Genomic DNA, 70778 nt, shown 5'->3' on the forward strand with positions numbered 1-70778 from the left:
TCTGGAGAGTGATTTGGAACTAGGCTCAAAAAGTTATCAAACTGTGCATACATACCCTTTGATCCAGCAGTGTTACTACTGATTTTAAAGAAGGGAAAGGGACCTGTATGTGCACGAATGTTTGTGGCAGTCCTGTTTGTAGTGGCCAGAAAATGAAAACTGAGAGGATGCCCATCCATTGGAGAATGGCTGAATAAATTGTGGTATATGAATGTTATGGAATATTATTGTTCTGTAAGAAATGACCAACAGGATGATTTCAGAAAGGCCTGGAGAGACTTACATGAACTGATGCTGAGTGAAATGAGCAGGACCAGGAGATCATTCTATACTTCAACAACAATACTAGATGATGACCAGTTCTGATGGACCTGGCCATCCTCAGCAACGAGATCAACCAAATCATTTCCAATGGAGCAAGAATGAACTGAATCAGCTACGCCCAGAGAAAGAACTCTGGAAGATGACAAAACCATTACATTGAATTTCCAGTCCCTATATTTATGCCCACCTGCATTTTGGATTTCCTTCACAAGCTAATTGTACAATATTTCAGAGTCTGATTCTTTTTGTACAGCAGAATAACGGTTTGGTCATGTAGACTTATTGTGTATCTAATTTATATTTTAATGTATTTAACATCTACTGGTCATCCTGCCATCTGGGGGAGGGGGTGGGGAGTAAGAGGTGAAAAATTGGAACAAGAGGTTTGGCCATTGTTAACGCTGTAAAGTTACCCATGCATATAACCTGTAAATAAAAGGCTATTAAATAAATAAAAAAAAAGATCATTATATATTTACAAAAATACTATATGAGGATCAATTCTGGTGGACCTGGCTCTCTTCAGCAAATAGATGAACCAAATCAGTTTTAATGGAGCAGTGATGAACTGAACCAGCTACACCCAGCGAAAGAACTCTGGGAGATGACTATGAACATTGAATTACATTGAATTCCCAATCCCTCTATTTTTGCCTGCCTGCATTTTTGATTTCCTTCACAAACTAATAGTACAATATTTCAGAGTCCGACTCTTTTTGTACAGCAAAATAACAGTTTGGACATGTCTACTTATGTTGTATTTAATTTGTACTTTAATATATTTAACATGTATTGATCATCCTGCCATCTAGGGGAGGGGGTGGGGGGAAGGAGAGGAAAAATTGGAACAAAAGGTTTGGCAATTGTCAATGCTGTAAAATTATCCATGCATATAACTTGTAAATTAAAAAGGTATTAAGATAAAAAAAATAAAGAAGGGAAAGGGACCTGTATGTGCACGAATGTTTGTGGCAGCCCTCTTTGTAGTGGCCAGAAAATGGAAACTGAGGAGACGCCCATCAATTGGAGAACGGCTGAATAAGTTGTGGTATATGAATGTTATGGGATATTATTGTTCGGTAAGATATGACCAGCAGGATGAATACAGAGAGGCCTGGAGAGACTGACAGGAACTGATGCTGAGGGAAGTGAGCAGGACCAGGAGATCATTGTACATGGCAACAACAAGATTAAAGAAGATCAATTTTGATGGACGTGGCTCTCTTCAACAATGAGAGGATCCAAATCAGTTCCAATTGATCAGTGATGAACAGAACCAGCTACATCCAGCAAAAGAACACTGGGAAATGAGTGTGATCTGCTAGCATTTTTGTTTTCCTTCCCAGGTTATTTTTACCTTCTTTCTTTTTTAAAAATAAGTTTTTATTGACAGAATAATGGGTAATTTTTTTACAACATTATCCCTTGCACTCACTTCTGTTCCAACTTTTCCCCTGGCTCCCTCCACCCCCTCCCCTAGATGGCAAGCAGTCCTATACGTGTTGAATATGTCACAGTATATCCTAGATACAATATGTGTGTGCAGGACCGAACAGTTCTCTTGTTGCACAGAAAGAATTGGATTCAGAAGGTAGAAATAACCTGAGAAGAAAACCCAAAATACAGTTTACATTCATTTCCCAGTGTTCCTTCTTTGGGTATAGCTGCTTCTGTCCATCTTTGATCAATTGAAACTGAGTTAGGTCTCTTTGTCGAAGAAATCCACTGATCGGAAGCATTTTTAACAAACCTTAAAGCGCCACATAAATGTGGGCCATTATCTGACTACTTGGATTGTTCTATCAGTCAATTTATTAGAAAGCATTTATTAAGTACCTACTGGATGCCAGACTCTGGGGATAAGAAAGACAAAAAGAAACCTGCGGCTGCCCTCCGAGAGCTGACGTCTTCTAGGGGAAGATGACCTGCACAAAGAAGCACTCACAAACGATTTAAAAAATAAATACAGACTTGTATGAGAGAGAGAACCTGGTAGCTGGAGGAGGGTGGGGATAGGGTCAAGAAAGGCCATGTGGAGGACATGGCTTTGAAGGAAACGGGATCCTGAAAGATAAAGGTGAGGCGGGAGCCGAGCCAGGTAACAGAGAGCCGGAAAAACCTGCACTGGGTTGATATTTGACGGCAGAGGTGATAGGGAGGCATCGCAGTTTATTGAGCAGGGGGAGTGATGAGGGTGGAAGATCCACCACTGTGGGAGCTGGAGTTGGAGGCCAGATTAGAGCCAGAGACTCGAGTGTCTGTGAAACCAAACCTTTTTCACGCTCCCCCGATGCTAAGCATCATGGGCTTTTCAGTAAGTTGCCTCAGTCGACCGATCTGTTTGCAGACGCCCTTGTTCTCCAGGACGCCCTTGATGATTCTCCTCTTAGATTGCGCTGGTCGGGAATAGAACGGGATAAATCAGAGCAGACAAGGAAGTCGGTTTGACCTCGGTGGGTGGGGAGCACCCTTGGGCTTACTGAAAAGGAATGGATCTATGGTCCCTTCCCAGCCCAACATCCTGAGGTCCACGATCACTTCCCGCTCCCGTTTTCTGCCTTCCTTGCTCTGGGGTCCCTTCTAGCTCCAACAGAGCGTGTTTGGAGAGCTTTCCCTGCTGGGACATCAAGTTCTAGGACATTCTACGTTTCCCGCGATGAGATTCCATCTGACTCCCATGTTCTATGTGACGTTCTACGGCCTTTCCAGCTCTGCCATCCCCCGTTCTCCGGCCCGTCAGAGCGGTCCCTGTTCCAAGCTCACCAAGGGCAGGCCCTAGCTCATCTTCCTTGGGCCCTGTGGCCCCTCCTCCCCGCTGTGGGTAAGGGCTTGCTTGGGCTCTTGGAGCTCGCCCCTTTGTGGCCGGCCTTTCCTCCCGACTCCGTCTGTTTTCTATCCCGAGCTCTCTCCCCCCTGCCCCCCCCCCCCAGCCACAGCCGACATCAGTTTTAGGTTACTTCTGGCCGGGCCGGTCCACGCTCTGTTTTCTTGAGGGCCCTTCTCCCTCTTCTCTAGAAGCCGTTCGGGCTCCGCCTTCTCTGTTCCGGTCACTAAAAGGCCGCGAGGTCCCAAGCACGGGTCCAGAGGCCCTTCCCAGGCCCACCTCCGAGCCCCTCTGCTTGTTGATGCTCCAGGCTCTGGGATGAATGGGAGGTTCCCCGTTCTAAGGCTCCTCCTGGCTCCGACGTCCCGTGCCCCCCCCCCCCGCCCCGTACCGGGTATGACATTCGAAAGTGCGCTCGTGAGAACGACGTCTGCCCAGAACCAGGGCCCAAGGCCGTGCCCTCAAAGGCCAGGCGTGGCACGGGGGCCTCGGCCGGGAGCCTTCTGCCCGCTGGGCCGCCTCCCTCCCCCTCCCCCCTGCCCCCCTCGCTGCAGCCGGGAGCTTCCCCTCTTTTCCAGAACCCGGGGTTTGGGAGTTGAAAGGGGAAATAAGGGGGGCGAGGGAAGGGCAGCCGGCAAGAAGGGGCCCGTCCGGGCCTGGCAGCTGAGGCGCCGCCTCCGGGCCTTGTAAATCACCAAAGGAACTCAAAGCACTTCAAAGGCCTGAGCTCACCCGCCCCCGCCCTTCTGGGAGACAGAGGGGGGTGAGGGGGGACGAGGAGGCTTCATCCCCCCCACACCGGAGACACCCAGGCCCTGATAAGGGTGGGAGCTCGGCCCACGCTGCCTTGCCACGTGACTTTGGCCGTTCCCAGGCCCGGCCTGGGGGCCCCTCTTTCTGTCCTGCTGTTTGAGGCCCGGGCCCAAGGCCCTTTCCGGCTCTCGGGGCCTATTTGCTTCACCAGCTCTACTGAGGCGGCTGCTCTAGGCCGGCTCCGTGCCGGGGGGCTTGGGCTGCGCCGGAACGGGAAAGGTCCCACTCTCTGGACACTCCCGTGCGGGGAGAGCGAGACGGGCCGGGAGAGGCCCTCCCAGTGGGGGAGAAAGCCGGGTGAGGGGCAGGGCCGGATGCCTGTGACCGGGGTGGGGGGGTGGGGGAGGGGGGCAGCAGCTTCGCCCCGGCTACACCCTGGAGCCCCCGCCAGGGCCACCTGCCTCTGCTGCTCCTGGGGCCCACCTGGGCCCCCGCTGCCCTGCCTGAGACAAAGACAAGGTCACTATGCACAGCGCCCACCCCCCACCCCCCGCCGGCTGCTCCAGACAAGTCCCTCAGCGTGCCCGCTCCCGCCTGCCACCCCCACCACCGCCCCCAGCCCTAAACATAGGATGTCTCTGTCCCTGCTTCTGGCTCTGGCTCTGGCTCTCTGTTGTCTCTCTATCTCTGACACGGAGTGAGAGGCAGTGTCCTCTGTCCCCACTGAGGGCGGCACCAAGATGAAGGGCCATGATTGGCCCAAAGGCCTCCCCCCCTTCCCCCCCATGACTGGCTGGCAGTGAGCTCCTGGAGGGGACAGGGGGGACACAGGTTTGAGCTCTAGGGGTTCTCAGAGGCCCCTGTCAGCCGAATCACCTTATTTTCCTGAGAAAGAGGCCCGGGCGGCCCAACATCAGAAAGGAGCAGGGGGAGGGGCCCGGCTCCGGCAGGAGACCTCTGCCGCCCGGCACGTCCGCCTCCTCCTCTCCTACTTTGGTAGCCTCGCCTCCCTTTGAGCTCCCTCCAAGCCCAGGGATGCCGGTCAACTGGCCCGGTCTTGACGAGCCTGCCCATGCTCGGGGGACAGAGAGGCCGCGGTGGAGCTCAGAGGTCTCAGAGCAGGGCTCCAGGCCCAGCCTCCAGCTTGGCCGTCCCAAACGGGTCCCCGCCCTCCACAAGCCCGGCGCCTGGCTCCTCGCCTGCCAGGCTCAGCCTTTGGCCTGCCCTCCTTTCTCTCTTGCCCACAGCCTGGAACGTGAGTCAGAGGTCGGGCAGGACCACACAGCAAAGAACCCCTGGGGTGTCTCCTCCGGTGAGGATGGGCAGGGGAGCACAGGATCCCCCAAAGGGAGAAGCCAGAGTCAATTAGCTTATTCTGCTGCTCGCTAGCTGTGTGACCTGGGCCAAGTCCCTTTCCCAATCAACCTCATTGTCTTTCTGTAGAGAATTAGGAGATTGGAGTCACTGATCTCAAGGCTCTCTTTGTATTCCATTCTCTGATCTGTGGGGAAGGGATGAAGGGAAGTAGGAAGGAAGAAGAGAGGAAGAGAGGAGGGAAGGGAAGAAAAGAGGAGGAAAGAAGGAAGAGAGGAGGGAAGAAGGAAGAGAAGAGGGAAGGGAAGAAAAGAGGAGGGAAGAAGGAAGAGAGGAAGGAAGGGAAGAAAAGAGGAGGGAAGGAGGAAGAGAGGAGGGAAGAAAGAAGAGAGGAGGGAAGAAAGAAGAGAGGAGGGAAGGAAGAAAAGAGGAGGGAAGAAGGAAGAGAGGAGGGAAGGGAAGAAAAAAGGACTGGGAGAGAGAGGGATGTCCCATAAACCTTGAGAAAATAGTCTATAAAGGGAGGAGAGAGTGATCCACGGGGTCAGAGGCCACAGGGAGGTCAAGGAGAATGAGGCCGCAGAAGTCACAGGATGGGGAGATTCAGAGAGGACCGGTCACTCTGGAGGGAGTAGTTTGGGTGGGATATGAGCTCAGAGGCTGGATGTACAGGATGAAGAAGAGACTGTAAGGAGAGGAAGTGGGGCGGCCGTGGCCGAGGCCCTTCCGGGGAGCTCGATGAGATCCAGAAGACGGGAGCGGCGGAGCGGGTGGGGGGACCGGCGAGGGCCTTTTCAGGATGGGCCGACACGGCCCCTCTGTGGGCAGGAGGGAAGGGGCCCGCAGACAGGGAGGGGCTGAAAATGAGTGAGCGTGGGGATGGCAGAGGGGCGATGGACACTAATTGCCCGACGGGGCCCCTGTGGCCGCCCGTGGGAGCCGTGGCAGAATGTCTCTGACCTCCAGAGCCCGCTGCCCCCCGAGGGGCCCTGCCTCCAAAGCCAGTCCTTCCTTCCCATCCTCCTGCTCCATGGGCCCTTCCACCCTGCGCCTGGTCCCCCGGTGGCCACAAGAGGAGCATCACCGAGTCTGGGGTCGGAGGCACTTTTCCCTGGCTCCGGAGCCAGAGGATTTGGTTCCAGTCTGGCCTCTGCTATTCATGACCAGGGTGTATCTGGGCCCTTCCTCTCCCAGTCCCTCAGGCGATTTCCCCAGTGCAAAAACATGGCGGCCAGGGACCTCGGGCAAGTGCAAAAACATGGCCGGGTGACCTCAGGCCACTTCTCCCTTAAGTTCCATTTCCTCCTCTGTTAACTGAGGGAGATGGGCCTTGATGACCCTCAAGGGTCCTTCCATTGTGAGATAGCTGGATCCCATAGGTCCTCTGCCCCCCAGGCCATTGGGCCCCACCCAGGCCATTGCCACCCCCCCACTCCCCACCCCTGTCCCCCCAGCCATTGCCCCCCCTCCCCCCGCAGGGCCTAGCTGATCACTTTTCTGGCCTGCAGGGATCAGACAGAACTGAGCTCCTGAGCTAAACACAATCTCCTGTTTCTCCCCGGACTTTCCTGGGGGGGGGGGGGAGGCGCAGATGGTGGGGGGGGGGGAAGAGGAGAAATAGGAACCATGTGTCTGGCACGTTCCAGTGGTGGCCGCCCCACCCCCAGCTCTGCCATAGCTACATGCCCACGGAGCCGGAGCCGGGCACGATGGGGTGGGGGGGGGCATCGGCCGCCGGGTCCCGTTCTTGGCCTGCTGGGAACGGGGAGCGCCGCTTGGCCCTGGCAGCTTCAGGCAGGGAGGGGCCCCCAGCCGACCTCTGGCAGGAGCTCTGGGGGGGGAGACGGGGAGGGCCCGGGGCTCTTACCTCAGCAGCCCAGAGGGCCAGAGGGGGCCTGACCTCGGCCCCCCCAGGAAGAGCAGGGCAGGTGACTGAGGAGTCGGCCTTGGCCCGGCCCCGCCATCAGCTGGCCGTCTGATTCTGGGGCAGTCTCCCCTCCGGCCCCGTTGGGAAGAGACCGTGGGGAGCAGCTCAGGCAGAGGAGCCGAGTTTGGATCCCCCGGGCCCGGCTGGGCCGGTTGAGGGAGCACTGATTAAAGCCTCACCACAGCTGGGCTCTGGGCTGAGCACGGGGATCCGGTTGGGCCGCGGGAGTTTCCACTGTGGCGGGGAAGGGAAAAGGGGAAGGGAAAGGGGGAAGGGCTCCCGGCACAGGGCGACAAGGGGCCGTGGGGAGCGGTGCCCGACGTGGGTGGAAGAGCGATGGCGGCCGGCCTGAACCCCTTCCTCCAAACGGAGCTTCCCATGGAGGCAGGGGCTGGGGGAGGGGAATCCTCTGGGCCCAGGAGGCTCCTGGGACATGTAGAGTCAGGGGAGGGGTCTATGGGGGAATGGGCAGCACCCCCAATTCCAGTCCTTCCAAAACACCCGGAAATACTATGTTCTGCCTAGTTCTCCCCACCCCACCCACACCCAGGGCAGCTCTGGCCACCTACCCCTTCTCCCCGGCCACTGACTACCCCACTTGCCCGCCACGATGCCCCCAGAGGCAGCGCAGGAAGCCTCCTTGAGTGAACCCAGCTGGTGCCTGGGGGTGGACGGAGGCCCGAGGGAGGCCAGGGGCAGATGGAGTGCTACCTGATCCACAGAAGGGGTCCCAACTGTAATGGGACTCCCTGGGAGCTCCAAGGGAGGCAGTGGGTGAGCAGTGCAGAAAGAAGAGGACTCAGTTTACTCAGGAACTCCCTGTGACCTTAAGGCAGCTCCTTCCCTTTTCTGATCCCCTGCCTTCTCTTCTGACAAAAAAGAGGCAGAGACAGAGACAGAGAAAGAGAAACAGAGAGACAGAAAGAGAGAGACAGAGAGAGAGAGAGAGACAGAGAGAGAGAGAGAGAGACAGAGAGACAGAGAGACAGAGAGAGAGAGAAACACAGAGACAGAGACAGAGACAGTGAAAGAAAAATGGAGAGAGGGAGACAGAGACAGAAGAGAGACAGATACAGAGAGACAGAGAGAGACAGAGAGAGAGACAGAAGAGAGACATAAAGAGGGGCCTCTTTTTTGTTTATTGAGAGAGGCAGAAGGAGGAGAGAGGGAAGGAAGCCAGAGCCAGAGGATGGATGTGGGCACACATATAGACGTGCATATGGATGTATAGTATTTATTAACCATGTATTATGTGCTGGGAATACAGCTGGGGAAACTGAGGCTCGGGAGGGAAGGTGGCTCTCATGGAGGATCAAGGACTAAGAAGCATCAGGGGCCTGGCTTCACCACATGGCCTTCCCTAAGTGCAGGCACACACTTGCACATGCTCACGGCGCGACGGACATGGCACGTAACCCAATGGCTATTGGACTCATTCATCATGGCTTGTGTCCCATCCAGGGGACGCCCATGGAGCCCTGCCAGGGCCCCCGGGAAGGGCCTGCCTACCTGGGCTCAGTTGACTGGGCGCCCCAGGGAGTTAGAGCAGGCTCTAGGAGGGGAGGGGCTCAGGGACCCCCCTGCAAGACAGAATTTGGAGAGGGCACCCGGCACCCATTGGCACCCCAAACCACAGTCCCGTTTGTCCCGTCCCAGTTAAAGGCCTCTGTCTGCTGCCTCTGTGCTAACCAGAGCCCACATCCCGCGTAGTCAGGGCAGCGTCTTGTCCCCAGGAGCCCCGTGCGGGGTTCAGACACGAGGCCGCCTTCTCCCAGCTGCCTGGGGGAAGGGAAGACAGGGGGTGGGGGGGCCGGGCACCCGAGCCGTGCGGCCGAGCAAGGGCCTGGCCGGGGGACATGGGGGGAGCCGGGCTCCCTGACTTGGAAATGATTGGTCCTGACAAGCTCCCCGCAGGAACAAAGCCATGAGAAATGGACCTCATCCCCAGCCATCAGATCAGATTGTTGAATCCCAGGGGGATGCTCACACGGGCTATGACCTAGTTAGGGCCTTAAAGGGGCGGCCACGGCAGGCTCAGAAGGCCAGGGGACCGCAGGGACGAGTGGGGAGGGAAGGCAGGACTCCCGCCTTCTCCTTCCCACACTGTGCCCACCCTCTCCCGGCACACAGGAGCCGCTTCCAGGGCCGGCTTCCACACGGGGAGGGCTCGCCCGCCTGGGGGTCTGGGCAAAGCCCGGGAGGAGACAGGGCAGACTCAGGATTCTCGCACAGGGCCGAGAAGGGGGAGCCCCTGGAGAGGCGGATGCCCACGGCACGGGGTTGGTGGGGCGGACACGGCAAAGGGCAGAGCAGATGCCGGAGTCTGACTTGAAAATTGCAGGGTGGGAAGGAGTCTCACTAGCACGGTTGCCCGTTGAGTCCTGGTGGGGGAGTGTCCTATGCCCAGTCTGCTCTTGCTGGAGGAGCCAAGTCCCATTGGGAGCGGCCCCTTCGGGGGTCTGGGGTCCAACTCCCTCCACGTGCCCCGCGTCCAGCTTTGGGTCTGTCGGCCTCCCCTGGCTGGGCCTCCGAACTCCTCAGGCTTCCTGAGCTGTGGGAAGATCACTGAATTTAGCCAGAGGAGGGTGGGTTCTGGTGCCCGTCTGGTACTTCCTGAGTGAGCTCAGTGCCCTGGCCCTCGGTTTCCACTCCTGGACCGTGGGGGACAGCCCTTTGACTCCAGGGCAATGAGCAGGAGAGCGGCGTATGACCTCAGTAGGACTGGCTGGGGGATGCCCTGGCAGGCACAGGACCCGCGGGAAGCCGGAGCCGAGAGCCAAGCAGCGTGGGAGCCGGGAGCCAGAAGTCCAGAGCCAAAGCAGACGGGCCACTTTTCCAGACCGGCCAAGCGTGCCCAGGGGGCAGGGCAGGCACATCCTCTGGCCAGCGACCCCTCGAATTTGGAACCGGAAGGGACTCTGGCACTCGGGCGGGCCACGGCACTTCACCGAAGGGGACCCGCAGCCGAGAGAGGGAACTGCTTGCCTCTGGCTCGTGAAGGAGCAGAGCCCAGCAAACCCCAGAAAGCAGCCGGCTCCAGCGGGAGCTCTGGGCCAGGTTACTCGGTCCTCCCCCTCTGAGAATGCCCAAGCGGCATTGGGATTGGGATTGGCCAATCAAGGGACCAGCTCCTCCCCGACCCCTCATCTGGGACACAGCCTCCAACAGGGGAGGGGGGATGTGTTGAGAACATGAATCATCGGGAAAAGCGGGTGGACACCTGCAAGGGAACAGGCGAGAGGACCGTCCCCGCACATGGAAACGGCCCCCTGTGTCCCTGGGCGGGGGGCGACAGAGAGCCAGAACCGGCGCTCGGGGCCACAGAACCACCCAGCTGTGGGCCCAGATACTTGAGCGACAGCTCAAGTCCCACTAGGTCCTGCCTGGTGAGAAGGACCAGGCCCTGGCCACGTGTCCTTCCTCCACCTGCAACGGCACTTGGAAGCTCGTTCTGGGAGGGGGCCGAGGGGGCCGGGGATCCTTTCAAGTGGGCTCGAAGCAGCCTCTGACTGGATCTCTTCAAATGTCCTCACAGGATGCTTGTTGCTCCTACCCCTGCCTAGGACCAGACCCGCTGGGCTTCGCGGTGTCCAAGGTATGCGCTCTCCCGTATTATTGCAGCAGGACTTTGTGGGGACTTAAGGGCCCCATCAATCACCGCATTGTGAGGCTCGGGTGGTTAGGTCTGCAACTCCCATCCGGCTCCCATAAGCCTCCAGGGCCCCGGAGGTGAGAAGCCTTGGAACAGAATCTCTGTGAGGGGCTTTTCATGACGGGGAGAGGCTGCTGGCGTGGAAGCCGAGGCTGCCGAGGACCCCTCAGTGGGGCTGCCAGCGGAGAACGGGGGAGGGGCGTGAGAGCTACCTCTGGAATGCTCCCAGGAGGCCCTCGAGCTCCCACTGGGCTCTGGAAGTGAGCGGGAGTGGCAGGAGGCCATCCCGGCATTCCGGGAGAGAGGAGAGGTGAGGAAAGGACCTGGAAACTGTCCCTCCCCAGGAGTTCTACTTCTCTGTGGGGGGCAGGGCCACTTTATCTGCCTGGGGCCGGGGCGGGGGGGGGGGGTTGGGCTACCACCAATCAGATCAATGACGCCCGTCCTGCTAGTGGCTCCCTCCTTCCCCTTGATGCTCTTTTCTTTGAGGTCCATTTCAAAGAACAGCAAGAAGCAGTCAGAGCAGGCTGATAACAAGACTCCCAGCAAGAACAGTCCAGGTCTCGCTGGCATCGAAGCTTCATCATACCCCAGCCATGAGGGAAAAGGCCAGAGACAGAGGTGAAGGTTCCCCCCCTCCCCCACAGCAGATTCTCTGTGGAAAGGGCCAGGGGACAGGGAAGGGGGTTCCCCACCAGGCACAGAAACAAACATTGCCAGCACTCCCTCCCTCACAACCTTCCTTCCCTTCTTTCCTTCCTTCCTTTCTTCCTTCCCTCCTTCCTTCTCTCCTTACTTCCTCCATCCTTCCCTTTCTCCCTTCCTTTCTTCCCTCCTTCCTTCCTTCCTTCCTTCCTTCCTTCCTTCCTTCCTTCCTTCCTTCCTTCCTTCCTTCCTTCCTTCCTTCCTTCCTTCCTTCCTTCCTTCCTTCCCTCCCTTCCCTCCCTCCCTTCCTTCCTTCTATTTGAAGAGCGAGATGACTAGTGCCTATCCCCTCTTTTGGCTTTCAGGGGAGCTTCTGGGGGGAAATAGGACTATCCAATTCTAGGTCACTCTTCCCAGAGCTGGTCTCTTCCCTCTCTTAGACCCAGGTGCCATCTTGCAATTGCGCTTTCCTAGTCTCCAGAAATGCCTGGACTTCTAACAAAAGAGAGAACTGGTACATCTCCTCAGTCCCACTTCCTTGTTGCCACTGGCCGATGGCCTGACCGTGGATTTCTATGAGTTGTGTATGCATGGATGGATGGGTGGGCTGAGTGGATTTTGAGCCGTGACACGGTGATCATGTGTAAAAACTGGCTGTGGTGAAAAGAGCTATCATAAACTCCAAGTTCTAAAAGCAAAAGCAAAAGAAATTGCTTTACATGTAACTGAGCAAAATAAAAATATTACATATTTTTTTAAAAGCTAGCATAGTGCCATGCTCTATTTTGACTAGACTGGTAAAAAAGACTCCCATGATGCTATGCTCCATTTCCTTTTTAAAAAAGGTAAACAAACATGCTACTCCACTATTGGCATTAGCATTTGACCATTCTGGGACTGAATTTCCATGTGTATAGAGTCGAGGTGTTGGATCAGTTGATCTGACAGGTCCCTTGACCTGTCCTAAATCCGATTTTCTAAGGTCTTGGGTCTGAATTTCTCTTCCTCCTCCCTTTTTTAGAAACCCAAGCCCAGTCCATTTCCTCTTGAGAAGGCTGTTTTTTTGAACTTGGTCAAGCTGAGCCTTGTTGGGGAGAGAAGTGGTGAAAAAAGGGAAGACCATTAATCAGTTAACGTTTGGTCAAGTGGTTCATCAACAAGCATTTGGTAAGCATCTATTAGGTGCCAGGCCCGATGCTGGGACCTGGGGGTACATAAGCACCTACTATGTGTCAGGCCCTGCAGTAGGTGTGGGGGTACATAAGCACCTACTATGTGCTGGCCCTGCACTAGCCATTGGGGTACATCATCACCTACTACTACCATTGGGGTACATAAATACCTACTATGTGCCAGGCCCCGTGCTAGGCACACAGAATGGAGCGACCGGATCAGTTTCCTGTTTAAACAATTTCCCCAGAAATCCCCCTCCATTCCTTCCCCCACCCACCCCTTTCCCCATGGGGCACTGAAAAAGTTCACCTTGCCAAGGTGAAGGTTGGATGAGCCAGAGAAGTGGCTGAGAAGGGAGGGGCGGGCAAACATGGAGCCCTTTGTGATCGGTGCCTTGTCGTGGGGAGGGCGGATTCAGGGCCTCTGCTCCAGGATACAACCGGGCCTGGTGCTCCCAGGGCAAATCGTCTAGCAGGGGCCTCCCCGGCCTTTCTGCAGGCTGGTGACGTCCACGTGGCTGGGATGGCGGGCCCCACACTGTGAACTCGGCCTCCCGGGACCAAGTCCTGGGTTACTTCCCACCAACCCTACCCTGATGGAAGGAAATCAGGACTTCAAGTGGGACCGTGTTTGGGCGTCCACTTTCTTTCCTTGCCAGGGGCAGTGGGTGGCAGCTTCTAGAAACCCAGACCCGGAATCCCCAGCTGGAGCCTGCTGCCTGTGCCAGCTCCCCTGGACGCTGAGATGTAATCGTGGGCAGCCCCGTCTTCTCTCTTATGGTCACCAGCCTTTTGGCTTCCAAGATGGCAGGATGACAGCAGTACTTTTGGCCTGCCCAAAAGCTCCTGGGTGATGTCATCTGGGCCCGGGGTATACAGATGGGCATAGGCTGCACTGGGTCCGGCCCAGGCATCGTCTTCTTGTCAGAGTCATTGTCGATGGGGAAGATGCCTCGGGCTGGAAGATCATTGCCCATCGTGAGTCTGGCAGCTCTGGCCAACAACCCAGAGCCTTTCTAGAGCCCGCCCCGGCCCCCTCCGGTCTGCCGGCTCCCCCGCCGGCGTGTCCAATCAGCTTCCAAAAACCCAGCTCCATTTCCCCAACAGGTAAACGATCAACCATCTGTGCTTTGATTCAGTCCCACTGATTTGCAGAGCGCACCTACTAAGTGCCAGGCCCCGCACTGGCCCCTGGGGAGTCCGTGACCAAAAAGAGCCACTGCCCACAAGCAGTTTCCCATCAGCCAAGACAACGGTCTGGACGCTTCGCAGTTGGCCTCCTTTGGGGCCTTTCCCGAACGCCTCATTCTGGTGGGGGGAGCACCCCAAGCTCCGGAGAGCAGGGCTGGGCCCGGCCCTACAGGGCTGCCTATATGCCTCAAGAGGCTTGGTGGAAAACTTCAAAGCAGGATCCCAACCCATGTTTGCAATAAGGAAACTGAGGCCCAGAAATGAATTTGTTCACACAGTAAGAAGCAGAATTGAGATTCAAGGCCAGATATTGATTCGGACTCCTCCTTTAGCCCTAAAGCTGGGTGGGGGGAGTTAAGGGGGGCCGTCATCTCACGGATTCTTCCCGGTCAGGCGGTCCTGGCAAAGCAGGAAGTCTGTTTTTGTCCTCCCCGTAAATTGATTCCCTCCCCACTCCTGTGGCCGAACCTTTGACATGAAGTGCTCCGAGGAGAAAGCAGGCCCAGAGCAGCCCCTTCTGGGGAGGATAGGAGGGGGGCCGCTCCACGGCAACTCCCTCCGCCCCCCTTCTTTCCTCCTTTCTTGCCTCCTTCGCTCCCTCCCCCTCCCCTGGAACCTGTGTGTGGATTCTCTCCTTTCCCCGGGCCTCGACTCTTTACCCTGCAGGCGCCAACTGCAGGCCTGCTGGACGGGCCATCTGGTGGAAAAATTTGAAGACCCCCTCAGGGATGGGGTGGGGAGGAGGGGTGACCCCAGGGTGTCTGGGAAGCAACAAACCTGGGTCAGTTTGGCTCTGCTGCCTGGGCTCGCCTCCAAGGAAGGAGGGAAAGCAAGCCAGGCCTGGCCTCTCTCCACCAGGAGGTGGGAACAGATGAGTGTTTCTGGCTGGGCCCCACTCTCTCGGCTAGGAGCCAAAAGTCAGGACCCAGGCGGGCGACCACCCCCAAAATGCGGCCAACCTGCACCTACGGTGTTCCCACCTCCTCTTGGGCCACTTCCACCGGCCCGGCCCAGGGCCTGAAGCAAGACCGAGATTTCCCAAAAGACTCTTGCTCCAAAAACGGTGGGCCCCCGTCCTAGGCCTGCAGCTTCAGAGAACGACAGAGCCAAAAGGAGACTCGGGACCATAGGAGTGCTTGAACGCAGTTCCCTTTTAGAGATGAGGCCGTGGAGGGCCAGCGAAACGCCTATGGCAGCGGCGGACATGGGCCGAGGGGCCGGGTCGGCCACCTCGCGATCCAGCCTGACCTCACCTCGTTGCCCTTCCTGTCAGTGCACAGAATCCTGGGAGCGACCGGTAGCCATCCCAGGCCTTGTCAAAACAGGGGTGGTCGCTTCTGGACCATCTGCCCTCCAGTCACTTATCCGGGAGAAAAAGTGGCTCCAGAAAAATGACTTAAAGCTTCCAGGCCTCCAGAGACTTTGTGGGACCACACGGGCCAAGGGCTTCATTGGACACGAGAGGAAAGAGTATTTGAAGCCTAGTCCTCCGATTCCAAATCAATCGCTCTTTCCACTAGACCAGTTTTCCAGTTTGGAGACAAAGGCCGGCGGCTCCCTTCCAAAAGTACGCAACGAGAAGAAACGTGTTCAAGTCACGAGGTTGGGCCGAAGGACGAAGCTCCACATGTCTAGGAAGAAGATAACAGAAGAAGGCAACCCAGGGTGGGCCATTCTCCTGCCTGGAGTCCTGAGAGCGAGCCCAGAGTGAGTGGGGGTGGGATGGGGACGGGCCCCGGCGGCAGGGATCCTTAGCTGGTTTGACAGGCTCTCTGTAGCCCCAAGATCCCGGGTCTCATCCCTCTATCCTCTTCTGGACCACAGAAAGATGGAAGAAGGACAGCGAGAGCTTCCCAGTCTTGCCTCCCCCACCTGCTGCAGCTTCTGGCCATCCCTCTTTGTCCTTTATTTGAAGGCTGCCCATGTAATCCCTCCTTCCTTCCCCACCCCCAAGGCTCTCTCTTCTCCATCCGTCAGCCCGGGAAGGCTCCCTGGGGGAGGGGGGGGACGCTAAGGTCCAAAATGACTGCTCCAGGAGCCTGGCACCTAACCTGACTCTCCCCTCTCCCCTCCCTCGGGTCTATGTCACTGTTGGTCCTTGTGGCAACTTGACGTGCTAAACTTGCTGTCAGCGAAGAGAGATGTGGGTGGGATGGCACGCAACCCTCCAGGGGAACGTGTTCCCTTTGTTTTCCACAGGCTAAAAGCAGAGCCAGGTGCTGTCTCAATGTTTCCAGCAGCTGCCACCACCCATGGGCACACCTGGCAAAAGGACACCGTTGGATGCAACACCTGCCAAGACCCCTCCCTACAAGCCACCCTTCTGCGGCAGAAGGGCTAGAAGGCAGAAGGTATCATTAACCCACCGCCACGTTCCTGGCTCCTGATCCTCGTCCTCCCAGCTGCCTGGGCTGCTGGCCCCTCTAAAACCCAGCTAGATTGGCTTTTTTTCCCTGAGGCATTTGGGGTTAAGTGATTTGCCCAGGGTCCCACAGCTAGAAATGTTACGTGTCTGAGGCCAGATTTGAACTCAAGTCCCCCTGACTTTGGAGCTGGTGCTCTACCCACTGCTGCCCTAGTTGCCCTGGTTTTTTTTTTAAATTAATAAATCTGTCTTCTATCTTTTGTTTTTCCATCAACCACATGCTCAATAAGTCTTTAATCCTACTTTGTGCTCCACACTCATAGTCTCTCTTCCCTCTATCCCCAATCTCTGAAGAGAAACTGGAAGGGGGAACTTTCTCCTGGCTCTTCCTCAGGGTCAAACTTGGTCATGACTATTTCACCCTGACCATCTGTTCTGTGGCGCTTGCTCTTCCCGTTGACATCGTCAAGGTCACCAGCGCTGCCGTTTTCCCATTTCTGCTGACTTAATTTTGTCATCGAAACTTTTGCTGATGTCTTGGTTCCCATCACATCCGTCATTCCTTACCACACGGTAACCGGACATTCCGTTCCGTACCACAACTCATTTCACCATCCCTTAATTCGGATCGGCTTCATCAGGCATCTCTCGCACCAAAGTTTTATTTTGTTTGCACCTTCTTTGGGCTTCTGGGTGACCCAGACTACAGAAACAGAAGAAATTGCTTTATCTTTTATGCAGAATCTCTATTTTTGAGAGGCTTGGGAGGTCCCAGGGGTGGGAGGACAAGTCTACTCCACATCTTGGTGCTCACATCTAGTCTGTTTTGATCATATATCTCTTGGGGGTTTCTGGGATATGAAATGTCAATCTAAGCCTAACTTCTGTGACTATTTCCTTTTCTCCAGTATTCAGTCTCCGGGTTTTATGCTAAGTAATTTATGCTTAAGGGGCTACTGAACATTGAGCCATTTAGCTCCGTTATTTCTGATTTTGTTAGACTATTTTGTTTGATCGAGCTACTTTTCTGTTTTGTAACCAGTACCGACTCGTTGTGACTGCTGCTTTCCTAATATACAGTGTGGGGTCTAGAAATGCTACTTTCCCTTCATCTTTATTTTTCTCATCATTTCTCCCGATAGTCTAAAATTGTAATCTATTCAAATGAATTCTTATTTTGTCTAGATCTGAAAAGTATCTTCTTGATAGTTTTACGGGTAGAGTGCCAAATCTGGAAGTTGATTTTAGTAGCACTGTCACTTTCATTAGAATGGCCCCGCCCAGCCACTCAACGTCCCACCGATTATTTGGGATTTTTAAAAATTTCTTTTGCGATCGTCAGGGATCTATGTAGTGACTGGGTACCTTTTGAGAGGTCGACTCACAGACGTTTTATGACCTTTGAAATGATTTTGACTGAGACTTCCCTTTCCAGTGTTTTCCTCCCTCTGGGTCTCCTTGATCCCCTTGCATTCACTTTCAGATTTTCAAAGTCCTTTCCCGACCACGACCCTATGGAGCAGTAGCTCAATGATGCTCGACTCCATTTCACAGATCCAGGTTCCCACTTGCAGAGAAGTCCAACAACTTGCCCGTGCTCCCTCGACTGGTGGGTGTCAGAGCCCCTTCCAACCTCCCTTCATTGTTACCCTTAATTACTCCTGAGATGTAGGGTCATCTAGGTAAAGTCTTAGGCCGTGGGTGTTACCAGGGCAGTGGGTTTAGACCCACGGAAGTCCTAAATTCCAATCTAACCTGATACATTGCTTAGCTGGCAACTGTGGACAAGTCACTTCTGTTTGCCTCAATTTCCTCAACCATAAAATGGGGAGTCTAATAGTACCTTCCTTCCAGGGTTATTGTGAGGATCAGCCGAGATCATATTTGTAAAGCCTTTCCTACCGTGTCTGGAACGTAGTAGGTGATAAGCAACTGCTTGTTCCTGTCCCTTGGCTTAGAACTCTGGGAGCTGTCCCAAACCTAAGAGAGAAGCCCAGAGGCCAGTCCTGGCAGTCCTTGGCCACTTTCCACAATGGGGAAATCAGGGGTGACTACTGAGCTTGAGCATTAGGGAGCCTCACTTCCCTCTGATGTATGCTCATGTGGAAAAGGGGCTATTCTAAGCATTAAATTATAACTGATTTGCCGAAGAAAAGGATAAATAAAAATCTACTTAACTTGATTAGCAGCAGGAGCCAGAGCTTCATCCTTTCTATCTTTGGGGTTTTATGAAAAGTGAGAGTAATTTGTGCTAATTAAGCCTCTCCCAGGCAAATGGAGAAGAATGAAGGAAACTGGGACTTCTCTCTGCAGCTCAACTCCCAGGGACTTCTAGTCTCAAACTTTCTATCTGATTGGGGATAGGCCATTTGCCCTGTCTAGAATTTGGCTTCCTCTTCTCTAAAGCCAAGATATTCAACTAGAAAGCCTCCAAATCAGGGTTCTTCACCTTTTGGGAAGTCTGCTGAAGAAGCATAAAATAAAACTGAGCATATTAGCTTGAAGTGCCTACTATGTACCAGGAATTGGAGCTACACAAAAAGATGAAAGATGCTCCTTGTGCTCAAGGAAACTGAGGAAGATATGCATCGGAATTAGCAAGATATTTTAAAATAAAAACTAAATTTCTGTTCTCACTTAAATCGATTCCCGAGTCTCCTGCTGGGATATGGAGGCCCCAAGTTAAGACTCCTTGCTCTAGAGTCTCTCTCAGCTTTGGGATTCCATCTGCCATATCTGACATTTCAGAGTCTGTATTCCAAGAAAGATCCAGTAGGAGGGCTTGGTGTGAATGGTAAGCACATCGCAGGAAGAAAGGGACCACTCGAATGGTTACAATCTGCCTTGAACTGACTCAGAGTATCGATTCAGAGAAGAGCCTCTGGAAAACAAAACCCTGGGTGGACTGTGGGAACTCTCATTTCTCCGGATCATAGCTCCCTCCCTCCCCTACCCCACTGAAATGGAACTCAAAGACTTTTGGAAGTAATCCGTAAAAAGCAGCCAAAAGCTCCCCTTACAAGCAGTCAGGCTCACAAGACCTCAAAACAGAAAACAGTTGCGTTTGAAAAAGACCGGCCTGCAGCCTTACAAAGAACCAAGAGTCCCTTCCTCTGGTGGACCATCCTCCTCCCGGGAGCCCGGACAGTTATAGTACTACTATAGATGCCGCCTCAACTAGAGGGAAGGCTTGGGGCTGTTCCTCTAGGTCAGTGTAAGAGGGCTTTGCTGCTCTTTGCTACCAGCTCTTTTCTGCCGGAGGTCTCATTCTGCTGCTCCCATCGTCTCACTTGAACTCCTCGGGTCCACCGTGTCGTTCCCCAATCTTTTGATCATTTGAACCTCTGCCGACACCATGGGACTGTTTCTTTAATTTCCTTCTCCTCCTCCCATTTTACATCTGGGGCCCACTGGGACCCCATTTTTCATATATAGCATCTCCTCAAATGCCTTCTTTGTCCTTTTGCTTATCTTCAGAATGTAATTCTCCCCACCACCACTACAACTTTAAAAAAAAAAAAAAAGCAACCCAACCCATCAGCAAAGAGGCGAAAGGCAAGGGCAGCTATCGGACCAGATCTGTGTGGCCCTTTGCATCATTGTAATAGTCATCGATCCTGTGCATACCTTCCCCACAGCTGGAGCTTTGGATTTCCCAGCCTCCTTTTTCCTAGTCTAGCTCACAGCCTCATGGGGTCACTGGGTCAGATTTGGATAGCATAAGGATGTCCTGACCTAGAAACGCCCTGATGATGGCAAAGGAGCAAGAAACAACCAAGAGGCTTAGAAAAGGAAACGTTTAGTCCCGATGAGCCAAGGCAGAGACAAGAAGCTGTGACAACAGAGATGGGGACGGTGACAGCGACACATGGAACAACAGATAAATGGATGGTGAGATGGGACAGTGAGGAAGAGAGAATGAGCGAGACAGAAACATAATGGGCCTCAGGGGTGTTCACAGAATCAGTGGGTGGCTGGGGGCCCGTGTGTGTGTGTGTGTGTGTTGTTGGGGAGGGGGCTCATATAGCCTGGCTCCTGGAGCCAGCAAGTCAGGAAGAGTGTGGTAAGTGGATGCGCCCACCCAGGACTCACAGCCATGGAGGGGATTGGACGGGAAGAATCCCTCTTGTGACTCGGTTGCTCTCTTCCTCAGGCTTCCTGGCTACTAATGAGTCATGGGTGTGGTGATACTGCTTTATAGGCTAGAGGTGAGTGCTCTCCATATCCTTCTCCCATCTCCTCTTGGAGCCACGAGAGCAGGGCCCAGAAGGAATCAGGCTTAAAGGAAGTTAGGATAAGGCCTAAAAAGGGACAAAAGCTTGAACCCTAAGCAAATCACTGCTCTTGGGGCCTCGGGTTTTTCCCCTAGGCAAATGAGAAAGTTGAACTAGATGACCTCCCAGATGACCTCCTAGCTTCAGGATCCCAGCTATGCAATTGAAGGCGTTGGACTAGGTGTATGTACGGAGAACTGAATTGCATTACACACAGAGAGCCAGAAGGTTCTGTCCATCCCATGGAGCCCAACACTTTCTTTTTCTAGAAGAAGAAACTGAGACCTAGAGTGGAAAAATGGCCTTCTGCCTTGGGGTCTCCTACTGGGTCCAGAGGAGTTGTATCCAAGAGTTGGAGGAGTCAAATTAATGAAGTAAATAGGATCAGGGAGTGATTTGCATCTCATTTGCATAAGACAATCTATTCTCAGGTAATTTTCAAGTGAAAATGTTATCATTACTCCCTCGAGGGTCATTTTCATGGCTTTTCTTTTCTTTGTTCTCCCAGAATTCCTTCTTTCTCTCCTCCCTTTCTCCTCCTCCCCAACCTCTACTGTTTCACAAGAAGCGGGAAGGAAGATGAAGTCCCCACCGCTTTTGAGACCACATTCAGTGGAAGGCTAGCACTCAGGTGTCTCCAATGGGCAGGTCTCTCTCGGGTCCCAGTTTTCCTTTTGGAGAATTTCCATAGCACCCCAGTCCCCTTCTGAGTCAGCTGGCCCCCGGTTGCTGCTATCCGGGCTCCCTCCTGTGCTCTATCCCAGGGGAGCCCCCTGCTCATTTCAGCATTGCTGAGCTTGACTGGATGTTCATAGCTCCAGGGATTCCTCCTGATGGGTACATAATTGCCTCTCTTAATTGCAATTGGGTTGTCAGCTTTTTCTCTTCGGGAATCTTGGGGGTCTCCGAGCCCAGAGATGGAGAAGGACCAAATCAGTGCTGGCACCTCTTCTGCCTTGCCCTCTCAGCGAATTGGAGCCTGGGGACAGCTCGAGCTGCCTCTCAAACAGCAGGTCCTCTCTTCCCTTAAGTAAAGTTCTCTTTTGAGCTTGATTTTATATATCTCCTATGTATATGTATATCATCCAATGTATCCCTCCTTTTTGCTCTTCTCAAAGAGTCACCCTTTACAACAAAGAGGGGAAAAATCCCAGTCCAGCAAACCAATCAGAATATGGAAAAAGGTCGATAGTGTTTCCCACCTATAGTCCCCCCTAACTCTACAAAGAAGTGGGGGACGTCCCTTCTGTGAGTTCTTCTTCGGGGACAAGCTTGGTCAACATTTCCCAGCATTCGGTTTCAATTGTCTCATAGTGGTCATTCTTGACATCGTACCGATATTGTTTCCATCGTCTCTTTGGCTCTGCTTCCTTCCCTCTGCTTCAGTTCACATCAGTCTCTCCCCGCTTCTCTGTATTCATCCTATACATCATTTCTTATGACACAGTGAAATTACATTACCTTCACAGACCACGATTCATTTGGCCATTTCCCAATACGCAGGTATCGACTTTGTTCCTAGTTCTTGCTACCCCCAAAGTGCTGCTGTTATTCCTTGGGATGTGAGGGATCCTTTTTTTTTTTTTTGGCATTGAGCCTCTTGACGTGTGGGCCTGGAAGTGCCGTTGCTGGGCTGAATGATGTAGACATTGGAGTTGCTTTTTTTTTTTTTTCACATAAATTCAAACTGCAGCAGATCTTTATTAAAGATGGTGGAAATGGAGCCACTAAATGGTGCAGTGCATAGAACACCAGCCCTGAAGTCAGGAGGACCTGAGTTCAAATCTGGCCTCACACACTTAACACGTCCTGGCTGTGTGACTCTGGGCAAGTCACTTAACCCCAATTGTCTCAGGGGGAAAAAAAGATGGTAGAAAGGACACTGATCCACAGAAAATCAAGTATCAGAACAGAGACCCTGGACCATTCAGAGACTCGGTGTTTTAAAAAGACCAAGCCTGACATTTTGTATTCTATTGTAAAAACCAAATCTTGGGAGAAGCCCAAGACCTTAGGGTAGTACTATTCAACAGTGCATTGGTCACTGTTTAATGAGCGGCTCTCTAAAATGAAAAATACATAGATACCTGACATCATGATCCTTTCCCCCATCACTTTCTTAAGTCTAGACAATCAGCAAAACAAATCAAGTCCCTATTTGTACCATTTGCTGATGATTTCTGAGATGCATCTCACGGTGAAAATTTAACAACCAGTTCTTTCCATCAGGTGGGACTCAAAATGGTGGAAGTTACCTCCCTAGTAAGCTCACTTCTTTTCTGAGGGGAGTCCAAATCATGGGATAATACTCTGAGTCAAGGGGAACTATTTATATTCCTAGAGGGAAGATATTCCCTGCAGAGAAAAATGTACAATAATACTATGTCAGTTATTTATGGACTTCTTTTGTAAGTCCTTTGTGAGTGTGTGTGTGTCTCCCTTTCTCTCTCTCTCTCTCCCCCCCCGCCTCCGTCTTTGTCTCTCTCCGTCTCTCTGTCTCTCTGTCTCCGTCTCTCTGTCTCTTTCTTTCTGTCTTTCTGTCTCTGTCTCTCTGTCTCTCTTTGTCCCTTTGTCTCTCTCCGTCTCTCTGTCTCTGTCTGTCTCTTTCTTTCTCTCTCTCTCTCTCTCTGACTCTGTCTCTCTCCATCTCTTTGTGTCTCTGTGTCTGTCTGTCTGTCTCTCTCTCTTTCCTGTCGAGAATAAGCAAGTACATAAGCATTGTTATCTTGCATGCTTCCACAGGAGCTGGGAACCCGTTTCCCCCATATCTGGAAAGTCCAACAGCTATTAGCTGTATTCTGAGATTTACCAGAGAGAATTTTGAATAAAGGCAGAACAAGTCCAGGATATAGATGGGGGGGGGGGGGGGGGGCGCCTCCTAATTGAATCTGCTCTGTACCTGCCATAGTTCAGCTGCTAACTGGGGAAGGGAACTTGTATTCCCAACTCCTAAGGTCATTGTGGGGAAAACAGATGATCGGCTCTATCGGGCCATAGAAAGAGATGCTGTTCTCAGCATTTATTGAGCTCCCACTATGGACCAGTTACGATGCCAGACTGGCCCCGGAGACAAGACATGAAAGCAAAATAACTCCGTTCCTGGCTTTGGATTAGACAGTTCTGGAAGTCGTATTCTGTGCATGGTTCAGTTGTGAAGGAGAATGATTTGCTAACTCCCGTGAGCTTGACAAACGTGGATCTGAAGCCTCCGTTGCAAAATGAAAGCAGAGAAACTCAAGTGCCCAATGGTTTCCATGCTCCTGGGAGCCTGCCACATGTACGTCAGTCAGTCGACTCCAGAGTCATTTGAGGAGGGAGAGAACATGGCCATGGTGAGGGGAGGAGAATGAAAAACAGGGAAGGGAAGGGGAAGGAAGGAAGCAAAGGAAAGGGGGGGGAGGAAGGGGAGGAGAGGGAAGGGAAGGAAGGGGGAGCAATGCTTCCTATGACCGAGAGACAGTTTCAGAGCACTTAAGAGTAGCAGAAAGTCAACCAGTTTGACTGGAACATAAAGCAAAGAGGTTTTACAATGGCATCGTCAGAAAAATTTGGAAGCGTGGCTTGGAACCAGATTGTCGAGGGTCTTTAGTCCAAAAGGGGAAGAGTTTGTCTCATCTCCAAAGCAATAGGGTGCTCTTGATGGCTTTGGAGTAAGAGCAAATTTCATAGCCTGAAAAGATGACTTTCCGGTGGCCGTGTGGAAGATGGCACGAGTGTCCATGAAGGCAAGGCTTGTCAAAACCACTTCTCAGTCCCCCGAGTGAGCAGCAAGGGCCGAGTGTGCAAAAGAGCCACAAGGGTCTCTCATCGTGACGTTCGGCTGGGTTGCTACTTAAAGACAGTCCAGTGTACAGAGGCGGTCACGAGGCACCTGCTGGGTTCAGAGAAGGCCCTTGTAGTCTTGGAGCCTGGAAACGGTCCAGCGGGCAGGAGACACAGACACACTACCGCAGACCGGAATGAGAGCGCCAAGGGAAAGATGGAAGATGCAAGTATAAGCCAGAACTCTGGGGCCGTTCACTGAAGAGCGGATCTCTCTGTGACATATGGGCAGGAACCAAACAACCAAAAGAAGCGGGTGCTGGATGCCTGGATGCAGAAAGGGGAAACACGGAGAAGGGCAAATTGGCCATCAGGAAAGACTTGGGTCTCCGCCCTCATCCTGACACTCACTCATCGTTAGGACTCGACAAGAGCCGCTTAGCCCCTCGTCAGCTAACCGAGGGACTTCCTGCTAAGGCTCACCATCGGAAGCCATCCTGGGATACGGAATGGAGCCTTGTAGTTCCCAGCTTGCCAGCCACGGTACTACCTTTCACGGGGTCGGTGCTGGGCCTCGGGCCCCTCTTCCCTTCAATGTCCCATGAACAAAGTGTTTGGGTAGCGCTTTATTTCTCCTTCTAGACTGAGTTCACGTCAGCGACCCAGATGGGTCACCCGGGGCCATCCTGAAGACCTCACCAAGCCCATAGCCCTCACTCAGCCACCACTGGCTCTCCTCTGCCTCCATCACTCCACTTGAGGGATGAGGACCTGCAGAAGCATCAGGACCCATTCCCAACACACAGCGTCTGCCCTCCCCTTGAGCAATTGGCTTCTGAGCCCGAGGGGAAGCCAGAGCTTCCAGAAAACAGAACCCGGCGGATTAGCCAAGCAGCTGGCATTGGTTAGGTCCTACTACACGCCAGACACTGTGCTAAGCGCTGAGGATACAATTCGGAAAAAGAAAGACAGTTCCTGTCCTCAAGGGGCTCACAATCTAACCGAAGGGGACAACACAATCAAAGGAGGTAGGAAAGCTCACCTGACCCTTGAGGGCAGACCCCTATGGACAATGCCGTTGTGGCTAGTCTTCCTTTTTCAAAGGACCAATGATGACTTAAAACCGAGTTGCCGTTCTGCTAACGTGTATATTTATATCTATATCTATGTATCGATTGATTCAACCATTTCTTTTCCCTTCTAAGTTTTGTTGTATTATAGGCTCTGAGAATTCTTTTTATATATTTACTAGTTTTAGGATTTCATCATGTTCGGGGAATTGGATTTTCCTCCTTCTTTTGAAATCAAACTAAAGATTTATCCATTCTGCTCGTCTTTTAAAAGATGAAGCTTTTCTTTTGCTTGTGAGCTCGTTCTCTATTCTTTGGGCTTTCCAGGTTGATCTATTTCTCCTCTAATTTTCAAAATTATCTCTTGTGTCTTACTTTGGGCTCATTTTCTAATTTTGAAAATTACACATTATCTTCATTAACTCTCTTTTTCACCATTTTCATGAATATTTCTCTGCAGACCGACTTAGCTGCATCTCAGAAACTTGGCTTGTTGTCTTGTGATTTTCCCTATTGCTCACAGTTATGAAATATTTCTTTCACTTACTCTTTGACTCGTTATTCACGATGTAGCTGGTTTTTGTGCTCATTCTGTTGATTATTTTTGTTGCATTAGGAAATGTGGAGGATGTGTTTAGGGTTTGTGCTTTTGTTCATTTATTTGCCTTATGCCTCCATGCCTTATTACCTGGTCTGATTTTGGAAAGGTGCCTCATGGTGCTTAGAAATGTGTGTGGACATGCGTGTATGTGTTTGTGCTTCTCATTTATCTCCATTGATACTGGGATTTTAAAAAATTTTTTGCTTCCTCTGATAACATGATTACAATGCCTGCTTTGGGGGATTCATCTGACCTGTGATAAATTGAGTTCGATCCCCTCATTTTGATGCTACATATCTGGGCTTTTTTTTTTTTGGACACTTTTCTTATAACCATTCTTGTAGTTTGTTGCATAAGACACTCCATCTCAGGGGTAGCTAGGGGTTAGAGCACCAGCCCTGAAGTCAAGAGGACCTGAGTTCAAATCTGATCTCACTGACTTCCTAGCTGTGTGACCCTGGGCAAGTCACTTAACCCCAATTGCCTCAGGAAAAAAAAAAGACACTCCCTCTCTCAGTTCCAGGCATTTTTTCCCCTGGCTGTGGCTCTGTCTGGGATACTCTGCCTCCTGGCCTTCTCTCTTCGCATCATCACTAAGGCTTAGCTCAATCATAATCATAATCAGTTTGTGGTCCATCGATGTTTGGGCTATTTCAACCACGTATATTTCAGGTTGTGAGAGTTTGGCTTGAAGTTTTCGTTCATACACTGTTTTTCTTTCAATTTTGCTCTCTTAAGCCAATATTCTTTCCCCATGAAGAGTTTTGCTTCCACCCACCACACTGATGTAAATGTATTCCTCGGGGCTCTCTTCTTGCTTCTTTTGCCCATTTTTCCCCAGTTTTAGTGGTTTTCCTTAAGTGATTAGATTTTGAAAACTTAAATTATCTATTTCTTCTCCTCTTTTCTTCTTTCACTTTCCCCTTCTTCTCCCCTCTAACGTCTTCCGTCTGTTAGATTTGTTGGGTTTTCTTCTCCCCTCTAATTCTTACCTCTGTTAGATTTGTTGGGCTTTGTTTTCTTTCTTTTTTTCTAACTGTGCCTCTTGTGCAGCAGCAGAACAAGTTTTCCTTTGCCTCGTTCACATTTCCTTAATCCTTTTTCCTTCCAGTCTATGAGAAATTATGTTCTTTGCCTCGTGGACTAAACACTTATTTATGCCTTCCTGAATCTTTCTATGTTCCTTCTGGGATTAAAGCTTCCTCTGCTGTGCTGTTATTGTTTTGAAAGGTCTCGGCCCATTGTCCCTTTTATTCCTTGGTGTCTCACTCTCAGAAGGTACAGCCGAATAATTCTAACATTACTTTGTTCACGCATTAATACGGTCTTAGAAGTATTAATATGTGAAGAAAGTGATGTTGGATAGAAGTAATTCTAGGCACTTCCTATTACTCCCAAATCACGTTGTCATGTATTCTTTTAATATTTTTTACCTTTGTTTGTAGCTTCTACCAGATTTTCTTCAGCTTCATTTTTTTTTACTCCAAATCTGTTCATTTTCTCACATTTTAAAGGAACTCTTCATCATGTGCTTATTTTTGTCAGTCTTAAAATTCTTTATTGAGAGCTCTAGATTCTGAGTCATTCCTAATGCTATAATTTTGAACCATCTTGAGATTTATTTTTGGCTGAGGCAATTGGGGTTAAGTGACTTGCCCAGGTTCACACAGCTAGGCGGCGTTAAGTGTCTGAGGTCACATTTGAACTCGGGTCCTTCTGACTTCAGGGCTGCTGCTCTATCCATTGTCCCGAGATTTTTTTTCCTTATGCCACATTCTCTCAAGAACACACAGAATCCAGTATTTCTGGTGGTATCGGTTCACTTTCCTTTGTCTTATGGTATTAAAAAACCGGTGTGTTATCCTTTGAGGATTTATTGCTCATCTTTTTTTTCTGAATCTAGAATCCTTTCTGTTCACGCATTTGTCTGGATTCTGGGTTTTTATTGAGCGTTAGCCCTTGGAAATCTTGCCTATGTTATCCCATCCCAACTCACTTCCAGGCTTCTCCGCCTTTGCTGTGTCCTTGCTCCAGGCTGTGCCGCCAGGGACATAGGACAGCTAGTTCTAATCAGGCCTCAGACACCAGCCGGGTGATCCTAGTTAAGTCACTTTATCCTGTTTGTCTCAAAATGAACCGGAGAAGGCAACGGCAAACCATTCCAGTATCTTTGCCAGGAAAACCCGTCCCCGTGGGGCCACGAAGAGTCAGACGACTGAAAAAATGACTGAATGACAGTTAGTTGTTTGTTCCAGGGCCTAATTCCAGGTTGAGGAGGGGATTAGGGTTAGAGAGTTAACTGGAGAAAGTGAATGATCTGGCATCTTGCTGGTCATGTGACTTATCCAGTAGGACCTAACCACCTTGTGATAGAGGCATTTCTGTCACTATTTTTTTTTTTTTGGGGGGGGGGCCTTTTTTGTTAAAGCTTTTTATTTCTGAACCAGATGCGTGGCTGATTTTCCACATTCCCCCCTGCAAAACCTTGTGTTCCCCGTTTCTCCCCCTCCCTTCCTCCATCCCTCCCCGAGACGGCAGGCAGTCCAGTGTTCCGTCTTCTGTCACCCCCTCCTCTCCCGGTCTTCCAAAGTGCTTCTGGGTGTCCCTAAGAGATAAGGGCCTTTTCCCCGAGCAGGTGCCCCCAGAGCAAGCTCTCAGGGCACTCCCTACCTTCTGAGAGCCCGGTCAGTGGGAAGGCCTTAGCCCCAGCTTCCCGGGTGCTGAGGTTTGAGGCCGGCTCCCGCCTCGTGGGGCCCAGAGGGCTGACTTTTAACTGGCCAGATCAGTGGGGGCCGCTGGGGGAGATCACTTAGGCCAAGAGCAGCCCGGGCTCTCGCTGGGTCTGCCTGATGACAGGGCAGAGATGGGAGGGGGAGCAGATCGGGTGACTTCAAAACTTGGGCTAATTGAAAGGGGCAAAGGGGAGGGGAGGAAGCAGGACTGGGCTCCGTTTTGAAGTCCTGCCTCCCTGTAATGGATCTGCACAGAGAGGGATCCAGTTTGGCGCTGCTTTGAAGCCAGTTTGCACCAGCTTTGGGGGGCAAATTGAATTAGAGTTTAAGCCGGCTCCAAGCCAGCTTGGCGGAGGAGGGCAGCCTCTGGGAACACAAGGCTTTGAAAGACAAGCTGGGGGGTGGGAGGGGGCCACACAAGCCCAGAGAAAGAAAAGGCAAGCCCCAGTGCCCGGAGGGGAAATGGGACTTCAAAGCGCAAAAAATGCACTGGCTCTTGGGGGGGGGGGCAGCTCCTCTCCTCCCCCCACCAAAAACCCCCTGGGGACACAGGATTACTTGGTTTCACTGGTGGCATCAGAAGGCAATTTCCTTCTTTGAGCTTGGAATGGCGGTAGGGGATTGGACCGGGACTAGTAGGGTGGGGGGGAGGGGGGGCACAGGGCTGCCTCGATGAGAACGGCCCTTGCCGAGCTTGGGCTAATCTGGGTGATCCAAAAGGGCTTCGGGTGTGAGGTGGGCTTGACTTCCACTACTCTGCTATTTGGGGGTCAAAGGGCCCTCCCAAATCTGACATGGCAAAGTCATTTCCAGATGTTCTGATGTTCTGGCCGGCCTCTGGGTTCTACCATTCTAGCTCCCATAGTCCCTCACAGACCAGACGGTTGGGTGTTCCAGCATCGAGTTCAGCTCGACACTCGATGTCGGTTGTTTGACCGTGTGCCCTCCCTCCCAATGTTCTAAGGATCTTTCTATTAATAACAATGGTGGTGATAATAATAATAATGATAATGATGGTATAGGAGTAGTGGTAAGAGAAGGAGGAGCGGGAGTTGTCATGGTGGTGGTGGTAGTAGTAGTAGGCACTGTACATTCACCTTAAATTTATGCTTCACAATTAGAACCTCATCTAATCCTCACAATCACCCTGGAAGGTAGATGGTGGTATTATTATCCCTAGTTCACAGATGGGGAAATGGAGGCAGGAGGAGATGAAATGACTTGCTCAGGTTCACACGGTTAGCCTGCCTGAGGTTGTTCCTGAACTCAAATCTTTCTGACTCCAGGCCTGGTACTCTGTGTGGTGTGGTGCCCCTTTTTGTCACTCAGGTGTCTTTCAGTGTCGGCCAACTCTCGGTGACCCCATTCGGGCTTGTCTTGGCAAAGATACCGGAGTGGTTGGCCCAGTTCACGTTCAGATGAGCAAACTGAGCTGAACGGGGAAGCGACTCTCCCGGGATCACCCAGCTGGGAAGTGTCCCAAGGCCGGATTCGAACTCGGGAAGAGGAGAATTCCTACCTCCAGGCCCGACACTCTGTGCACCGTGGCGCCCCCAGCTGCCTCTGAATTCTAGCGCAGAGTTCACAGTCCAGGTCCCAGATGAAACCCCGACGCCACCCAATGCTGCTTGCGGCTGGGGATTCGCTCTTTGCAACTGGTTTGTACGTTTCCCCCACTGAACTGCTAGCTCCTTGAAGGCAGGAACTGGTTTATTTGGCTCTGCTGCCTTTCCTCCCATCCCCCGCGCTTTGCCCCCTGCTCGGCACATACTAGGTGCTTTAACAAATGCCCTTTAAGTTAGCCTGGATTGCCCGTGATCCCCCACGAGATGCCAGTAACCTGCCAGACTGCAGTGGAGTAGCCAAGGGTGCCCCGCGACCTGCCCTGCCCCGGTTTTCTTGCTCTCTGAACTGCCCTCGCTCCCAGGAGCCCAATTAGCTGGCACTTTGTCCCCGGTCAGAGATGGTGCCGGGAGGAGTGCTGGCCGGTCCCCCTCCCCTTGGCCCCCACACCATCTTTTCATCAGCTGTCTCTCAATAGCCTAGATAATGCTGAGATTTCATGCTCAATATTCTTGATGACAGTAGAACATCAAAACCCCAGCGGGGTGGATGGGAGAAGACTAAGCGAGGATATCAGAAGGAGCCATTTCCACAGCAGCGGCTGAAATCCACAAAGCTCTTCTCCCAGACCAGCTGGGCTTTGGGCTTCTGATTATTGTTATTTTCTTCCTTGCATCTAAGGCAGAATAATAAGCTCCGCTCGCCTTTTTGTTTAATACCCTTTCTTTTCCTGATAACAATCTTGGCTTCTCCTTATAATAAATATTGATTGACATTCTCACCTCTCCATGGTAAAGGCTTTAATCTTCTCCTTATCTGTTCCCGGGCGCAGGGAGGTGGGTGGGAGTGGGGAAGATAGGATTATCTGTCCTTGCACCTGCTTTGTCTCCCTCCAGAAACAAGACTCCGGCTTGATGGAGCAGGATCAAGCCGGCCTTTTCTCTCATTTGCTTTTCCCCTTCCGGGAAACAGCACCTGCGGTACCTGAGCCACCACAGGAAAGTGGGGGAGGGAGGGGTGGCAATCAGCAATTACACCAGCAATCACAGGAGGTTGAAGGGCCTTATCTGATCTACTTAAGACTTTCTCCAAGTGGCCATTCCCTCCACCAACCCAGATCGCAATCCCTCCAAGTCTGCCCAGCCCACGTCCAGCCAATGGCCCCAGGGGCTTTCCTCATGTTCTCGGAGTCGGTGGAGCTCGGGGGCTGACCGTTGGCTAATATAACCCATCTCTCCCTTTTTTTGGACGTGCACTTCTTCTAGCCCTTCTATAGCTTCTGCTGCACGAGTCCTCATTTGGGTCAGGCTGCAGCCTGTTCACACCTACCATACAGCTGGCCCTAACCCTCGAGGCCGAGAGCCAGTCAGCAAACCCAGAGGAATATGGGTATTCCCAGGACCCTGCCTTCACTGAGAAGTCTGGGGCAGTTAGAAGTGCTTGGCAGTTTCCAAAGGATGATTTCCAGACCATTTCCCTGCCCCTCCTGTGTTCGGGGGTCGGTTTACTGACCACTGGCACAATATAGGTATCAAGGGACCAGCTCTCCAGCCAACTGCATTTCGAAGCCGGAGAAGAGACATCCGGCATCGACTCGTTTGCCCGACTGGAGAGATGGGCCCACGTAGCTTAAGTGACTGCGGAACTTTCAAACGCCAGACAAATCGAATGAGTATTTCAACATATTTAACATGTAGGGCCACCTGCCATGTGGGGGAGGGGGAGGGGGAGGGGAAGGAGGGGAAAAGTTGGAACAGAAGGTTTTACAATTGTCGATGCTGAGAAATTACCCCTGCATATGTCTTGTCGATAAAATAAATAAATAAAATGCTAGACCAAAGTGTGTGTGGGGGGGGGGGGGAGACTGTGTTTCTATAGTCTATATAAAGTGAATGTGGAAGAATTTCCGGGCACTTCCTCTGTGGCCAAACCTGAGGACGCGAAGGCAAAGGCTCCCTGTCCCCCTCCCTCACCCCCACATGGTGTACATGGCGGGTGGCGGCGGTGGTCTGGGACATGGCGGAGGCGGTGAGTACCGAGGGAAGCCGCAGGTGGAGGAAAAGAAGGGGACGGCAGCGGGACAGAGCACGTCTGGGCATCCTGGCTGGGGCCGAGTCTCCACGTAATGGGAGCTGAGGGCAGGACGGGATATCCCACCATGAAAGGCTTAAGTGCCAGTCACAGACAAGGGCAGAGAGGAGAAAAAAGACTACAGCTGGGATCAGGAGGCTTGGGTTCCTCAGCCATCTTGGGAGAATTTGATTTATAATGGGCTTTCTTCCTAGTCTGGACACGGGAGAAGATGTCACTTTTATGAGATCAGTTATACGAATATTATCCCCATTTGGCAGATAGGGAAACTGAGATTTCCCAAGGTTAAGCTCAGGATCACACATGCCAAATCAATCTGGGGAATGGAAGCCAGCTCGGATCCTCCAGAATCCCCAGGCCAGTTCTTCATTATCCGCCCACCTCTTCTCCCAGTTCCTTGCCGAGGTTACCACACAGAAGACAAGGGCTTTTGTCAGAAAGGAAAATTGGGGTGGGGAGATGGGGTGGAGTTGGAAACACTGACTCAGCACTGAGGAAAATGTGCCTGGGGCTCGCCCCGATCCCTCTCGCAGCCCCTGCCTGGGAGATTGGCGCCCAGGCCCTCACTGTGTCGTCCCTGTCCCGGGGGCCAGAAGGGTTTCTCCTTCAGGGGTCGGGATTTCCTCCCCATTGAGATCTGGGACTCGCATCCTTCCCTGCCCAGCTCAGCCCTAGAAGATGGCCTTTGGCAGCCACGGGGATCCAAGAAAATCTAGCCATCCCCGGTGGCCGTCCACTAGTGTGAACCCGGAAAGGTCTTGGAACTCTGGGCTGTGATGGGGAGGAGCTTTACTGAACTCCCCCAAGCTTGGTGGTTAGGGTCTCCCCGGGCTCCCACCCCCTCCTAGAGATTGTGATAGTGCTGGGGGGTCACCTCTGTCCCCAGTCTGCAGCATCAGATGGCAGGAGAGGGAAGGGGGGCCATAACCCCAGAGGAGGAGGCGGGATGGAGGCCAGGTGTTCTCAGGGCACCTGTGATCTCCACGGATGCCCGATCAGAGTGGGAATGGCGGTGGGGGCGAGAGGAAGGCGGTGGGGGCGAGAGGAAGGCGGTGGGGGCGAGAGGAAGGCGGTGGGGGCGAGAGGAAGGCGGTGGGGGCGAGAGGAAGGCGGTGGGGGCGAGAGGAAGGCGGTGGGGGCGAGAAGAAGGCGGTGGCTCCATTTCACTTGAGTCTGATCCATACTGGGGGGAAAGAGCAGAAAGCCGGCATTGCTGGGTGTTCTCACTGCAGTCCTAGGATAATCCCGCCAGAGCCCCCTCCCCGGCTCCCTCCCCCTGGCGCGTGCAGGTGGGCTCCCTGCTCGGCATGGCTGTCTGGTTCTGGGTCCAAGCTGGCTCGCAGTCCTTCCTCCCCCTGCCCAGTCCTTTCTCCCCGCCCCCCCCAGTCCTCCATCTTATGGTCTGGCAACCCAGAAGCTTCCCTGGTCTGGTCTTTGCTCTACTCCCCAGCCCCGATTTCTTCTCTGGGCATCAGGGTGCCCTTCCCCCTCTCCTGGGCTAGTCAACCCCATCCCCGAGACTCCGAAGGCTTCACTAGCCCCCCCCAAAAAGACCCCCCTCCTCATCCCAGGCTCCGGGGGGACTCGAGCCAACCAAATTGCCTTGTCTTTGGGGTCCCGACACACTCAAACTGGCCCTGGCCCTTGAGCGGCGAGGGTGGGGGGGAAACCCCCTGTGTTTCCTGACTGTTGGCACGGGGTCTGCGGCCAAGACGCTCCTCCCCGTACAGGGGCTCTGGGGGGCCGCTTGGCCCTGACCTCCGGCAGCTGCCGCCCGAGTGCAGTGTAGGAGGGAGGAGGAGGAGGCGGGACAGTAGCTCACCTTTCTGCACAACTCACACACTGCTCCCTCTCCTCACGGCCCCTCCCCCCAGCAGCAGCCACCCCGGGAGGGCTCTCAAAGGTCCCCTGGCCGGGTCCCTTCTTTACCAAAATGAACATATAGCCGCTTCTGGGACTCGGCCGCCCCGCCCCGCCCCCCCCCCAGTCAGTGGTTCTTTCTCCCCCCCCCCCCACTTGCCAAGGGGAGCCTCGGAGAGCCACAGGTACACTCCATTCCCACTTCAGCAGCCCCTGGAGCCTTCCCAGAGGCTGGGGGGCTGATGGGGGGGACAAGTGGAGGCGAGCCTCGGGCCCAATCCCATGAGCCCTGAGGGCTGACAGGGACAAAGGTCGGGAGGTCCGCCCTCGGGCCCTGGGGAAGCTCCGTGTAAAGGTGGGGGCCGAGTTGGGGCGGGGGCCGCTGGGCCTCTGACAGGCCGGCACCGGGACCGCCAGGGCGTCGGGATGAGCTAAAATTACATCCGGCTCTGGGGGGGGGGCAGGGTGGGGGTGGGTGTTCCTGGAGGTGGGAGAAGGGAGGAAACCGAAAACCAGCCCTAGACCCGGGATCCTCCAAGGGGGAGCCGGGGCAGGAGCAAAGTGGGCTGGGGGCGGCTCCTCCCCCTCCCGCTCCTGCCCGGCCGGCCTGCCTCTATTGTTCCCAGAGACAAAGGCTCGCCAGCCAGTGCCAGCCAGTGACTGCCTGGGCTCCGACCCCTCGGGCCCGGCAGGAGCGAGGCCGCGGCTACTCCTACCCCCGAAGCCCCACCTTATCCGGGGACTCGGCAAAGGGGGGGAGGGGCGGGGGGCACTGGGGGCCGGCCCGCGGCTCCTGGGAATTCCAAGCCTGGAGGGAGGCCCTGCCAGGGGGAGCTCGGCGCGGCGCCTACTCCAGAGATTCCTGGCTCTCCCCGCCCCCCCCCCCCCCCAGCCAGCGGGAGCCGCTGGAATAATAAATGGGCAGCAGCCCCGCTCCTGGGAAAGGAGTCCGGGAGGAGCCTGTCGGCACTTGGGGAGAAGGATGGCCCGAGAAGGAAGCCGGGGAAAGGGGGGGGGCTGGGAGCCGGGGGCCGAGGAAGCCGGGGTCTAGGCCAGGGAGGAGTGGGAGCTGAAGCTTGGGGCCTTGGGGGAAGGGGGTGGGGACAGAAGGCTCGGGCTGGGGGTAGCCGAGGGGCATGGGGGAGGGGCCTGGGGGGGAAGGCCGTGGGCTCGGGGCGAGCCGAGGGGCCCCGGGGAGGGCTGGGGGTTGGGGGGCGCCGGCAGCCAAATTCCCAGCTGAACAAAGGGCGACTGGCTGCTCCGCTTTTGATCCGGGTCCGAGCTCCGGCAAAGGAGGACGAAGGAACTGCTTTGCATTTTTCAAATTGCAATCAATTAACATTTTCTCGAGCAAGGAAACCACAGGGAGCGCCCTAATGGCCAAATTTGGGGATCCACGCTGCCTCCCCCCCCCCCCCGTGAGTCTCCCCTACTCAAGCTCTCCGGGGTTGGGGGCAGGGAGGGGCAGGAGGAGCAGCCTCCTTCTGGTCCCTCACCCCTTGCCGCAGGCCTCCTGCTGCCTCCACATCCCCCACTTCCCCGGAAGGAGGCAGCAGCGCGCTGCCTGCCCATTTGGCAGACCAAGAGACTGAGGCCTGAGGACTCCGCCAGGGGCAGCTTGCTGGGGAGCAAGCGGGGATGGCTTTTCCCCAGCCCTCCCACTCTCACCTCCCAGATCCTTTCAAAGCATCTGCTCCTCCCCCAGCAGCACGGGGAGGGGTCCGAGTGGGGCTTTTGGCCCATCTTGGCCACTTCCTGGCTAGGGGGCGCCAGCCAAGGCAAGCCCCTCTCCGGGCCTCTGTTTGCTCCCACTGTGCGCCCCAGACCAACCGACCCTCCATTTCTCCGGGTGAAATCAGGCCACAGTTACTAGCAAGGACAGAGAGGGAGGGAAAAGTTAAGCTGTGTGTGTGTGTGTGTGTGTGTGTGTGTGTGTGAGTGTGTGTGTACACACATGTACACACCTCCCCCGGTGATTGATCAAGGAGCAATGACTCCCTCCTGCCATACGGATGGTGTGACAGAATGAGGCTGCCTGTCAGTTGCACCTCTGAGGTTCTGCCCCCCCCCCAGCCCTCCCCACAATGTGCCTCCCCCAGCGGCCAGCCAGTCTGCGGAAGGACCTGCAGTGGGAGGCATCCAAGGCCCTCTGGGCCCGCTCTCGCGCCACCCAAGTAAGAGCTTAATAAGCGCTCCCTGACTGACTCATCACCAAGAGGCTTTGACTTCGGGCCACTCTAACTTTGCCCTTCTGGAGCTTGGGCTGCTGCCCCTGGGCCCGGCCCCCTCCCAGAACGAATCTAATCTCTCTTCCCCAAATGACTCCGAAAGGAAGTTCTCATGCTCCCCCGCCCAAAGCCTCCCCTTCTCGGGCCTGGGCATCCCCAGAGCCTTTCAGTGCTCCTGGCACGGGAGCTCTCCCGGCTTCCACCGGCCTCGTTGCCCCCATTTATCAATGTCCTTCCTCCAGCGCTCCCCAGCCCCGAGCCCAGCGCCCCCAACGTCCCGCGGTGAGAGTGGACAATGGCGGGCTGGGCCTCCTGGGGCCCCGGGTGCTTTGCTCAGATTGCCAATAGGTCAGGCCTTCCCATGGGATTCCCAGTGATTGCTCCCCACTCAGCAGGGATACATGTGTACACACACACGCACACACATGCACACACACACACTCACAGTCACACACATGCACACACACACCCCCCTACCCTCATGGCACTGGCTCTGCTGCTTCAGATATTTGCAAAACAAAATAAACAAAAGCAGTTCCCAGAGCGCCCGGTGCCCCCCCCCCCCCAGGGCCGCTCTCTAGGTGCTCGTTCTCTTTCCTTCTCTCACCATGTACCTTCGAGTGTAACTGAAAAGGGAAATGTCTCCAAAGACGGAAGAGGAGCCTCGGGGTTTGGGGAGAGCGGTCGGGGGCGCCCACCTCTTCTCCCTCCTCAGCCGCCTCCCTGAGCCGGTGCCCGGATGCCAGCTCTAGGGCCCCCTGGGGTGGGGCCCAGCTGATGCTCCCGGCTCCTTCCGTGCCAGAGGCGGTGCTACAACTGCTGCCCTCCCCATGGAGGACCCCGCCCACAGGGAGAGCCCGTGGCCCCCAGGATGGGCCCGGGACGTCATGAGGAGAGATTCGGGGCTGCAAGAGTTGGGGGTCCCCTGTTTCCCGATGGAACTGGTGAGACTGGGGGACACTGAGCCGCACCGACTCCCCGTTATTAGCTACAGGCCAAGGTGGGGACTGTGCTGAGAGAGATGAGGAAGACATAGGTGGCGATGCGTGCCCGGCCCTTCCTGCCAGTGTGCCTGGCTCCTCAGCGCCTCGCCCCCCTCCCCGCCCCTTTCCTCTTGAGAAAAAAAAATGACAAAACCCGGGCTCCCGGGGTAGCCCTCGGGGTTCCGGCCCAAGTCCCTGGGGCCCACAGCTGGTCCCTGTTACAGCTCAGATCAAGAGTCTTCAGCTCTTCTGTGGGGGGGAGGGGCTAAAGACCACGTTTCCAGCTGAAGCCCGCCCCCGCCCCCACCCAGCTCGCCTGAGGCCGAGGAGGGCTGGGGAAGGGGGGGGGACTGTCTAAAATCCTCACCTCAGGGGTTCAGCCAGCCCGGCTTTCTTCCCTTTGGCTCCAGGCCCAGCCTGCAGCTCCGCAGTCAGGCTCCGGGCGGGCCTACCCGGCCAGAATTCCAAAGCACGCTGACTGGTAGCACACTGGGGGGGGGGGGGGGGGGGGGGGCGGCCCCTCCCTCCAGGACTGCCAGGAGATGTCTTTTATACTGCCGAGCTGTGTCTGATGCAGCCCGTCCCAGCCTCCCCGCGGCATCTCCGCTCTCCCGTGGGATCCTGGGAAGAGCTCGACAGCGGACCGGGCCTGGGGGGGAGGGGTGGTGCAGAGGCGAGCCCCGCGGCCCGGCCCCAGGATTTCCCTGGTGCTCTAGGGCTCGGTCCCATTGGTCCTCTGGGGCGCAGGGATCTGGCCAGAGGTGTAAGGAACTGCTCTGGAATCGGGGCTCCGCTGGCGGGGCTCGAGGCTGGCTCCCCGCCCCCCCCCTCCCCAGCCTGCGTGCTCTTCTCTGATCTGTGCCGGGGGCCCTCCGGAGGTGATAGATGGAGTCCCGACTCCCCCCCCCCCCCCATAAAGAATGGTCCACCTGAGGCTCAAATCAAAACCAGGTGAACCGGCTCAAAGTCAGGCAGGCCCAGCCTCTCCAAGCTCCTGGCGGAGGCCGGCCTCCGAGGGAGGGGGCGGATGTGATCAATCACGTTGTCAGGGGGAGATGCCACCCTTGAGCCGAAGTGGGGGGGGGGGGGGGGGGGGGGGGGAGGCGGGAGGCTGCCGGCTGCGGGCTCCCGGAGGACGGTGTGGCCCAAGGCAGGTCCGAGAAGGGGAGCCGGGCCCCCATGCACCCAGGAAGGACACTGATAAGGCCGCACCATGGGTGGGGGGGCTCTACCTCCACATTTGTGCCTCAGAAGCCTCGCAAAAGTCCCCCTGAGCCAAGGCCTCACCCTGGGCCTCCTCCCCTGATCCTCCAGTGTAGCGGGAGCCTCTGCTCGGGTCTGGCCTACAGAGAGGCCACAGGAACAGATACAGGTAGAGGAGGGCGCTGCTCTCCTGCCTCCAGGACCCAGCCCCCCTCCCCCCCTCCCGCCGTGCCCTCAGCGAGGCTTCCCCAGGAAGTTCTCAGTGATGGGTGGGGGAAGGAGGCCCTCCAGCCCCGGGACGGCCTGGGCCCGCAGCCCTAGGGGAGAGGCCGAGGCCAGCCTGGCAAAGACTGGCTGCAGCGGCCTCTCCGGCCTCCTCCCTGCGGCTCCGGGCTCAGCCTCCACACCAGCTCCCCGGGCCAGTGACTGGAGGCCCACTGGCAAGGCTGGAGAGGGGAAGGGGTCACGAGGCCGAGAGACTGGGGGGGGGGGCAGGGAACGGAGCCAGGCGCGAGGCAGGGACTCTTTCTTTGGGGCTTTGGACTCCAATCCCCTCTGCGGAGCCTGAGCATTGTGGGCCCTTGACAAATGCCTGTGGGATGGGCTTTGAGAGAAGGAAACTGAAAGGGGGAAAGGGAGACCAGGGAGAGGGGGGAGGGGGAGGAGGAGGGCCGGGGGAGGGGGGATAGGAGAAGGAGGGAGGAGGAAAGGAGAAGGAGGGAGAAGGAAGGGGGAAGGGATGGCTGGGGGGCAGCCTCAGGGGGGAGAGCAGAAGCCCAGAAGGGCTGTCGGGAGAAAGCATGGAGGAAGGAAGACAGGCAGAGGAAACCAGGCAGAGGAAACCAGGCAGAGGAAACCAGGCTCGCAGCTTCCTCCAGCTCCCACTTATTTTAAAGAGCACGAACTCTGCCCTTTGCCAGAGGTGGAAGCTTTGCATTGCAGAGAGGGAAAGGGACTCAGCCAGGGTCGCACAGTTAGCACCTGGAGGTCGACGGGGCCGCGGCGAGGAGGGAAGAGAATGAAGAGGAAAGGGAGGGGGAGCTGGAGGGTGGAGACGCAGGGATGGAAAGGAAAGAAGGCTCCCAAGCCAACTGCACCCCCTCCCCGCCCCCCTCCCCCCGCCCAGCCTGGCCAGCGCCAAGAGGGGAAGCTCCAAATGAAACACCTCGTCCTCGTCCTCCCCCTCCCCCGTCAGAAGAGGATTAAGGGGGCTCCCCAAAGGAAACGGGTGGGTGGCGGCAGAGGGAACTGCGGGAGGCGAACGCGAGTTTGGGGCAGAGGGCGGCTGAGGAGTTAGGGAGCTGCCCCCGAGCCCAGTCCGCCCCACCGCCCCCCCCCCCCCCCCCAGTTATCGAAGCTGCGGGGCGCCCCCATTGGCCATGTGGCGGCAGCGCCCCCGTGTGGCCGCAGCGCGCAACTCCCAGACGACACTCGGCTGAGGACGGCCTGGGGCAGGGCCGGGGCCGGTGCTGTCCCCGGTGCTGGTGCCAGGGCTCGCGTGGGTGTCGGGCCACCCCCGCTGCCGATTCTGGGTCCCCGGATGGAGCCGGTGCCGCGACTGAGGCTCGGCCGGGGAACGGGCAGCCCGGAAGCTCGGCTGGGCCCGGGTCCCCACGTCCTCTCCTTAGAGACCCCAGTCGGCCTCCCGGCCTCCAGGATGGAGTCAGAGGATGGGGGGGGGGGGCAGCTTTCACTGCTTGGGGAAACCAAGGAAGGGCAAGAGAAGGGACTCGATGAATTCTGTTGCAGCTCTCCTAGGGCAGAGCCAGGAGAGAGGCGGGGGCCAAGCAAACCTCCGGCTCCCCGGGAGGAAGTGGGGAGGGGCCGGCCTCTGGTCTTGCTCGGGCCCTCTCAGCCCTGAAATCCCCCCCCCCTCCTCCCAGGCACCAGGTACCGCATCCCAGTAGCAGCTTCTCCCCCTCACTCACCTCAGAGCCGAACTCACCAAATATCCCATTTCTCTTTTCCAGCATCTCTCCCCTTCCCGGCTCCTCAGTCTAGGTGAGGCCCTCATCACCTTTGACCTGGACTGAGGCATTAGCCTTCTGACTGGCCTCCCTGCCACCAGTCTCCGCCCACCCCGGTCCATTTTGCTGTCAGCAATTTTCCGAAAGTGACCATCTCCTCCCCTGTCCAGTGGCTCCCCGTTACTTTCAGGGCCAGCTAGAAACTCATAGTCGGCCTCCCGAGCCCTTCGGAACCAGCTCCCCAACCTTTCCGGTCTCTTCAGGCTCCATTCTCTCGCACACATTCTCCCCTAGACTTCTTGCTCCTCACGCTTGACCCTGCTGTGGGCCGTGCTCTCTCACCTCCGTCTCCTGCCTTCCCAGCAGCCTCAGCATCCATCTGGCCTCCTGCGAGGGGCCTCCCTTCCCCCTCCCTAGCTCTCCTCGGAGATGACCCGCCAAATCCCCCACCTGGATCCTGGACACACGGAGCCATTTTCGTGTTTCCTTCATCAAAAAGGGAAGGCCTGAAGGCAGAAATCGTGCTGCTTTTGCCTTTCTTCATAGGCCGGGACTTGACATGAGGCTTGGGGCCCCAGTGGGTGTGTATGAGTGGCAGTGGCCTGCCCACCTGCCTGCTCACACCGAGTACCTGCTCCAGAGAGCCCGGCTGCCTAGAGGAAGAAATCAATGAGAGACTGACTCTGGCTCAGTGGCTCCCTCCCTTTGCCCTCGTTGTTTCTTTCTCCCTCACTTCTCTCTCCCCCTCTCCCTCTCTCCATCTTCCGCTCCCCCTCTCTCTTTCTCTTTGCCTCTCCCTGGGTCCCTCTTCCTCTCTCTGCTCTGCTTGTCTCTCCCTAACTTACAGAACAACCTAGTGACACAGGAGGTAAAAACCCATCTACTCCATTTTCTTCACAGGAAACCCGAAGCCCAAAGAAACAGTGCTTTCCCAGTAGTTCCCAGCTGGACCGTAAAGTGAAGCAGATTCGGAGTCAAAGGACCTGCAAGCTCCAAGCCTTCCAATGGGCCAGAGCCCGAGTCCCAAGCCAGTCGGGTTGGTCCCGGGACCGGCCGGCTTTCTGTTCCCCCACCGTACTGCTCATAAACTCATCGATGCAGAGGGGTCGTTCATGCGCACGTGTGGCCTGGGGGGACGATAATGGAAGCCTCCGAGGTGGGCACTTTCTTGTGTGGGGGCCCTCACAAAGAGGGCCAGATAGGGGGTGGCCATAGGACCACCTGGAGGCAGGGACTGTAACCAGAGACCCACGAGATACAGAACATGTGATTTGTTTCTCCGGCCCCTCCTTGAGATGCCCTTCGCTTGCCCGCGCTCTCCCCCTTTCACGGAACGGAGGAGAGCTCTGGTTTCCCCGAGACTGCATCAAGCTTTACAGTTGGGGAAATGGGATCTCAGTGACCTTGGACTTTCTTCCAATCCTGGGACTTCCGGCCGGGCTGTCCAACGTCATCCGAAAGCAATTCTCTGAGGATGCTAGTCAGAGACAGAGAAAAAGAAGATAGGGACTTGGAACCCACTGGATCTGGGTTCAAACATTAGGTCTCACTCATCCACTCCCACACACTCACTAATCATCCGTACAGCCAGTTCCTAAAGCTAACTGTCCCACCCTGACCTCTCTCCTCAACTCAAATCCCACAGCAGCCCAGTGGACATCTCCAGACGCTTAGTCAGTGGACATCTTGAAATCACCATGTTCAGAACAGAGCTTCCCTTCTTCCCTTGTCTCAATGCACCAATAGAACCATCAGACACCACCATCCTTCAAGTCACCCTGGGTTCAAGCCTCACCATCACCCTCAAGTCCTCACTCTTACTTCACATATCCAATCCATTGCTGAATCTTCTCACTTATATTCCCACAATATCTTTTTCCTTCTTCTCTATTTCTCTGTCTCCGTGTCTCTGTTTCTGTCTCCTTTCTCTCTCCCTCCCTCACTCCTTCCCTCTCTGTCTCTGTCTCTCTCTGTCTCCTCTTTGTCTCTCTGTCTCTGTCTGTCTCTCTCTCTCTCTCTCTCTCACACACACACACACACTGTTCCCTTCTCTCTACTCCACCACAATGAATTCCTTCATCACCTTTGGCCCATATTTGTAATGATCTTTTATGTCGAACCTTATTGGTCACATCTCAGATATGCATCTTCCCCTACGTCTGTCACCTCTTGCCACGCTTTGTTGTTAATCCTCTGTAGACACACGTGATCATTGCATCAATCAGAGTTCTTGGCTCTCTCAAAGCCGTCTTCCCTTATGACACTGAAGTCATTGGATAAATTGTTCTCCTGGTTCTCCATCATTCTTCATCGGCTCATAAAGTCTTCCCAGGTTTTTCCGAATTAATCCCATTTATCAGTTTGCACATTGCAGTTATATTCCATTCCATTCAGTCATTCCCCAGCTCATAGGGAACGACTTTCTTCCCAGTTCTCTGCTTCAACAAAAAGTCTTACTCTAAATAGTTTTTATCCAAATATCTTTTCCCTCTGTCTTTAACTCTTTAGGATATATACCTAATAGTGTTATGCAGAATTTAATGAGTCTTAGGATATAATTCCAAATCACTCTCTAGAACAGTTGGTCCAATTCTCAGGTCCACCAACAGTGTTTCATGGTGCTCGTCTCCCCATAGGTCCCCCAACACGTCATTTTCCATTTTAGTCCCTTTGCTAATCGGATAGGTGTGAAATGGCATTTTCGAGTAGTTTCAATGGGCATTTCTCTTATTGGACCATTTTTATTACGGCTTATTGGGAGCTTGCATCGCTTCTTTTGGGAACAGCTCATACATATCCTCTGACCAAATCTCAGTTGGGAATGCCTCGTCCATCTATATATCAAATATATACATATATGCATATGTATCTGTATGTATGTCAATATATATGTGTATATATTTATATCCTGGATATCAATCCTTTATCTGAGAAATTTGCTACAAAGACTTTTCCCAATTCACTGTTTCACCTTTTATTCTAACTGCATTTCTTGTGCAAAAAGTTTTCGACTTTGAGTAATTAAAATTGTCTGTCTTTAAACTCACTCCCCATCCACACTCCTTATTTGGAGAATTCTCCCCCATCCTCAGTTGTGAAAAATGTCTCCTTCCCTTCTCCTCTAATTTGCTGCTAACGTGACCTTTTATATCTGCCTTCGCTAGCCATTTTGAAGCTTAGCGTGGTATATGGTGGGAGAGAGCGATCTAATCCTAATCTTGGTCAGCCCGCTTTCCAGTTTTCTCAGCACTTTTGGTCAAGCGGCAAGTCCTTACCTCTAATAATTGCTGTCCCTGGATTCGTTGAACACTACCTTATAATGTCCCATTGCTTCGGGGACTCGTGTATAAATCCACCGCTTGCTGATTTAACAATACTGAAGAGCTTTGAGGATTACAAGTTTCCGGTATAGTTTGAGCTCCGGTATTGCTAGTCTCCCTTTCTCCTTTCTTTTTGTCACGATTCCCCCTGAGATTCTGCATTTGTTGTTTCTCCAGTTGAATTTTCTTCTCGTTTTGTCTAGTTCCACAAAGAATCCCTTTGGTAGTTCTGCGTGGCACTGGTTGTAAATTAATTTAGGTAGTATCACCATTTGCAGTTGTCTTCATGTCATGAACTTCATGGTGAACTTGAAGACATTTTGTATATTCTAGAGTTATCATGAACACAATTTCTACCTCTTTCTCTTCCCGCTGGTCTTTGTCGGAATTATATACAAAGGGTAATGGCTGTTTGGGGCTTATTTTACATCTTGCTACTTTCCTAAATTGATCGATTTCTTTCATCTTTAATGGAATCTCAAAAGTTCTCTAAGTAAACCATCATATCGGCTGCAAAAAGTGATGAATTTATTCCATTTTTGTCTCTACTTACTAACGTAACCCTGACAACCCTGATCCGCACTCTCTGAAGGCCAGCTAGGTTAGACTTCATTCCTCCACTGTTCTCCACTACCCTTAAAAGGATTTGGGGGTATCTGGACTCTTTGTTGTTGTCCCCAGCCCCACAATAGTGTTTCTCCAATTGTGTGTGTGTGTGTGGGGGGGTTGTATCCTGTATCCCAGTTTTATTTATCCACTTAATGGTCAGATTAACTTTTTTTTTTTTTCCCCAGGAAGTCTTAAGTGTCTGAGGGTGAATTTGAACTCAGGTCTTCCTGACTTCAGGGCCAGTGCTCCATCCACTCTGCCAGCTAACTGCCCCCAGATTAACTTTTACAAAGGAATATTTACTTCAAAAGATATAATAATCAATATACAAATTTAGTCCCCCAACATGTGGGAGCCATCATTCCACCCCTCCTGGCCAATTCATTTTATTCTGGGGGGGCAGGGGGGCGGGGGATTAGGTTTGTAAACTAGCTCAATTCTTATAAAGCACAGTCCCAGTTCCACGTGTCCCAGTGTCGGGCCCCCAGCTCTCCGGGTTTCCCGGCCGCACTGACTCGCTGTCCCATCCCACTTGCCGTCCCAGCTTCAAGATTTGCCGATGGTTCCAGCTCCCAGGAAACATCCCGGGGCCTGAAGCAGATCAGGACAAACGGAAGAGGACAGACAGAAGCCCTCCCTGGCTCCTTTCTCAGCGCAGGAGGAAAAGCCCTTCCCTTCTCCCCAGTTCATGGCACCCACACTGTGGATGATCTGGGATCTTTACCCTGGAGACACTGCAGGAAGGAGCCGGCAGAGGGAAAAAACCAAAACCAAACTAAACATGGAGAGCCAGAAGGAGAACGCTTGTCTCAGTCTGGCCAGGTTGAGAGATGGAGCCTCTTCTGGCCCTGCAGCCAATCAGAAGAGGCTACTCTCACCCAGGTGGTAGGGAAGGTCTCCAAGTGGAGCGGTCTGAGCGTGTCCAAGCAGGCTTCCTTACATTTATTTCCTCAAACATTTTTGTAGAGTTAAATGATATTCAATTTTACAACGTTGTGAGTTATTCTTAATTGCACACATCTTTCTTTCACCTCTTGGAATACCTCATTTTACAATTCTCTCTCCTGTCTGGTGATGACGGCACAGTCTTATGTGATCCTGACCGTCTGCCCTTGGCATCTGGACTCTTTTTGGCTGCTTGTAGCAGTCCGATTTTGTTCAGGGTTCTGCTTTGGCTTTGTTTTCTGGACCCAGAAGCGCTGGCTTTCCTCCTGGCTTGTTTTTTGGGTTTGTTTGGTTTTGGTTTTTTCCAATTTGGAATTTCTTTCAGAAGGTGATTAGGGGATTCTTTGGATTTTCACTTTGCGTTCTAGAAATAATCGATCCTGGCGATTGTTTGTGATGATTTCTTGACGTTTTGAATCCCGATGTTTTGTTTGGTTGTAGTTTTCAGTGAGACCAGCTACTCTTAACCGATCTCCCCTGGCCCTGCTTTTGAAGTCACTGGTTTTTGATCGAAGGACTCCCATGTTCTAAACGATCAATCCTTGGGCTTTGTTCTAATACTTCTTATTGTTTCACGAAATCCTTGCGTTGGGGCCATTTCATTACATTTTTCAGGGAACGGGCTACTTGGTTAAGGTTTTCCGGTCTTCTGGTCTGCACGATTTCTTCTCCTTAAGAGCTCTAATTTGGAGGTGGAGCTAGATGGTGCAGTGGTTAGAGTGCTGAAGTCAGGAGGACCTGAGTACAAATTCAGTCTCAGACACTTAATACTTCCTGGCTGTGTGACCCTAAGCAAGTCACTTAACCCCGATTGCCTCAGCAAAACAGATTTAAAAAAAAAAAGAAGAGCCCCTTGAATTTTAAGCCATTCTTTGAGTCTTGGTAGCCAAGCCATTCTTTTCTCTGAGGCTCTACTTGGGTGTGTGAAGGAATTATAGCCTTCTGGCTTCTCCCCTGGAAGATGCTAGCACCCAGATCTGACTCTTCCTACGTTCTTCTCCCCTCTGACTTTTGGGCACCTTGGCCGTTTTGAGCGATGCAGTTTTTGACTGCGATCTCTGGCTTCGGGCTCCGTCGGCCGGTGGCCCAACGTGAGCACCAGCCGTGGCCCGTCTGCCTCCTCCTTCTCCTTCTAGAAAGCCCAGTTGGTGGGACTTGCACGCTCTGCTGTGCCCCTAGCAGACAGCAAGTGGATGTGAATTAATTTTCCCGATTTCACACGGCCAAGTTGATGACAGGACAAATGCTCCAAACTGTGCCTGGGATAGGCTACACCGGGGAGGTGGGGAGAAAGGGGGGAAGTATTTCAGTGGAAAGGCGTGGAGGTAGGGGGACTCACCCTAGGCTGGACTGGCCCGGCCCAGCTGAAGAAGCACCAAGCTGCCCTTTTTTTTTGGCTTTCCCCGGGCTCCTTTAGGCCCAATCTTTTCTGGCTCCATCCCCAGTCTTACTTGAGCCTGAACATCCCCATATGTAGCAACACTCCCCCGAACTCCCGCCCCGTCCCAGCATTTCACTCGAATGAGCTACGGCCTCCCAGCCTTCCCTCACCATTCCCCCACGCTTCTCCCTGGCAGTTTCAAAGGCCGGCTTAGGAAAGTGATCGGCACAGAGCAAAGCAGCCAGGAAAGCAGAGCCGGCAGTCCCGGCCAGGGCAATGGCGGCTCTCCCCTCGGCCCCGGCTCCCTTGTCTCCAGCCTTATGGTGCTGGCTTTCGAGCCTACTGGCTGGAGGGCTAGCCAGACTTCTGCGGGAGTTCCCCAGGACAGCCGGGCCGGCTTGCTCTGGATCCGCTCTCCTAAGCTTCTCCTCCAGGGGTTGAAGGTACCTGCCCTCCCCTTTCTAGCTGCCCTCCCCCTCGTAGCTGCCCTCCCCCCTCCTAGCTGCCCCGAGGTGGGGGGGGGTGGCTAACTTGGCTTCAAGCCTGTTTCCTCCCCTAGTCTAGCCCGGCCTGGCCTGGAGCTGGCCTATTCCCGGGTGTTTCCAGCTGGCCCCTTTCCCCATGATTCACTGGGCCTCTGGGAGCCAGCTCAGGGCCTCCTAATAGACCTGACGCTAAGAAGTTTTTTCCTGCTGCTCAGTGTTAGTGCTTAATATGCAGTTACCCTCGGAAAATGGACCAGAAAATGACCCCATGGGGTCCCCATTTATTCTCCAGCCACAATTCCAGGCGAGCCTGATTCAGTTTTCAAGTTGAAAAATGGCCTTTTGGAACCTCAAGCTCCACCCGGCTCCTAAATCTCTGGCCCGGCTGTCGGTCTCTCCCGCCTCACCCCCCTTGGCTTCCCTCGCTCAGCCTTCCAGATTTGAGGGGGCAACTGGGGGGGGAGGAGAAGGAAATTCCGTGAATGGGGCCGCTGAGTAAGCTCCTGGAATTTGGGGGGGGAGGAGCTGTCTGGTGGGTACATGGGAAGGAAGGAAGAAGGAGAGGGAAGGAGGGAGGGGAAGGGAGGGAGGGAGGGAGGAAGGAAAGAAGGAAGAAATAGGTATTAAGTATTCGCTATGTGCCAGTCACACAGTGATTTATAAATATTCTCTCATTTAATCCTCACAACTACCCTGGGAGGTAGGTGCTATGAACTCCACTTTACAGATAAGGAAACTGAGGGAGTCAGAAGTTCAATGACTTGCCCGGGATTGTACAGCTCACAAGTGTACCCTGTTTGTCTTTCTCTCAGTCCTGCCTATACTCGACATCCAGGACGGGAGCCAGGTCCCCAGATATGGGGTAAGGGGGTCAGTGAACACCCCCCCCAGCACCGCCCCTCTTAAAGCAGCACAAGATCACACTATTACTAGTTTTGGGTTGCCACAGCATATTGTGGAGCCATATTGAGCTTGTGGTCCATTCGGCCTGCTGGATCTTTTTCAGATGAACTACTCTCTGGTTCCATCCTGTAGAGAAAAGTTAATTCCTCGAGCCCAGAGATAGAACTGCATCATCATCCCCAGTAGACTTCATCTAATCAAACTGATGCTGGCAAGCTCCGTTTTGGTCTTGGTTCTGTCATCCTGCGTCGTTTCATCCAGCCCTTTCTTTGGGGAAGGGCCATCCCCCTACGAGCGTTAAAGCTTCTTAGGGGGGAGCAGAACCGTGAGCCACTGCCTGCGACGTGTCCGGACCTTCAGCGTGTTCCGATGGCCTTTCTCCAGCCCCAGGTAGGAACAAAGCCTTTACTCCTTAAGTATGAACGAGCCGCACTTTTTGTGGGAGCAAAGAACGAGGAACAGAGGGGCTGCTCGTCAGGTGGGGAATCGCTCAACAAATGTTGGTCCCCAAACACGATGGAGTGGGACTGAGGCGTGAGAAGTGATGAGCGTGAAGAGAAAAGGGCAGCGGAGCAAAGGGAGCAGAGATGATGAGGTACCCGCCCATCCGCCGTGGAGACACAGGCGCGTGCACATGCACGTAGACGACCAGAACAAGGAATGATGGGAACAGAAACCGTGATCGCCGCCGACCGATCAAAAAGGACGCGCTCGGCCCCAGAGAAGAACTCTGTGGAGACGTGGCTCCCAACTCCTCCTCCCAGGCTGGGGAGGGGGAACATCACTTCTCCGGGCCAAGTTTTTCCAATGTAGCGATCAGCTCACCTGAGGTTTTCCTCTTTCTTTAAAAAGATTGTGTTATGTGGGCAGCTCTCTGGGGTGGGGGAAAGAAGGCCAGGGAGGGGTATTTAGGCGACATAAACATAAAAGTTCTGAAAATCCTTTTAAAAAAGGAAATAAGATCGAAACTTTTCAAGAGAAATGCGGACGTAGGAACTCGAGGGAAAAGAGGCTGCTCGCGGTCCCAGATCCCAGGCTGACGGGAGGTCCTCGGGCCCAGATGTCCACCATAGCTCAGGGGATGAGGCTTCCCCTCAACAAATGAGAGCAACACATTTGGGCTCTGAGAGATCAGGAGTCTGAGAGACCTGTTGGCCACCCAGCAGCAACTGGGAAATGGGTCATGGGAAATAGATGCTTAGAGGCTGAGGTCAAAGATGAGAGCCGCCCAGGAAGAGAGGGCAACCAAAGGTGGCAGAAGGAAAGGGGCAAGGCTTGCGGAGCAGCAGAGGGCACGCGGCCCTTAGGCTGGGCAGCTCCCTAGCCGGGAACCTCCCTCGCTCTTGTGCAAGATCGGGGTGTGATAGAGCCGAGGGCGCTTGGGGCACATCTGGAAGGCGGGCCTGGATCGTGCCATCTCTCAGACTCTGTTTAGAACTCTGGCCTCCCGAAGGCTCCTCTTTAAGGGACGGCTCCTGCCTCTTCTAGCAGCTGTTCTAGCATCTAGCTCTCCGTCAAAGGCACCGAGAACGGCGACGTTGGGAAGGATTTCCTCTTGCCCTGGTGCCCATTCTGTGCGGTACCCGCCTGTACTCTTCCACTCCAGAGCCCCGATGCCACACTACTCCTGGTGCTAGGGATGGGGCGGCCGGGACGGGGACGGGAAGGAGGAGGGAAGGGCCCCGGCAGACAAAAGGCCCTGGCAGACAAATGGCCAGCAGTCCCCGTGTTCCCCCTGCCTCCAAAACCAGGTCCCCCAGTTTGCTCACCAGATGGAGGAGCCAGAGAGTCAGCGCTGCAAGGAGGCGGTCACCCGAAGGGTGGACGGTCGGTGACAGCTCCTGGCTTTGCTGAGACAGTCTGAGGGCTTAAAGGGGCAGAGGAGGAAGCAAGGGACCGCGGCTGAGAGGGACAACAGAGTGCAGGTGATGGAGGGCAAACCACAGGGGGCGACAGGCAAGCTCCCCTCATGAGAAGGATTTTCTCGGCTCCACCAAGAGTAGGGAAACATTCTTGGATCGGCCCAAAGGAATAGCTCCCGGTTCCCACAAAGCTGGACTGGGGAGACAGACTGGGGAGACCGGAAAGGAGCAGAGCCTCCGGAGTAGGAGAGGGAGGGCCATGGCCGACTCTAGTGCCCAGCTGGGGGATAGGCGGGGGGCAGGTGGGTGGACAAGGCTTCTCTAGGCAAGCAGTGGAAAGGAAACGGGGGTGCCGGAGGCCCGTGAACAGCCGCCCATCGTCTCCGACGGCCCCCACGCCGCCACTGCCATGGTTTCAATGCCCACCATGTTTCTATCTGAGGAGGGAACATCATAGATTTCCAGGTCTACAAAAGAGGCCACTGGAAGGCTTAGATGGGCCTTCTCCTTCCTCTAACTGGAAGACCTACAACCTTCCCCATCATCCTTAGCTTCCCTTTGACTCAGTTTATGGACAGAGAAAGTCCCCTTTAGGCCATGTTGGTGCTGACTGGCCAGCAACTGAGCCCATCTCAGAGATCCAACGGGCCCGGGTCGGCCCCCATAGCTCTCCCCGTCAGCACCCCGGAAACCACTGTCCTGCGTCCTGGCAGTGCATCAACTGATAGTCGTGGCCCTGTACCTGCGGGCTCTGGGGCTCCACACGGAGGCCTTTCTACATTTATTACTGCCCCAAAGTCATTACTGAAACGCTGTGCCCGAGAGAACCAGGGAGGGCCCCAAAAAGAAAAACCCAAAGAAACAGCCTTTTCTCGTCCCCGGCCGATGGGGAAGGCCAGGGATGCCTGAAGGCCCTTCCACCCGGGAGGCGGACCGTCTGCCCCTGGGCACGGCTGAGGGCGGGGCGGGGACCAGGAACGCTGGACCTCTTGAGCACCAAGAACACCCCGAGAGGTTCCCGGTCACCAAAACTTTAGGCCTGGGAAGCTCCCCATGGGGACCAACTGCCGCCCTTTAGAAAAAGCTAATGTGAGCTGGGGGCCCCATTGGGTGGGACAAGGTTTGAATACAAAGGGAAGGGGGGGAAGGTCAATGGAAGTTTGAAGAGGGAGGCCAAGGGTTAAGTTCCAGGGCCCGGGGCTTTTTCCCTCCCAAGGAGACCAACCCCCTTCCATTCCTTTAATGGAAACCCAAAAAGGTTCCCTTTGGCCTGTTTGTACCCATGCCCCTGAGGCCGGGTGAGCCCTAAGGGTGACCCGGCCTGTCCCGGGAGTTTGTAGGAATCTCCCCTCCCGTTTCGCCCCCCAGAGTGGGAATTTTCCCAGGCAAGTACCCCTTTGAATCCGAGGGGGGGCGCTTTTATTGACAAGACGGCCCTTTCACCCAACAAACGTCCGGGTAAGGACGCACAGGCCAAGAAGGGATGGTGGAGGAGGTGGGCCCCTGGGGTTAAAATAACTCTGGGAGCAAAAATTTGGGGCCCAGTTTTCCCCAACCTTTGGGGGAGTTGGGGCCTGCCGTTAACCCGTAAAGTGATGGGTTTGCGAACAAAGGGGTTTGGGAGATCAGGGAAGGAGGAGGTATGGAGGCGCGAATGGGATTGAAAGTTCCCCTCAGGGCCTAGGGTAAGGGCCAAGGCCCAGAGTGGGCTTAAAGAGGTTGGGGACCAGTGAGGCTGGGGGGGCAGCCCTGACTGGGAGGGCCTTTAATGGCCGCCCAAGGAGGTTTGAACTCCGCTTGAACTCTGGGGCTTTTCTTGGGAGGAACAAATGGCTGGGGGTTAGGAGGCTCCTGAGCGGGAGGGCGGAAGGAAGGGAAAACCTGCGGTGGCTCGCCTGTACCCGTGGGGAGGAGGTGGGCCACCAAGGGTTTTCCCGGCCACACTTGTGCCTCCTCCCTTCCTGAAGGGGAAGCCCAATGTTTGCCTCCCCGCCTCCCCAACCCCAACAAACAAAACTTAAAAACATATAACCCAACCCACACCCCACCCAAACCCCCAAACGCAAAACACAAAACCTTCAAAAACCAACAAAAATATAAACACCCCTACACCGCACCCAAATAACACCATAACACACCAAACAACACCCAAAAGCCCCAACCCACACCCAAACACAAAAAAAACCCACCCCCCCCACCCCCCACCCACACCCCCCCTTCCCAACTTTTTTTCCCAAATTTTAAAAAATTCAAAAATTTTTTATATCCCCCCCAAACAAACAACACCACACACAACCATAACACACAACACCTTTAATAATAACCCACAACGTAAAACACACACACTCTTAAAACACACAACACCCCATAACGACACAACACCCCAAAAATCATACACAAACCCCATAAAACACCCCCAACCACCACACCACACACACACACACCCCTATCACCACACACACACAACCTCACCACACACCCACACTTCACACACACACCATAACACACCCACACCACACCCCTACACCAACACACACCCACCAAACACACCCACACACCCATAAACACTTCACACACACCCTTCACCACACACACACACACCCCACACACCCATAACCACAACACACAAACAACACCCAATTAATAATTAATAAACTATACCCAACAACACACACACTTCATACATCACCCTTAACAACACACACACACACACCTCCACACCACACACACCCCACACACACATCAACCCCGGCACACACACACACCAAACACCACACACAAACACACCCACACCAACACAATTCACACCACACACACCCCCACACCACACACACACTCACAAACCTCATACACACCCACACACACTATAAACACCACACACCACAACCATACACGCACACACACACCAACCAAACACACCACACACACACTTTAACCACACACACACACTTACACCCAACACACACACACACCCTCATACACCCTACACACACACCTTACACACACACACTAATCTATACACACACCACACACAAACTATACACGCACACACAACACACTTCCCACACACACACTCATATACACACCAACCCCACACACCACACACTATACACACACCACACACACCACACTCTCCACACACACACACCAACCAACACCACACACCATATACACACACACACACACACCTATACACCACACACACACTCACACACTCCCACACCACACACACACCTTTCCCGCACCAACACACACACCACACCTCATATACACACACCTCACACACACACACCATATCACACACTCACACCCACCACACCAACCCCCACACCACTTAACACACCCCCACACACACACCACACACACACAACACACGCACCACACCACACACCCACACAAAACCTTTGGATGGCAGTCAAGAAAAGCCTCTGGAGCGCCCCGAATGGTGTTTTTAAATGCCAGACTCCCGCAGAGGATGCTGGAAACCAATTATAATGAAATCCAGTTATCAAAATAGCCTGAGCAGCAGCCGGAGTCAGAGTCCAGGAGCAGAAGCCCCTGCCCAGAGGAAGCCACGGGCCGGCCGGCCTCCTCTTGCCACGGCCAGATGATGTCGGCCTCCTTCCGATTTTAGCCCCCCCGGCTGGCACAGCCTCCCCCACCCCTCCTGCCTGGCCTTCGAGGCCCGTGCCCTGGAAGCTCAGCCTCTCACGGAGCCGTCAGGGAGGCACTCGGGAGTGTGAACCGAAGGGGCCCCCATGGGTCATTCCTTCCCCTCCCCCATCCATGCCCCTGTGCCTTGACTGCCTCTCCATGCCCCCTGACGCCCCCGTCCCTGTGCCCCAGGGGCTGAGGACAAGGTGCCCTTCCGGAGCGGCCGCGGATCCCCGCTGGGGAGTTTCCCGGCACGGCGGTCCGGCCCTGGCCCGATTCCTTCCTCTCCCCCTCCCAGACCACACACTGCTCCCTCCTGGAGCCCAGAGACTCAAGCCCGACCCAGGAAAGGCAGCAAATTCGGGAATGAAGTCATTTCTGGAGCGCCCCTCCCCTCCCTCCCTCCCTCCCTCCCTCCGTGGTGGGAGGGGGACGAGAACCGGGCCAGGGGAGTTCTGGGGTTGCCGATGGGGCTGGGCCGGCCAGGTGGCTTCCATTAGGTGCTGAAAGACAGCGCTAGGACAGCCGAGCCGCTAATCCTCAGGTTTAGGGGCCCCGCCCCCACCCCCTCTCCAAGGGGAAGAGACTTAGAGACTGGAAATGGAATTTCCAAAGCCGAACACACTTTTTCCATGGCTTTTGTACTGGTTCCCCTCCCCCCCACCGTGGGCTCCTTCCCTCCCTCCCTCCTTCTCTGTGTCTCTCCCTGACTGAATGGCGGTGTCTCTTGTTCTCCCTGATCCCGTGTCTCGCCTGAGGTCCCCGCCGGCCAGGCCCCAGCTCCTTTAATGTTCCTCCGGTCCCCCCCCTTTCCTCGCTCTTAACGTGTTTGGGGGGCTCCATGTGGGTTCGAGTTTGTTCTCTGCTTTTCTACCTTTCCCTGTGTGAGCCTCATCTCTGTTTCTCTCCATGTATATGTGGACGTGTCTGCCTGTCTGTGTGTCCGTATGTGGATGTCCTGGCCTCTCCTCTCCCCCCTCCTGTCCTCTCTCTTGGCCCTCCCCCTCTCTCTCTGTCCTGGTTTTTGTTTCTCTCTCTGTCCTCTGGCCTGGCCTCCTCCCTGTTTCCTCCTCCTGGCCCCCTCTGTCCTCTCCTGCCTCCTCTCTGCTCTGCCCCCCTGGCTCTGGCCCTCTGTGTTCTCTCTCTCTGTCCTGGCCTGGCCTCTCTGGCTTTGTCTCTCTCCTTTCCCTCTCTCTCTCTGCTCTGTCTCTGTCTCTGTCTCTTCCCTCTGGTCTGGTCTCTTCTCTGGCTTTGTTCTCTTCTCTCTGCCTCTCCCCTCTCTCTCTTTCTCTCTCTCTCTGGGCTCTCTCTCTCTCTCTTCTCTCTCTCTTGGCCCTTCTTTTCTCTCTGTCTCTGGCTTTGTTCTCTCTCTCTGTCCTCCCCTGGCTCCTTTCCCTCTCTCTTGTTTTCTCCTGGCCGGCCCTTTTTTTCTCTCCTTTGCCTCTCTCTCTCTCTCTCTGTCTCCTCGGCCTGGCCTCTTTTCTCCTCCCTCCCCTCAGCTCTGGCCTCTCCTGGCTTTTTTTCTCCTCTGTCCCTCTCCTCCTGGCCTGTCTTGTCTTTTCCCCCTTCCCTGGCTCTGGTTTTCTCTCTCTGTCCTGGCTTTGCCCTCTCTCTGTTTCTCTGGCTCCCCTCTCTGCCTCCTCTGGCTCCTGGCCTTCTCTGTCTCTCTCTTTCCTTTTCCTCTCCTCTCTCCCCCTTCCTGGCTTTGCCCTCTCTTCTCTGTCTCCTGGTCTGGCCCTCCTCTGTCTCTCCTCTCTTCCCTTGGCTCTGGCCTCCCTCTGCTCCTTTTTTCCTCTCTCTCTCTGTCTCTCCTCTGGCTCTGTCCTGTCTCTGTCCTGTCTCTTCCCTTGCCTGTTCTCTCTCTTTCCTCTTTCCTCTCTCCTCTGTCTCTCTCTCCTCCTCTGGCTTTTCCCTTCCTTCTCTCTCGGCTCTTTCCCTGTCCTCTTCCTCCTCTCCTCTTGTTTTCTCTTCTCCTGTCCCCTTTTCTCTCCTTTCTTCCTGGTTGGCCCTCTCCGTCTCCTGGCCTGGCCTTTCTTCCCTGCCTTTGGTTTTTTTGCCGGTTTGTCTTTTTTCCTTGGCCGGCCTCTCTCTTTCTCTCTTTGGCTTCCTTTGTCTTTCTTGATTTTCTCTGATTGTCTCTCTTCGGCCTGTCTCTGTCTCTGTTCTCTTCTCTCTGGCTCTGGTTTTCTGTTCCGGCTTTTCTTTTTTCCTCTGCTTGGTTTCCTCTTGTTCCTCCTGGCCTGGCCTTTCTGTTTTCTCTCCTTGTCTCCTTGTCCGGTTTGTTTTTTGTCCTTTGGTTGGCCTTGTCTTTTGGCTCGGTTTCTTTTTCTTTTTTTGATTTTTTGGTTGGCCCTTGTCTTCTTGCCCCACCGGGGCTCTCCTTTTGTCTCCTCTCTCCCTCTCTCTTCTGCTCTGTCTCTCTCTGCTCTCTCTCTCCTGGCTCTTCTCCTCTCCCCCTCTCTGCCTGGCCTCTCTCTGGCTTTTTCTCTCTCTGCTCTGTCTCTTGTCTCTCTCTCTCTCTGTCTCTCTCTTCTCTCTCTTCTCTCCTGTCTCTCTCCCTGTCTCTCTCTCTGGCTCTGTCTCTCTCTCTCTCTCTCTCTTATTTTTTTCTCTCCTCCCCCTCCTTTCCTCCTGTTTCCTCTCCTCTTCTTTTCTTTCTCTAATTCCCCCTTTCCTTCCTCCCCCTCCTTCCTCCTGCCTTCCCCTTCTTCGCCCCGGAATTAACCGAGCTTTGCTGGGTTTTCCCCACTTCCAGTTAAACAAGGCTCAAGGGAACGGATGACACCAGGAAAGAAAAGGAAAAAGCAGCAATTTGATGCAGCCCAAGGCCCAGCCAAGCCGACCACAACTGCTGGGGAGAGGGGGTGCCCCTCCTGGCTGGCACCCAGGAGAGGGCCGGGGATTACCAAGGGACAGGACCAACCCCCCTCCCCCAAAGAACAACCCTGGCCTGTGCCAGCCCACACTGAGAAAGTGGCTCCCAGCCCCCCTGGCGGAGAGTCCCAACTCACCAGAGGAGAGGGGCTGCCCTTCCTGAGCACCACGTTCATCACTTTAGCCAGCCTTCCATTCTGTTATTCCTGAGCCCTCTTTCCTCCAAATACAATCCTGAAGCCCCTCCCAAATAGCTCTCAAACTTCAAGCATTTTCCCTAACTTCCTCCCTCCCTGACTCTTTTTCTCCATTCTCCCAAGCTTACCACACTACCTTAGGGAGCAAAGAATTTTCCTTTCTTTCCTTCCTCCCCCTCCTCCCTCCCCCCCCCCTCCCTCCCTCCTTCCTTCCTTCCTTCCTTCCTTCCTTCCTTCCTTCCTTCCTTCCTTCCTTCCTCCTCCCTCCCTCCCCCTCCCTTCTTCTCCAGGAAGAAGTATGAGTGGCTGGAGAAGTTGCTACCTTTGTTAGCTAGGTCTTCTGACAAAATGCATCCCATGGCCTCTGCAGGCCAGTCTTCTGCCTGCCTGCCTGCCTGTCTCTGTCTCTCTCTCTCTCTCTGTCTGTTTCATAATCTGTTACTGTCTGTGTCTGTTTATATCTCTCTGTGTCTCTGCCTTTCTGTCTCTCGTCTTTGCTGCCGTCTCTATTTCAGTGTCTTTGTCTCTGCGTCAGTCTGCCTGTCTGTCATTGTGTCTGTCTCTCTCTCAGTGGGTTCAAGGAGCAGGGCAGAGACAGGATCATCACTAGCTTCCAACTATTCTTCCCAATTAAGGTCTCGAGAGAGATGCCAGGCAGTGCCGCTGCAGCCCCTTGTACACTCCTCGCAACATTTCCTAAGAGTTGCACGGATTGCCCCATATCTTGTTGCTTGTACCCTTCATGGGGACCAAGGTGCCCTAGCACAGTGCCTGATACACAGTGGGTGCCTAATAAGTGTTTGTCCTCTATGCTATAAGCCGCTCCTTCACGTAGGCTCCTTTCAACATTTCTCACCCACAGTCCAAAGCTGTAACATCTCCTAGTTTGGCCAGTAGTTACTGCTCCCACCCACCACCACCACAGTACCCCAGCTAGTGGCTCGGAAGCAAGCTGTACCTCTGACCAAAGCATCCAATTAAACACATAATATCTCTCTATCTCTGTCTCTCTCTATTTCTCTTTCTCTGTCTCTCTCTCTCTCTCTCTCTCTGTCTGTCTCTGTCTCTCTCTCTCTCTCTCTTTCACACACACACACACACACACACAGAAAGCAGTAAGGGAGCAGCAGCAGCAGCAGCAATGTCCCCCTATGGATATCCTACTACAAACACAATCAACATCATTAAGAATCAACCTCAGCCATATAAGAAAGCCCTCATGGCAGTAGCAGTGGCTCCGGCCACTCCACTCTTGCTTCTGGCCCCACGTGTCACCCTGGGCTTACAGCCCTACCCTGAGGGCCCAGGGGCATCTCCGCAGTCAGACCCCGGAAAGTTATGGCCACCACTCCGGCCAACGCCCAAATCTTTGCGCCTCCCTGATGTGCTGCGCTGTTTCCCCTTTGTGTGTGTGTGACTAGGAATTCTGGGGACCGTTCCAGCTTCTTCGGGGAAACTCGGAACTTTGCCCTCCCACTCCTGGCCTCGTGGGGTCTCAAAATTCTTTCCCAAACACCCAGATGGGCAGTTTGAAAAATTAGAATAAAAATAATAACGAAAAATAGAAAGTAGAAATTAAAAAAAAACCCACCTCATCACCCTCAATGTCTGTCGTGCCCCCCCCCCCCAGCCTGCACAAGCTTCGGGGCCTCCAGCCTGAGGTGGAAGCACAGGGTGCGGCCCGCCGAGGAGGTAGAGAACCAAGGCCCGAACGCTCCCATCTCCCCCAAGTGCATCACAAGGGGCTGCAAAGGCAGAGGCTGCGTACCGGCCCCGAGGCCTCTGCTCCCAGATCCATCCCTGGGGCATCTGCTAGTCCCAGGGGTCCCCAAGCAGCCCCCAATCCCAACCCTTTCCCACAGCCCAACTCTCCCTTCCTCGTGCACTTTCCAGGACCACGGCCGCACCCTGGGGGGCACCTGCTGTCGCTCTCTCCTCCCTACACACACTCAGGGCGCCGAGAGCCGGGCCAAAGGAACAAGAAAGACTCGGCTGGGCTGCTGCTGAAAGTGGCTGCCTCCTCCCCGGGGCCAGGGAGACCAGCCAAGGAAGAAAGGCCAAGTGACAGTGAAAGGAAGGCTTGATCTGGTCCCTGAGGGGGAGGAACCCCCCTCCTTCAGCCTGCCCCTCCCGCTTACCCCCATGCTGCGCACTTCAGAAACTGGAGGCTGGATCAGATAGACTGGGGTGTAAGTGGGCCCGGTTCCACCCCCAGCCTATGAACCCCCATGGGCTTGGCCAGAGGCCCTTGGGCACCGGGGCAGGGCCCTGCAGTGTTCCAAGGGTCCCTGGGGCGCCCACGGCAGGGACCGCTTTCTCGACCCCCCCCCCATCCTGTCCCGGCCTCGGGCGCTTCCCCTGCGGCTCTGCCTCCGGCTCCCTCTGACTCCGGCCCCCTCCCCCCCAGGTCCATTCCCTTCCCCTCCGGGTCCCTCTTGTAACCCAAAACCAGGCGAATGGCTTGAAATCAAACTTTCCGCAAATATTCCTCTTTGAGGGGGAGGATGGAAAGTTTTGGCCCCAAGGGGGGATTTCTCCATGATTACAGTGAGCCTCTCAAAAAATGAGGGGCATAGAGAGCTGGGAGCAAAGGCACAGGGAGAGAGGCAGAGGTGGGAGAGGGAGAGAAGTCAGAGGGAGAGAAGGGAGAGGGAGAGAGGTGAGAGAGGGAGAGAAATGGCTGCGGGCCACAGGTGTGGTTGCCAGGAAGGAATTCGGAGCGAGGTCCGAGTGGGCAAGGAAGGAAGGTGGAAGGGCTTGATGGAGGGGCCCAGGGTGTGGTCCCCTTCTGGGCCGACCGGGATCATTTCTGGGGAAAGGGAGCAGCTCATCTCCCCCTCCACTGCAAGGAGAGCGAAGGAGCCTGGAATTTGGAAACTGGGCTCGGCTGCCTCCTCGGGGCCTGCGGGACCGCTGCCAAGTCGATAAAATACGGGAACTGGACCAGATGAGGACTCTCCAGGCCCTTCCTGTTCTAATGTTCTGCAGTTCCATGACTTGGCCTCCCAAGAGACTGAGATAAGACGAGTAGGAAAGATTTCTCAACAGATGGAAACAGAGGGGACCCGAGGAAGGCTGAGCTACCTTCTTCGGGAATCCCAAACAACAAGCATCAGGACCCTGTTGGGTACAGAGCAGCAAATGGGGGGGGCAGAGCCAACCATAGCGGTCAAGATGATTTCTGATAATCGATGTTTATCAGTGCACAGCTTTCTGAAGCAGGCAGGCAATGGGGTGCTCCCTTCCCTCTCCTGTCCTCCCACATGCACACACACACACACACACACACACACACACACACACACACACACACACTTACACTCACTCACACTCACACCCCTCTGAACTCCTGAAGACTCAGGAACCCAGGCAGGCCCCAGGACCAGAGATCGGGGTTTCGCTCCAGAGCTATCCCTCTCAAAGTCTCCTGTAGCTTACATCAGCCTCTGGGACATTCATGGCCTGGAGCCCCAAATTTAACTCCTTCGATGGCAACCTGGACAGAGCAGGACAAGACCCTTAAAGCTCCAGTTTCAAGATCTGGGACAGTGCTCACCGGCAAGCCCACAGGCGTGGCGCCTAAGTCCAGCTTCTGCGCGGGCCTCCGTTATTGGTTTAGTGACCAGAGCCTGGCCTTTCCATCGGACATTAGGGGCTACATGGTGATCCCTTTCACTCGCCCCCATGGGTGGGTGCTGTGTATTAATACTTGCTAAGGTAAACTCCATGTGTGTCCTCCCCAACACATGGGGGAAGCTGAAACTTAGAGAGGAGCGCTGATTTACCACACAGGTGGCATGACCATGGGACGGATTCAGGCTCTCGGACCCAGACCCGGCATGGATGAGCAAGCACGGGTGCAGCATTTCCCTTCTTTAAGGACTCAGGAGACTTTCAGGGAGACTCTTCTGCGTCCTTGGAAACAACTGTCCATGGGCAGATCAAACCGGTCCCGGTTTTGCCTCTGCTTATTTCCCAGCTGGGACTGGGGCCATTTTCCTGGTGGGAGTGGGACATATCAGGAGAGGCTGGCTGCCCTGGGCAGACCGTAGGGGGGGGAATGTGCCCAAGTGGGGGGATGGGCACTGACAGGGAGGGAGTCCAGAGAGGAGTGACTAGGAGGGGAAGGGGATTGGATTTCATGCTGTACAAGGCTGTTGGAAAGAAGTGAGGATGCTCACTGTGGAGAAGAAAAGGCACAAGGAAGACTCGGGGGGGGGGGCTTGGGGTAGGGGAACTGGAATCAGGCTTTGGGGAACATTATAACCCTAACTCCAAATCTTGGGACCATTTTGTGCAGACTAGAAGATTCCTCCGCCCATTCCTTGTCCTTAGTAAACTCTGCTGAGACGTCAGCCGTGGCTTCATGAGTCAAGAAATGGGAAGCAGACGTGGGGCTCAAAGAAAGGGGAATTCTGGGAGCAGCAAGGTTCAGAGAGAGACAGTGGGAGTGAGCCGTATTTCTTGCCCACAGATCTGGGTGCCCGCTCCGGTGCTCTCATGTGGACAAGCTGGCCCTGTGGAAGAGGGGCAAAGTGAGGGGGATTTCGAGGGAACGGCTTCTCTGTTGTATTTTGTTTTGTGCCTCTCAAGGTGGGAGTTGGAGCAGGGGCCCAGAGGCGGCTTCCTCAGGGGGCGTTTTTCAGGGGTCCACAGTATCCAGAAGGGGAGGGGGGCTCCCTCGGCTGTCAGAACCCCCAGAAAAACCGCAGGATGTGGAGGTGAAAGGAAACCCAAAACTGAGCATTGTAGAACTGGGAAGAACCTTTGAGCTCTGGCTCCAAACGCCTGGGAGCTGGAGTTGGCAGGAGCTTCCGAGCCCAGCTCTGCCAGCTCCCCGCTAAGATAAACTCCATGTGTCTCCTCCCCAACACATGGAGGAAGCTGAAACCTAGAGAGGAGCGCTGATTTAACACACAGGGTTAGAGGCCAAAAAAGGGGGGCCTCACAGGGCCATCGCCTCCATCTCTGTCTCCAGGTCCGACTTCTTGGGCGGGGGAGTCCAAAGTGACACTGAGAGTTCCTTTTTAGGTCCTCTCCCTGGGCTGACCGCCCCTGGCCCAGAGCAGCCAGGGCCCCCACCCCGTTCTCTCTCTCCCAGGGCCCCCACCCCGCTCTCTCTCTCCCCCCAGGGCCCCCACCCCACTCTCTCCCCCCCCCAGGGCCCCCACCCCACTCTCTCTCCCCCAGGGCCCCCACGCCGCTCTCTTCCCCCCAGGCCTCACCGGGGGCTGGTATACTCCCTCCTCCCCCTGGTGGAACCGCCGCTCCACAGACATTGGGAGCCCCTTCTCAGGTTCCCCGCCTCCCGCCCGCTGCTCGGCCAGGATCCAACCCCGGAGCCGGCCCTGGTCATCTGGTCTTCCCCAGCGGCAGCTCCCTCCTCCCCCCCAGCCCGATGCTCTCCCTCGTGGATCTCCTCTGAACTTCCTCCAGCTGGCGGCTGCATCTCTCCAATAATGAGGTGTCTACAACGGGACGCATCGGGCTGCAGAGAGGTGGGGCCGAGGAGGGGGCTGGGAGGGCAGAGTTCAAATTGGGTTCCTGCCAGGTGGCTCGGTCACCGGCGCCCATCCGGCCATCCCAGAGGCCCCCTCCCTAGAGCCGATGAGGCAGATCACTGCCATTCACTTGGCTCTGGTCAAGTCCCTCCCCTTCCCCTGAGACTCAGTGTCCTCATCTTGAAAATGGGGTTAATAACGGCTGCCCTCCCTCCCTCCCTCCCTCCCAAGGCTCCAGCATGGAGAGGGCATGCTGTGACTACCACAGGTTGAACTGCAATAACTGCCATTGTCTCGTGGAAGGCTCGCTAAGCTCTAGACACAGGGTTCGAGTCCAGATCTTCCCGGCGCCATATTCCTCACCAGTGCAAGAGGTGGGGATTGTCAGGCCATTTTAGAGAGGAGAAGGGAGAGCCTCAGAGAGGAGGCCAAGGTGCCGAGGTCAGAAGGATTGGAACTCTGAGGTCTCAGTTCAGGCTTTGGGATGTCCCAAGAGCAGGGAAGCTGGGATGAAGCTCTGTCCCTATTGGCACTCGCTTTGGGCCAGCCTGTGGGGGCTCAGCAATAAAGAAGAGGCCCAAGGTGGCCCGCGAGATAGTGTTGCCAAGCCCTGGGTGGGGGCAACTGCAAAGGGGAAACATTCTCTGGGATGGAGCTGATGAGCCCAGAAGCCTCTGGAAGATTCTGGGATTCTGGGGCCGCTGCGTAGTGGGGAGAGCCCTGGAGTCGGGAGGACCCGAGTTCAAATGTGACCTGAGACACTTACCACTTCCTAGCTGCGGGACCCTGGGTTAAGTGACTACCCCAATCGTCTCAGCAAAAAGAAAAAAAAAGATTCTGGGATTCTATGAGCTGGAGAAGGGGAAGGATTTCAAGTGGAAATATTCTAGATCAAGGGACATCCTATTTCCAGGAAACCCATTTTCCTGAAGCGCCCTACTCTGCAGCTGCAAGATGCTCTTCCCCAAGGCAGAGGAGCATCCCTGGGCTCCCTGCTGCCCCGCTCCCGCCTCCCTGGGCTCCCTGCTGCCCCGCTCTCGCCTCCCTGGGCTCCCTGCTGCCCCGCTCCCGCCTCCCTGGGCTCCCTGCTGCCCCGCTCTCGCCTCCCTGGGCTCCCTGCTGCCCCGCTCCCGCCTCCCTGGGCTCCCTGCTGCCCCGTTCCCGCCTCCCTGGGCTCCCTGCTGCCCCGCTCTCGCCTCCCTGGGCTCCCTGCTGCCCCGCTCCCGCCTCCCTGGGCTCCCTGCTGCCCCGCTCTCGCCTCCCTGGGCTCCCTGCTGCCCCGCTACGCCTCCCTGGGCTCCCTGCTGCCCCGTTCCCGCCTCCCTGGGCTCCCTGCTGCCCCGCTCTCGCCTCCCTGGGCTCCCTGCTGCCCCGCTCCTGCCTCCCTGGGCACCACTGCCCCAGGGATGGAAAGCTCACCAATGAGCTCTTCAAACAACAAGCAGAAGGGAAGATGTAGAGCCTTGGGCTTCCCCGGGGTGATGATGCAGGAGCTTGACCCTGAAGCAGCAAAGGGGGGGGGGGAGGAAGCGGGAGGGGAGGGCGGCCATCAGAGAGGAAGTCTGGAGATGAACCCTCCACATCAGCCCCATTTGATGCGCCAGAGTCCCCAAAGAATCCTGGGAAACAGATTTTCATTTGGCTTCCTTCTCCCCCCACCCGCCCCCTGCCCCCAAGGGTTTACTCCCCTGATTTGCAGGTGGAGGGGATGCTGAGCAGGGGCCACTTTCTCCAGGACTCTCTCCCACGATCACTGGCCAGCAAAGAGATGGGGGAAGGCGCTGCCTTGGAAGGCTGTCACAAGGCCGCACTGGAATCGCCTTGTGCCCTATTACTACCCAAGTGATCCTAGGCTGGTCCTTTTACTGTTTTGGGGTCTCAGGGAGGTTGGGCAGAGACGATCCCATGATTCTATTCCACAGATGAGTCTCCATAAGTCTAAGGACTTAGGAGCAAGATGTCAGCCCCTTCCAAACTCCCCACAATTCATAGCCTCGGGCGGCTTGGCTACAACTTGGTCCCAGCTCAGATGTTTACTGGGTGACTCTGGGTAAGCCAGGAGGTCATTTCCTAGATGAGAAAACTGAGGCTCAGGAAGGGCAAAGGCCCAAAGTCCTAGTGCTAGGAAGCTCCAGATGCGGGTGTGCCATTCTCCATGGGTCCATTTCCTCGCTTCCTGTGGCTCCCTTTCCTGGATTCTAGCTCAAGCCTAATGGGCAGGGCGTCCATCTCGGGGCTTCAAGGGGGCCTTGAGAGAGGGCAGGCATGGCCCCATCTCGGGCCCGGTGCTCCCTGCCCCAGTCCCGACCTGGCCCCCCCTCCCCGGCCCCCCACCTCCTCAGGGACCTTCGTGACAGCTCCATCCTTTGGAAGAATGCAGCTCTCCGACATGCCCAGTTGCACGTCCACTATGCATACTAATGAGGCAGCCCCGCCAGGCTTGCCAGCGATTCGCTTCGGCTCCCGAGCTCGCCCCGTGTCTGTTTATTCCTTGCGCGTACACCTTGTGTGCCGGGCGCAGGGCACTGAGGCACGCCGGCCAGGGCAGGCAGCGCGGACACGCCGGGGCCGTGGGACCGTGCGCGAGCGGGGCCAAGCCTGCCCCCGGGGTGACCGACGGCCGTGCCCGTGGCTGCCAAGCAGCCACGGCCTCATCGCCGATGCAGTCAAGCCAGCAAGGACTACTGCCTGCTCTTTATAGATGAGGAAACTGAGGCTCGGGGAAAGAGGACTTGTTGAAGGTCTCACAGCTAGGAGGCACAGGCCTGGAATTGGAACAGAGATCTCTCACTTCCAGGGCCAGGCTGCTGGATGGCTCAATGGATGGCGCTCTAGGCCTAGAATCAGTCAAATCCAGCCTTGGTCACTTCCTAGCCGTGGGAGCCCAAGTGAGTCAGTTTGCCCTGTTTACCTCAGTTTTCTCATATATAACATGGACTGAAGAAGGAAATGACCAGCACTCCAGTACATTTGCCAAGAAAGTCCCAAATGGGGTCACTGAGAATCAGACATCACTAAAGTGACTGCACAATACAATGCTTTTCCTCCAAATCTAGACCTCTCTACGTGAGCATGCCGGATGATCTGGGAGGATGAATTGGCAAAGGTGAATGGCACCTTACCCTTGCAGGGTCCCAGTATCTCTGAGCTGGGGTGGACTCTCCCTAGGAGAACCTGGGAGAGCACACACGGCTCCCAGAGGCAGTTCGGCCCTCCACATAGACACCCTGCCTCCACCGCTCTCCCTATCACCTGGCTCTCCACGTGGGCACTCTGTCTCCCTGGCCCCCTTGTGGCCTGGCCTTCCACACAGGCACCCTGCCTTCCCCGCTCTCCCTGTCGCCCAGCCCTCCCTGCGTGTGTGGTGATGTAGCGACCTGCCAGCGGCCCAGCATACTTAGCAGGAAGCCCGTTGCAAACTGGGACGTTGCAGCCCTTACCTGGGGCTCTCTCCTCCAGGTGGAAGCTGACTGGGAAGTCTGTGACAGCCCCAAAATGTGCAGCCATTACCTGAAGGGCCAGGCCGGGAGAACCGCGTGGCTCTCCTTTGCCAAGGCCACACCAGACCGACCTCCCAGCCATTCTCCGCAGGGCTGCCGGCTGGTGGTTGCGAGAAGGTGTTTGCCTGGGTGCGGGGCAGCATGGCCGCTCTTTCGTTCTGTCCGGCATGTACCAAGATAGGCTCAGAAGCGGGGCAGATGCTCTCTGAGAGAGACGGATGGAGAGAGAGGACCCACAAGCTCCAAGCACCGCCTCGGACCCACCGTGGAGCTTTTGCTTTGCCGGTTCTAGCTGGGAGAGTGCCGCGGTGTCAGCCCCGGGGCCATGACGTCCCAAAGGACACGGGCAGCTTGGCAGTGTGGGAGATGGAAGGCGCCCGGCCATGTGTGTGCCCTAGTTGCCCGAGCTTTACTCAGTGTGGCTCCAGACAAGCACATCCTTCATGCACGTTCCTTAGCCAGCCATGTTCCAGGTACAGGTTCTCCTGGAGAGGGTCCCCGCTCATACATATTCTTTGCCACCCGTGGGTGTCAACTCGTGGGAGAGTCGGCCCTTGTCATCCCGCCAGCTCTGCTCTGATGCGACCCCTCTGGCTCCCGATATGTTGCCTGTAAAAGTAAGTGAGTGGAAGCCTGGGTCTGAAGGGCCCGTGGGCATCCTCTGGCATGCTGGTGGTAAAACACTTGCGAGAGATCCCTTTAAGGGCCTCTCGAGGGAAGTTCTGTGAGCCCCCAAGGGGAGCATCAGTGGGCAGTGCTCCACAAGGGCTCGTGACTCTTGCTATCATTAATAAGGGGAATAATTAGCTGGTTTTGATGGCACCCGAAGGCTTACTGCCTCTGACTGGACTCTCATGGCAGCCCTGGGAGGGAGGGGGCCGAAGCACCCAATTTACGTTGTCTAACTTTCTTCTGGCTGCGACACTGACCTTTCATGCTGATGGAGGAGCAGCCCCTTACCAGGACCCCCCCCCGCCATCTCCAGGCAGGTTGTTCCCCAACATCTGACGACCATCTCCTTTTTTTCTAAGGGTCAGGGGGCTGATGGCTCCCAAGATTATTTCTTCCCCTGAGAGAGAAAGAGAAACAAACACACACACACACACACACACACACACACACACACACAGAGACAGAGAGACAGAGAGAGAGAGACAGAGACACAGAGAGATAGAAAAAAAGAGACACAGATTCTCTTGCTACCGTCTGTCTGGGCCTCAGTGGCTTCATGTGAAACAGGAAAGGCTCAGAGGGCCGTGACCCCTCAGGCCTCTTCCAGCCTCGATACCTCCGGCTTGGGAGGGCCTGCCTCTCTGCATCTCTGCCTGTCTCACCTGCTCCCCCGCTCCCCTCCTCTCTGTCCTTCCCCCACCAGCGGCCTCTCCTCCCTCACCTGGAGGCCACGTGGCCCTGTCCATGCGAGTCCGTTCCTGGCCACCACCCGGGAAAGCCAGTCCCCTTGACTTTCTTTCAGGAAAGTGCCCTTTTGACTCCGTAACTCCCAGCCCGTCTGCCTGGGAACAATGGGGTTCTGTCCAATCAGCCATTGGGGAGGGAGGGAGGACCAGAGAGGCCCAGTGCTGTTGTTGTTGGCCGCCCAGCCCCGGCTCTCCTTGGGCGGCTGGTGGGAGCCTGGGGCCTCAGAGTCAGAGGCTGCTGCAAGCCGAGGCTTCCTGTGGAGAGACCCTTCAAGGGCAGCCCTTGTACCCGCTCTAATTAAACAAACAATTTTGTTCGGCTTCTCCAAATAAACAGAGTGTGGTCTGTGGGACGTGGCATGCTGGGAAATCCGAAATGAGAAGACTTCACTAATGGGCTCCTTAGCTGCAGGGCTGAACACATGGCTTGAAAGGCCTGGGCCGTTCCTGCCTCTCTCCTCCTGCTTTTGGGGGCCTCCTCCCTCCTGCCCTGAGTCCCCCTCTGTCCTGCCCCTCCCCCATTTCCACAAAACAGAAAGATTAGCGAGGGCTACAGTAGAGTCACATTTCTGAACTTTCCACAGATTGGATTTCAAGGGAGGCGGGGTTGGGGGCGGAGTGCACACACATGCACACATGGGGGGGGGCAGTAAAAAATCTGGATGGGAGTCTCAGCTCTTCTTTTTCCTGTCTTCCTCCCTCCCCCCTCTCTCTCCTCTCTTCTATCTCCTCTTCTTCTCTTCTCTCCCTCCTCTCCCTCTTATTCTTCTCATCCTCCTTCTTCTTCCTCTTCTTTCTCCTCCTCTTCTTCTTTTTCTCCTCTCTCTCTTTCCTCTCTCCTCTCTTTCTCTCGCTCTTATTCCTTTTCTTCTTCCCCTTCTCCTCCTCCTTCTTCCTCCTCCTTCTCCTCTTTCTTTCTTCTTCTTCTTCCTCTTCTTCTTTTTTTCTTCTCTCTCCCTCCCTCTCTCTTTCCTCCCTCCCTCCCTCTCCTTTACCCACATGGGATCTCAGACAGTAATAACCCCGAGCCACCTCAGTTTTCTCCTCTGTGAAACGAGGGCTCAGAGCGACCCCAGGGACTCTCCCCCTCAAGTCTTGTTGCATAAAGAGGGTCAGACTTCAAAGCAGAAAGCGCCCGTTTTGAATCACCGTTCTAGGGCCCGCTAGCCGTGTGATACCGGCGTCAGCGTTCTATGCTTCAGAGTCCCTTTCGACTGGAACACTATGTGTTTCCCCAACTTCCCCGTTCCAAAGGCCCTTCCTCCAATTCCGACGTCCGCTGGAAAGACGGGCGCTTTGGGCTTAGCCAGAATGAGAAACGATGATCAGGGACTCGGTTGCTGGAAGGGACGCATAATGGAGGAAGGGCTGGGAAGCAGGAGTGGAAACCAATGGCCCTGGAAACTTCTCTGAATCCTATTCTTTTTATCCACTACATAGTATGGTGGGTAGCACACTGTGTGCAGGCCCAAAGAACCCCCTTGGCATCCTGCTCCTGACCTTGGGAGGCACGTGACCCTCTGACTTTCAGACTTTTCATGTACAAATCAGGAAGAGTATTGCCTGTAGTCTACACTCCACGGTACCGCCGTGAAGCTCAACTGAGATGACATATACAACAGGCTCTGCAAACCTTGGGTTTGCAACAAGTATGAAGTCTGGAGAAAAGTATAAAACCTCCTTATTTGTACTCCAGCCATAGAGTATTGAGGGAGCTCCACACTGGGTCTCCTCCATGCAGATCTTTTGTGGTTTTATTTGAGTGGGATCTCCCAAAAATGGATTTGGAGGACACAGCAGAAATTAAAAGGAATCAGTGTTGAGTCATCTCAGTCCTATTCAACTCTTTATGACCCCCATTTGGGGTTTTCTTGGCAAAGATACTGGCATGGTTTGCCATTTCCTTCCGTAGCTCATTTTACAGATGGGGAAACTGAGGCAAACAGGGGGAAGACACTCAAGCAGGGTCACACATTTAGTAAATGTCTAAAGCTGCATTTGAACTTAGAAAGATGAGTCTTCTTGACTCATCCACTCAGCATCAACTAGCTGCCCATAAAAGAAACTCTCTATTCTTGAATCATATTGTTGCCCGATCAGAAAGTCATCAAAAGCCGTTAGACCAACTTCATGTCCCTTGCCAGGGAGAGGATTACTAGTTATTACACCCCAGCAGATAATAATATAAGACAACAGATGAGTCAGAAAAGGCTAAAGGCTAGCTAATGGGACCCACCAGTGATCATGTGACAGATGCTTCAGTGCCGTGAACCGACATGTTGACTCATGAGACTCTCCAATAAAATGCTCTTCTATACACAGAACTCTGTTCTCTGCACTTCTTGTCCTTCTTACCAGCCGTGGGTCCCGTCTTAAAGTCTCAAAAATTTAGAGCCTTATTTGACTATTTTTTCTCTTGGACAACCCCTTCCTCCACTACACACACACACACACACGCGCGCGTGCAAAGGCTCAGTCGACAAAGCCTGTTACATATCTCACACTCAATAAAGATGTAATGAAGTGAATGAATGAATCTAGCCTCATGTGTCTCAGTCTGCTACCATTTCATAAATGGGATATATAATAAGTACCTTGCTTATGTACACACACACACACACACACACACACACAGACTCGCACAAAATCCCCAATACTGACACCCAACAGAAGACAGTATGAGCCAAAAACTCCCTGCATTCCAAGCTCTGGATGACTCTTAGTTTCAGGGGCAAAGAAATGGAAATTAACTTTCTGGACTCTCCTGGATCTTTTACAGTCTAGGACAGAACAGATACATGGAAATAGGCACATATAAACATGTCAACAATGAACAATCATGTCAGCAGAAATATCAATCTCCCCTCCCAAAAAGACTGATTATAATGGGTTATTATTTTTTTAAATAAGATGTCCAGGGATGGAACCAAGATGGCAGAGTAAGGTAGGGAAGCTACTCGAGCTCTTCCAGTTTCCCTCAAAAACCACCTGAAACAAAGCCTCTGAACAGAGTCTGAGGGAATGAGAGTATTTTTCAGCTCAAGATGCCTAGAAAAACTTCAAGAAATGTCAGTCTCACTTGGGTGAAAAGGGTGTTCAGCCCAGGTCAAATAGAATCTGGGAAAGCTAATGAGAGGGTCTTAATCACGACAAATCGGCAACTAAGATCATCAGTCCTGGCTCAGTAGAGAAGCACATCAGGGGGCAGCTTCCAGTCCAAGCTCAGAAGGCAAACTCTGAGAAAACAGGCTGTTTCCTGAAAAGAGCAGGCAAAACTACCCCCCTGCAAACACCAGGGGGGCCCCTGTGTTCAAAGCCAAGGTCCAGAGCAGCACAGGAAGCTTGGAACAGCACCCCCTATAACTCAGGAGCAGAGCTTGACCTTAAAAGTAAAAAAGAGGAACTATCAAAAGAAAAAAAAGAAAATGAGCAAGAAACAGAAAAAAAGAAAAGACCATAGAAAGCTATAATTGAGACTGGACAGACCAAGCTCAAACTCAGACGAGGACAGAATGCCCACAGAAGAAATCTCAGAGTGAGAAAAATTGATCTCAGGCCCAAAGAGGCCTTTTGGAAATGGTCACAAAAGACTTCAAAAGACAAATGAGAGAGAGAGAGAAGAAAAAAT

This window comes from Sarcophilus harrisii, chromosome X, assembly GCF_902635505.1.
Source record: "Sarcophilus harrisii chromosome X, mSarHar1.11, whole genome shotgun sequence".
NCBI classification, from domain to species: domain Eukaryota; kingdom Metazoa; phylum Chordata; class Mammalia; order Dasyuromorphia; family Dasyuridae; genus Sarcophilus; species Sarcophilus harrisii.